The 72,089-nt window shown below is 46.7% G+C and overlaps 2 protein-coding genes across 2 annotated transcripts in view; both read left to right on the plus strand.

Annotated features, from left to right (window-relative positions):
* The first annotated feature begins 25,391 nt into the window (after positions 1-25,391).
* LOC125540569 (cytochrome P450 85A1-like) lies at positions 25,392-28,784 on the plus strand. The gene is made up of 8 exons (XM_048704180.1): positions 25,392-25,733; positions 26,423-26,747; positions 27,199-27,600; positions 27,695-27,781; positions 27,872-27,950; positions 28,045-28,151; positions 28,230-28,354; positions 28,459-28,784. Exons 1-8 carry the CDS (start codon positions 25,531-25,533, stop codon positions 28,544-28,546), a joined length of 1,416 nt encoding a protein of 471 aa, XP_048560137.1. The 5' UTR covers positions 25,392-25,530; the 3' UTR covers positions 28,547-28,784.
* A 40,248-nt stretch (positions 28,785-69,032) lies between these two features.
* Positions 69,033-72,089, plus strand: part of LOC125540570 (cytochrome P450 85A1-like) — a 3,887-nt gene continuing 830 nt past the window's right edge. Inside the window, exons 1-6 of the mRNA XM_048704181.1 lie at positions 69,033-69,257; positions 70,465-70,789; positions 71,153-71,554; positions 71,674-71,760; positions 71,857-71,935; positions 72,048-72,089. The exon at positions 72,048-72,089 is cut by the window's right edge and continues 65 nt beyond it. Of these exons, the coding sequence (XP_048560138.1) occupies positions 69,055-69,257; positions 70,465-70,789; positions 71,153-71,554; positions 71,674-71,760; positions 71,857-71,935; positions 72,048-72,089 (1,138 nt within the window). The 5' untranslated portion in view covers positions 69,033-69,054. The remainder of the gene's footprint in view (positions 69,258-70,464; positions 70,790-71,152; positions 71,555-71,673; positions 71,761-71,856; positions 71,936-72,047) is intronic.

Consider the following 72,089-nt stretch of genomic DNA (forward strand, 5'->3'; position numbering starts at 1 on the left):
GTTTGAATGATCTTAAATACTTTTTTAAACAACGCAATCATTTTTTTTACATTGTAATCCCTCCATTCCTAAAGATAAGTCTCTTTAGAGATTCGAATATGGAGGACATACGGAGCAAAACGAGTGAATCTACACTCTAAAAAAAATTCTATATACATAGGAATGTAGTTTGTACCAAAATCCCTAAAAAGACTTATATTTAGGAACGTAGCGAGTATATAATATGTTTTGAAATTTAACGTATATTATTTTAATGTGGGAATTTTCCCAGATGTAAAATATATTCTGAATATTACGTGATAGTTTTTATGAATTAAACAAAACAAATTACCTTCTATAGACATTTTAAAAAACATAATGGACATTATTTTAAATATTTTAATATTTGATAAATGCTACGAACATTTTATTTTTATGCTATCAAACATATATTTAAACTACACTAGCAAAAATCACCCTGCATTAACATTTTTTAAATCCGTGGTTTTTATTTCTCTGTAGGTAATTTGAAAATTTAGGAATATATATAGCAAGAAAAGAAGGAAAAAGAACAGAACCCAAAGAAATCACACGATGGAAGGGAATCGGCTGGTACATGTGCCGGCTGATGTCAGCAACCCTTGTGCGTCTAGTCAACACTTGACCGCATTGAGCGTCAATTAGGCATTCTCGAACCGCCTGTGCTATTTCTCGCCCATACCAAGAGATAACTCGGTCTCATCTCTGTGCGCGAGGGAGTATGCCGGCCCAGTACTGTAGCACCTCTGACTTGAGTTTTCTGAGAGCAACTAGTTAACCAGCGGTCTTTTGGGAGCCTCACAACGACCATTGCCACTTGGCACGCTCTCAGCCATTCACCATGTGTCGCGTTCTGAGCGCTTCCTTCGGATTTTGTTTTATTTTTATTTTTCCGCACGCATTTTCGGCTTTTTTTCCAGTTTTTTTCGACGTTTTGGTTTTCCTCCGGTCTTCCTTAGCTTTTTAATAAAAAAATTGAAAAAAATAGATATTGCGCGAAAAAATGCGTTTTCTTTTTTCCCCCTTTCATGAGAGTCACGGTTTTGCTTCCGCGATAGGCACGGTTTTGCTTTCGCGAGAGTCACGGCCGTGCCTCTCGAAAACGAAAAAAAGGTTTTGCCTCCGCGAGAGGCACGGTTTTGCTTTCGCGAGAGTCACGGCCGTGCCTCTCGAAAATGAAAAAAACACGTTTTTTGTTTTTTTTCTTTCGCGAGAGTCATGGTTTTGCTTCCGCGAGAGGCACGGGTATGCTTTCGCGAGAGTCACGGCCGTGTCTCTCGGAAACGAAAAAAATATGTTTTCTGTTTTGTTTTTCTTTCACGAGAGTCATGGTTTTGCTTCTGGGAAAAGCATGGTTGTGCTTTCGCAAGAGTCATGGTCGTGCCTCTCGGAAAAGGAAAAAACATGTTTTCTTTTTTTTCATGAGAGTCACGGTTTTGCTTCCGCAAGAGTCACGGTTGTGCTTTCACGAGAGTCACGGCTGTGTCTCCTCGAAAACAAAAAAACGCGTTTTCGTTTTTTTCTTCCGCGAGAGTCACGATTTTGCTTCCGCGAGAGGCACGATTGTGATTTCGTGAAAGCCACGGGCGTGCCTCTTTCGGAAAGGAAAAAATATCCGTGCTCCCGGTTAGATTTTTTCATTCGGTTTTTTTTTGTGAAAAAAGTTTCGTCAAAACCCATCAACATGTGATCTATTTTTGAAGATCTCGACACGAGGAATCCAATGATGAAAGCAGTTCGAGATTTAGACGCACGGTTTGAAGGATAAAATGTTTTGAATAAACGGATCTACGAAAAAAGAGAAAACTCTCAGGTTGAGACAAGTGACGCGATGTATGTGCGCCACTTGTCGCAACTAGGGGCATTGGAGTGATCTTTGCAACGAGTACTCCTTGATTGGTGATTTCAGAGATTTCTCTCTCCTTATCAGTTTTTTTTCTGTTGCATCAGTTTTCTGCGGGTTTCCTTTTCCTTTTTCTGAGCTGTATTTTCTTTTTCTTTTCTCGACATATGTCTACTTTTTTATCCCCATTGTAAAAAAAAATCATATACATCAGGAATAATTTTTTATGCGTGTTTAAATACATGGTTAAACAAAGGAATCCAACATATGTTTTGATCTGTACTTTTTTCATACAAATTTCACGTTTCTCGTATACTTCTTTAAAATAATTCTACACATGCAATATTTTCTAAATAAATGATTAAGAAAAGGTAAGATATCTGTTTTTGATTTTTCAAATAGTGTTAAAAAATTTAAATACACATCCATATAATTTTTTGAATGATACAAAAAGGTTTCTAAAACAATTCAAACATATTTTTAGATTGTATGTAATTTTATTAAATGCGGGAACATTGTTTAAACGTGGGAGCATTTTTTAATGTAATATTTTCTTTAATAGTACAAAATATTTGATTTCATTTACATAAACTTTTTCCTACCTTGTATATTTTGTAAAAATATAATGTATATTTTTTGGATACATTTGAACCTTTTTAAATTTACGAAACTTCTATTTTAATGCTATCAATAATTTTTTAAACTTAGCTAACAATTTTTACGTTGTGATAACAATTTATGAAGTCGTTATTTTTTTCAAATAATTTTAAAGTATTGGAATATATGTATTTAGAACTTTTGTTTCAAAAATATGAACAAAAGAAGAAAAAACAACTAACCTGCAAGAAGCTACTTAGACCGGCCTGATAGTACCAACGAGAGTGCGCCATTGAGGCGAGACCGCCTTCGGACTCGCAATAGGTGATGCATAGCCGTGCCCTACCGAACATACGTTCCAGGTTGATAGCACGGTCGGACGGTCAAGCTAGCCACATGAGCTATGTGATGCCGGCCATGGGCTTCAAACAAACAGTTGCTCAGATCAGCCCAGGGATGGGGTACCGTCCTCTCACTCGTTAGTATCTTGATCGAACACCTACACCAACTTCAGACTCGATGCTCCGTCTCAATTTCAAGGTTCGTGATTTCGATTCGATGGGGGCAGTAAACTACTATCCCTCCGTTTCTAAATGTAAGTTTTTTTTTAGAGATTTCAATATGATCTACACACAGAGCAAAATGAATGAATTTATATTGTAATACGTCGTAGATAGATCGACGCACGAATGCATGGCCGGTTTACTAATCACAAAGTGGTAGTAACATGCATGGCAACCACGTGTTGCAGGAGGAGCATCCTATGCATCTGCATGAATGCACTGCCCATTGCGTACATGCATTGCAGCTGGTCATCGGTCGATGGAGGGTTGGAGTCAGCCCCTTTTAATGTCTCAAACTCAACACTTGTTGGAATGTGAAGCAACATGAACAAGTAGACGAGAAAGGACCGCTGCCGTTCCATCTAGTTCACCTACTGTGTCTCCGTCATGTTTTTCCAACATGAACAATTAGCAAATTTTTACGTTCGTCATGTTTGTCTAAAATAAAGTTTGCAATGTGACGTTTGTGGGTAGCGCCGTGCTACCAGTACTTCATGGTTTGATTAGTGCTAGCACACGGAATGAGGAGGTGGCTGCAAATTCGCCTGTCCGATTTGGGCAGATCCTCCGACAACCTGCCACCACCAATTAGGTTAGTGGCAAACAAGGACAATTAGCTTACTGATTCCCAGGCTTTGCGCTGCCCTAAGATCCAAAGCTTTGAAATTCACCAAAAGGTATTGCGAACCAGCCAATCCACTTAGTATTAGCTTGTCGCACTAGTGATACGTCTGATGAAATCAAGGACACACATTTGATATTTTCAAGCAGCGATGGCCACTTTCAGATCCTCAATTGACCGGGTAATAAAATGCATAGCCTACCCTACCTCCATCCTAGGTTTTTAGTCCTATTTTATGCCAAATTTTAACCATAAATTTAACTAGCAAAATGTTAATGCATGTCATAAAAAATTATACCGTTGGATTCGTATTTGAATATAGTTTCCGATAACATTATTTTTGCTATGTATAATTTGTATTTTATTACTGAAAATCATTGTCAAAGTATTGCCCTAAATACAAGGGGACCAATAAACTAGGACGGAGCCATCAAGATTCAAGGGAAAACGTGAATACTTGAGCTACTAAGATCACGATCAAATGAAAAAGGTGTATTCGTTGGTATTTGAGCTACCTCATTTGATTTGGAAATGGTTTTTGTCACCAAATATTATTAGCTGTTTTGATGAAGAAAATTTTGTTTTCTGTGTTGCTTGAATCTCAGTATCGATGTTTAGATTTGACGACTGTTAGTGATGAACTTATAGTTGTTCTTAGTCGCGTACCATGAGTTGTATACCTGAATGGGCTGAGGATGGTCGTGCGCATATCATTCATGCAAAGCGCAACGTGGTTGTCGTCGATATCTTACGGCTTCGTCGCCGTGTCTAACTCGACGGCTGCAAACCCATTGATAGGGTTTTGTGATGAAGATGTACCGGGGATGTGTGTGTGTGTGTGTGTGTGTGCCTCTCTCTCTCTGTGAGAGTGTGTGTGTGTGTGTGCGCGCGTGCGTGTCTATGTGTGTGTGTTTGTCTGGGGTGGGGAGGGGGGGCAATAGTCCCCCTGGTGTGCCATAATTTGTTGTTGCATGTAGTTGTCTCATGGGCATGTAACAATACAACATGTTTTTTGTTATGTCAGTGCTACTCTATCCAACAATATGTGGTTGTTTGGTAACGACTATTAAGGAAACCAATTTTCGTTAAACTTGTTTAGCATCATTACAAACTAAAACTTAGTTTGGCTTTTCACTAACTAACTCGAGGATATCTACATGGGTTTCTTGTAAAACCTGAAACTACTATTAGTCATTTGGTATTAACTTGATTTTGTTATCCTCAATAATTTCGTTATCACTTTCCCGGTCGATGCATTTTCTCTGCGACAGGTAAAAATTGGTTTTAGACTTTCTACGTCCAAATAAAGATTTACTGTCAGCCCAATATTAACTGATTTTAATTTTTTTCATTTTCTTAAAACAACATTTGGTAAAATCAACTGCTATCCAAAGAACCACTACGCGCTACTTTCCGTTCCATCAAACATGAGCATTCATAGCCTTAAAAAAGCAAATTTATCATCCACTTCACTCTCACACGGGTGCAATGAAATGAAAAACATGTATTTGTTGGGATTTGAGCTACCTCATTTAATTTAGAAATGGTTTTTATCAGTAAGTATTATTAACCGTTTGGATCAAGATAATTTTGTTTTGTGTGTTGCTTTAATCTCAGTCTCGATTCTTAGATTTGACGGCTGTTAGCGATGAATTTATAGTTGTTCTTAGTCTTCTAGCAAAATAAACATGTTTCTTGGGAGAGACTGTAGACTTGTGAGCTAGAGAAACATGTCTGAGGAGGGGGCCGGCATGGGTGGGGGACAAAATAATTTAGTTTTCCGATCTAAGCCCTCCCCCCTCCCACAATTTTTTTCCGCATATATTCCAACATTGTGGGGGTGGGGGAATGGGGGCGCATTGCCCCTGGCTAGCACATATGTCAGCCACTGCACGTAGGCGACTGATCAAGCTGAGTATGGGAGGATTTTTCCTTTCCCTTGGTGTTAACTCCTAAGAACTGCTTGTTGGCCATATTCATGCTCTGGCCATATTTATCGAGCACGGTCGCGCCCTGTTCTGGCTTGCCCTTATTGTTCAAGTTTTTGTCCTTTTTCTTGGTTCCTTATAGTTGAGATCCTTGGGCCGCCTCGGGATTCTCCTAAGATTCATGGTCCCATCCTAGACCTTCTTCCACTTTTTCCTAATGTAAAAGTAGCCGATGAAAAACCCGAGGGCCAGGCCGACAGGGCACGACTAGGCAATAGCCACCCATAAATTCCACCTGGAAACACTTGTTGGGGTTGGTGTCATCACTGAGAATCTTTACCATCATGATTCGCATGTGTACGAGGCTGAGATAGTATTATATGCCGGTAGACTCCGAGTAGCCAAGTATGCCTTATTGCCGACTAAAACCTTTGGGGGGTCCAATGACCAGTTGTGGATGACGATGGTAATCTTGGTCCCATTCTTCGCAATGTACACCCACACTCGCCGCAGAGTACCATTGTAGTCGATCCAGACCATACAGACCTTTGGGGGGGTCCAATGACCAGTTGTGGATGACGATGGTAAGCTTGGTCCCATTCTTCGCAATGTACACCCACACCCGCCGCAAAGTACCATTGTAGTCGATGCAGACCATACAGAGTCCTCTGTCTCCACGTACCATTGTAATTGACTAGAACATAAAGGCACGCGTTACCGCGCCTGCCTATCTTAAATGTTATATTGTAGAGTCATGATAAAATGCTTTAGGAGTCAATGAGAAGGAATTTAGAGTACAAAACACACATTGTGGTGCATGCATCTTGAAGCTTGAAAGCTTGAAAGATAGTGCACACACAGTCATGAATTAAGCCCCTGAAATGCATAGAATTACAAGCTCTCTCTCTCTCTCTCTCTCTCTCCACACACACACACACACAACGCTATGGAATTAAACTGATTAGCTCGAACTAAGAACTCAAGGTGGTGTGAACAGAACAACAGTAAGCATGGTTATGTTTGTTTTCTGCACCATTATTCATGATAAGAAGCAAGGATACTTCCCTATTATTGAAACAAAAGATATGTTTGATACATTGCGAAACGGATGTACCTGTTAATACAAAATCAAAAGTCATTAGCAGAAGTGTTTAAGTTAATGGGTTGATGTACGTTATTGTACGAAGAGTTAGCAGAACAGGAATTGTTTGAACAATTTCCTGGCAACATATTCAGTTTGAGAGACAACTGCAGACATAATATAATCTGTCAATTACTGTGTGCAATTTTAGGGAGTGGCACACACATAGAGGTAAACCCAAAATTTTATTCACAACAAGTAGTAGTACCTAACTTTTGTTATCTCATTTCCTAGTGGTAAAATTTGCATCATTTGTACAGACCGGTGCTATTTTTAGGAAAAATGAGAGACCTATGTGCATGTCTGCTGCTCTTGCAGATCTTGCAGATCCATCCTCTGAGCCACGCACGTATCAAGCTGTTATGCGCATTCCTCATTGGAGAGAGGCCATGGAGCAGGAGTATCAAGCGCTTATTCGCAATCAGACATGGACTCTTGTTCCTCCACCATCACGGGTTAATGTCATTGATTCAAAATGGGTGTTCAAAGTGAAGAGGCATTCTGATGGGTCCATTGAGCGCTATAAAGCTCGTCTGGTTGCTCGTGGATTTCGACAGCGTTTTGGTCTTGACTATGAAGACACCTTCAGTCCAGTGGTCAAGCCTATTACCATCAGACTTCTTCTCTCTCTTGCCGTTACTCGAGGTTGGTTTCTTCGTCAGCTTGATGTTCAAAATGCTTTTCTTCATGGTGTGTTGGAGGAGGATTACCATCAGACTTCTTCTCTCTCTTGCCGTTACTCGAGGTTGGTTTCTTCGTCAGCTTGATGTTCAAAATGCTTTTCTTCATGGTGTGTTGGAGGAGGAGGTTTATATGCGCCAGCCTCCGGGTTTCTCTGATCCGGATCACCCTGATCATCTCTGTCGTCTGTCCAAGGCAATTTATGGTCTGAAGCAGGCTCCTCGTGCTTGGCATGCTCGTCTTGCAATGGCTCTTCGTGCTCATGGTTTTGCATCATCAACTGCTGACTCCTCACTGTTTCTTCTTCAAAGGCCTGAGGTTACTATGTACTTGTTGGTCTATGTAGATGATATCATTTTGGTCAGCTCCTCTCAGTCGGCTGCTACTGCGCTTGTTCGCTCGCTTGGTGCTGATTTTGCGGTCAAGGACCTTGGGAAGCTTCATTACTTTCTTGGTGTGGAGGTTACTTCTCGGGCTGCTGGCCTTGTTATGACGCAGAAGAAGTACACTCTGGATTTGTTGTAGCGCGCTGGGATGCTTAAGTGCAAACCGACGACTACACCCATGTCTACCACTGATAAGCTCACTGCTGTTGATGGTGCGCTTCTCGCTTCTTCTGATGCGACAGAGTACAGGAGTATTGTTGGTGGGCTTCAGTACTTGACCATCACGAGACCGGACATTTCCTTTGCTGTTAACCGAGTCTGCCAGTATCTGCAGTCACCCCGTGATACTCATTGGTCTGCTGTTAAGCGAATTTTGCGCTATATTCGTTTCACGGTGGCTCATGGATTGCATATTCGGCCGTCTGACTCTGGTTGTCTTCAGCATATTCTGATGCAGACTGGGCTGGCAATCCAGATGACAGGCGATCCACGGGGGGCTATGCTGTATTCTTTGGCTCTACCCTGATTGCCTGGAACACTCAGAAACAGGCTACTGTCTCGCGTAGCAGTACTGAGGCTGAGTATAAGGCTGTGGCCAATGCCACTTCGGAGATTATCTGGGTACAGTCCTCGCTTCGGGAGTTGGGTATATCCGAATCACGGCCTCCTGTTCTATGGTGTGATAACATCGGTGCTACATACCTTTCTGCAAATCCGGTATTCCATGCCCGAACGAAACACATTGAAGTTGACTATCACTTTGTGCGTGAACGGGTCTCTCAGAAGCAACTACAGATCAAGTTTATTTCTTCCAAGGATCACCTTGCTGACATCTTCACCAAGCCATTGCCTTTACCGCAGTTTGAGACTTGCAGGCGCAATCTTACCCTTCTAGATTCTTTAGGAAGTGGCTAAGATTGAGGGAGGGTGTTAGACTGTATAGTTTCTGTATTTACATGTGTATACTGTAACGTTGTATACCACCTCATTATATATATATGTGATAGGCCACCCCTAGAGGGTTGTGCCGGTTCCCCCCAAACCCTATTGTCTTACCACAGGTTGACCAGAGCAGCTAGCACAAACAGATCAGCCTCTCTCATAAACCCATCATTGCATGATCAGCATGGTTCGTCGTTGTACGAGCTATAGTGTTATGTCTTATGTGACGCTGACATGCAAGTGTCTACGTGGGATACTCAGGTCCTCAACTTTATCAGTTCCGCTAGAGGCAAAATGTCATCATGGTTCATGTATTCCATAGTAGTACTACAGCACGTGTCTTGGCTAAAATCAAGACACAGTTGAACTAACTTACTATCCACCGCAAAAAGTTATCAACCAATTGGTCAATAGTAGGAATTAACCATAAGTTGTGAGGATCATAGATATCTATCAAGACGCTGTCCGTCCACGTCCACACGCCACCGTGCTAGCTAGTGTGCTTTTACAATTTAACAAGCAAAAATATTAATTTTATGTTTAAGCCTAGACGTATGTTCTGGTTTTACGGATCCTATTAAACGACGTCTTTGTCACATATGGGTCTCTGTCACACGAGGGAGAACCCAATCATGACTTGCTCATTAGGAGGCTGACTTGTCACGTAGGAGTAGCTTTCAAAATCAATGTGTTGATGCATACCAGTACTATTACACTTTGTTTGCGATAAGGACAATTTATCTGTTGCTTTATATGCAATCGATTTGGTATTTAAGGACGAAATGCCTATGGGAGTACTTAGATAGGAATGGCGCCTCTACCTTGAACCCAATTATTTCATATGCAGTCTAGTGACAAAGCATATGTCGAAACGTCAATTGCTGTGAACAGAAGGAGGTCTTGTTATTTTTCTCCTGTCATCAGATCCTCAAACAGCTTTGCGGTTTGGTGTTTTGCGAGCAGTACTACTTGGTGAGTGGGATGTCCGTTTCATTTCGTTTTTGCCGCCTGTACTCCATACATGCTATTTTTAAAACACACTCTGTTGCGATCGTGCAGTAGTCCATATATGTAGTGCTCTGCGAATGCATGTGTGCTCGTAGTTCTTGATGCGTGCTGCCATAGCTGCACGAGTGGATTTCTTATCTTTGACAATTAGTAGGCCCAACTTTTCCTCATTTCAAGAAAGTTCATTCCATCTTTACTTTTGAAAATTCAAAAGTTGTTGGACAAAAGCAGAACCTTGAGCGGCGCGCACGCACACACACACACACAGACACACACGCGCGCGCGCACACAAAATTATCATATTTTTGTTGCGAAAGGAGAAGTCGATAAATTTCTATGAAGGAAATCACATACGGTCTATTTGGAAGAATATAAGCACAATCACACAGTGTGGAAATCAACTAATCTGCACTGCACATCATGAATCTTTTTTTAGTGCTCCTAGAGAAGAAGAGAGGGGAAGACATCCACGAAGACCAAACTGCACTGGAGTATATCCACGCGCAGAAGAAACAGGAACAAACACATGTGTACGTCGATACGTTGGGCATGGAGTATGAGAGCTTGAGCTCAAATGATCTTGGATAAACAGTAAAATCGTAAAAAAAATGAAAAAAATCAAAAAATTGTCGATGTTTTCTGTGGTAAACAATGACAAATGTTCAAAGTGGTTCAAAATTTTCATCATGAGGTCATATTCTTGGAAGGTGTGACAGTAAAACAAAATTCATGCTTCTAAAATGCTACTTTCAAAAGTATTTTGGGGCACTGGTGTTTTTTTTAACACGCCTTCCACGAATGCAATCTCATAATGAAAATTTACAACCACTTAGAACATTTGCCAAAGTTATCAGAAAAAAAAAATCAGAATTGACTGAATTTCTTTAGAACTTTTTTAATTTTACTGTTTATCCGAGCTCATTTGAGCTCGAGGTCAGGGTACTTTCGACGTCGATAGGTATTATCCAAGCAGAGGATAATAAAGAAAAGGTGGGCGGGGCCAAGGAGACACAGGGGTCTATATTCTAGAAGAAGAGGACAAGTGAGAGGCGCTCGTGCAACCTGATTTGATTGATTGGCCAGCCGGCCAGCATGCATGTGCACAACACAAGACCAAGAACAAAAATCCAATACATCCACTGCACACGTACGTACTATGAAAAGCAACGCGAGCGTTGAAAGTGACCCAAGAAAGAACCACCCGCTCTCTCTCTCTCAAAAGGCTAGTGGTACGTACTAGTTGGAAACAAGATCCATCCTCCGGCCGCCGAGCGTGCGGCTGTCTGTACCGTGTACTCTGCTGGGTGCGCTCCTGTGCTCTGCTCGGCCGCTGTACCCCCACAGTTGGAGGTTTCGGCGGATCCATTCCTCTCGGCCTGAGCTTGCAGATGGTCACACAGCTCCGACGGACGCCCAGCTGCATCTTCTCGGCCAAGGAAGATTCATTCTCCTCCCTTGGGAAACAATCGCAGCTCATTGGCGTGCCCTGTGCCTTTCCTCCCGCCGATCAAAACATAGATTGGATGGATGGATCTATGCCCCTCACCAACGCCAGATCTTGGCCGGGAGCGCACGGCCGACACCGACCGGCGGCCGCTCGTGCTGAGCAACGAGTCAAATGTGCATCGCCTCCTACAGTCCTACTGTGGCTGTGCGGCCATGCCAGAGCCCCGCACGCCCACGCGCGCGCACGCACGCACGGGCGGCAGCAGGCAGAGCCACACCATGCAGCAGACCCAACAGGAGGCCGCAGGCCCATAGTAAACTGCTGCCAGTGGGCATACTAGGGACCCGTACCAAATCAACATTAGTGCATCCATATACATATCCATATACATATAATAATAAAGTGGCCGTATGCATCGTCCAGATGCAGAAGCCGGGGGTCATCCTTCTTTTTTAAAAAATAATTAAAAAAAACCAGGTCTTTAGCCAAGCCACATCACAGTGCGCTTCTATATTGCATTTTGTTTGACATCATTTTTCTGTTGATGAACGATGTTAATAATTTTCCCACCCATAAACCTGATCGAAACTAAAGAATTTTGACTTAGGACCGAAACTAAATATTCACCGAATTATTCCATGGCTGGGTGTAGTATCATTTTTTTAGGCTGGGTGTTGTATCAATAAGTTATAACTTATGCAATGCACCACGGGTACGATAAGTAAAGGCACCCTATTGAGTATTGACGGACATCTTTGTCAGTTGTCACACATGGTGTCTTGGTCACACGAGGGAGAGGCCAATCTGGAGATGAGTACATGAACAGCGTGTTGGTCATCGAAAGCTTCATTCCCACCTTTCAAAATCAATGCATCGATGGATACTCCTCGATATGTTGCTTTATCTGCAGTTTATTTGGTATTTAAGGATGAAATACCTGTACTACTTTGATAGGAATGGCGCCCCAACCTTGACCTTGATAGGAAGGAGTACGCTCCTTCTCATACCTTCCATATGTACAAGATCGTTATGCGTGGCACAGTTAACCGATGACGCATGTCACCCATACATCCATCCGTTCAAAAGGTTAGCTACTACCACTAATATAAACTGACAAATTTTGATCTATCAGCACATCATTTTTGTGAACACGGAGGGACTTGTTCTTTCCCCCTGCCAATCGATCTTTGAACAGCTTTGCTTTTTGGTCGTTGTTGCTGGTACTATGTGGCGAGTGGGATGTCCATTTCCATTTTCTCCCTGCGAAAATGGTACATCACCGGAATAAGACGGTGCGTTTACGGGTCCACCCCCCTTGACCCAATCACAACATGCCAAGTAATAATCACCCTGTAAACCCCCCGAAACTTTCCGTTGATGTAGCATTACTGTTCTCCGTGCCACCTCTCAACATCGTGCGGTTAGCTCTGCGAGTGCTTTGCTCATGCATGTGTTCAAAAATCCTTATGGTGCCATAGCTGCACGAACGGAATTGTTAAACAAATTTCCATGCATTAGGCCAACAACTTTTCCTCATTTCAAGAAAGTACAGTCGGGCTTTTTGACAATGGAAGATTTCTACACGGAAGACCTCGAGCGGCACACGCACTATACATCGTCCTTCCTTTCGTTGCAAAAGGAAGAGAGCGCTCTTGTCTTGTGACTCTACTACTAGATGACATGATCCATTCATCACTAGTATTGGAGATAGCACATCTACACATATATACTCCTACAAGCTACTCATATCAAAAAAATTAGACATGCATTAGGAGGAGTACCACGAGACGGTGTTAAGATATTGATGCACTAGCTAGGGTGGCTGGAGCAGTAGTAGTACTAGTATATACTCCATTCGTTCCTAAATATTTGTCTTTGTAAAGATTTCAACAAGTGACTACATGCGAAGTAAAATGAATGAATCTATACTCTAATATATGTCAATATACACCCATATGTAGTAATCATTTAAGTTCTTTAAAAAGACAAATATTTAGAAACGGAGGCAGTATTAGTTCTACCGGAAATTAATTTGTTACTCGCTTTCATTGTAAAACTATCCACCACAGACACACATGTGCAGATCAGTGAGCAGAGGGAAAAGGAGAGGTATCTATCCACCGGTGGGTGGGGCCGCGGGGAAGATGACAAGAGAGTGGCGCTCGTGCAACTGTGATTTGACTGATTGATTGGCCGGCCAGCCACACGTAGGAGTACCTTCTTCATGTACATCCAAAACCAAAAACAAAGATCCAACGCACGCACGCATATGAAAAGGCAGCGAGCAGAAATGTGTACTACCTTCACACAGGAATCACCCCAGAGCGAACGAGTGGTAGAGGGCTCCTTTATTCAGAGGAATTCTATAGAATTTTTGAAGGATTGAAATCCTTAGTAATTTTTCCTACGCCGGTTTTTTGATTCACAGGATTGAATCTCATAATTTTTTTTCTATGAAATCTTTCGTACTACATTTCACAGGAAATCTAACATTCACTTCAATCTCTTTTTTTCAATTCCTTTGTTTTTCCTATGGCATCAACCACTCATTGCTAATTCTATAGGATCCAAGTGGGCATGCCACTTCAATCCTATACTTTTTCTATCCATATGTGTTTAAAATCCTGCGAATCAAAGAAGCCCGGAAGTTAGAGGCAAAAACGATAAATTTGGCCGATGGACAAAACAATATCACAAAATGAACTGTTGGCGAAAACATTTCACCCGGTTGACCCTTTTTGTGTAGCGTGCGGTGCCTATGCGCCACACTACATTGTGCAGCGTCTGCCTCTCAGGCGCTACACACCTAGCCAGCGTCACACCCCAGTTTGCCTGTAAAATGCTAAGTCAGTGTGTAACGCCTGAGAGCTAGGCGCTACACTGAGTCTAGGCGTTGCACTAGTGGCCACTTCAAGATGTAGTGAAACATAGTGCAGCCACTGGTGCAACGCCTAGCTCTCAGGCGTTACACACTGACATAGCATTTTTCAGATAGTCCGGGATGCGGCGGTGGTCAGGCGTGTAGCATGCCTGGATGTCCGGCGCTACATAAAAGGTGGTCCATGCATGCTGAACGTCAGGTGGTCAGCCGAGGTGAAAAAAATTCGCCAACGGTTCAATTTGTGATATTGTTTGGTTCGCAGGTCAGAACAGTGATTTTTGCCGAAGTTAGAAGTAGATCTCATAGATGGGATGGCCGGCTTTTGGTAGTGCATGGCCATTGGCCAAGCATGCATGTGAGCAAGCAAAACAAGCATGTGGAGGAGAGAGTGTAGGCGCGAAGAAGACAGAGCGAGGGACATTCCCCGCTCGTGTGCACGCATGCGCATGTGCCTTGCAACACCGGCCGGATCTGGGCGAGCACGGCTGGATATGCATGGGCGGATATGGATCTGCACGCGCACGCGCACGGGCGACGCCGACGCCGACGCCTACGGGGGTCCTTGGCTTTGCTTACCTGTGCGCAACAGATGGCATTCAATGTGCCGCACGCGTACGCGCGCACGTCGCCGTCCGTCCATCTCGATGATCGGCAAGGAGGAAGTTTCCTGCGTTGCGTTGCGCCGATCGACCCGTCTGCTCTGCAAGGAAGAGAGGGCCACACACACACACACACGCACACTTGCAGAAATGAATAGACGCAGTAATGAGCGCCCATGCATGGACCATGCATTGCTCCACGCCCATCACGTCGCCTACCTATAGCCAGGTCCATGCATGGCATGCGTGCCTTGGCCCAGCCCTGCACTGCACAGCACACCGAGCTATTGCTAGCTAGCCGGTGCAAATGTCAAACAGTACAGCGCCACGCACACTATGTAGGAGTACATGCTCTGTTCGACTTCTGTTGCGCTTTGAACTAGAAGTCGTACGTGCTATTGCCGCGTGCACCGAACCAGGCCGGCCGATCCATCCATCCATGCATCTCCTGCTTGCATGCCGCCTTCAATGTCCCCAACCACCACACCTTCCTCAGCCGCAGCCGCTGCCGGAGCCAGCCCGGCCAGAGCAGCAACTGCTCGCTCCTAGTCTCCCACCCAGAGTCCCACCTACACAGCTACACAGCTACACCATCTTGTAGAGTATAGTAGAGCGCGTCGTCCCCAACTCTCCATGCATGCATGCTCTCCGGCTTCACGAAAGGCGCGGGTCGCCATCTCCGCCACCCCTGCGTGTACCCGCTCGATCGCCACCACCATGATGATGATGCACGAGCGACACGAATGAGATCCCTCCCTCCCTCCACGTAGTAGGGCACAACTGTGTGTCCGTACGTGTGTCGCCATCGTATCCTCAGGCCCCATGTATTCGGCACATCACTCTCGGGTCAACACAGGCTGATGGACGCATGGCCAGATGATGGGATGCACGCACTGATGACCTCCAACACTGTGCTCCGTACCGTACACATGGTACGTGCCAACCTTCGCAATAGCTAGATTTCAGTCGATTGAATTTTTAAAGTTGGGTCGGTCGATTTTGGTCAAAGGAAGAAACAACCAGAGGGAAGAAAAAAGCTGGTTGAGTGGGCTACCTCAGTATCTATCTTAGATTTTAGGGTGGGGGTGATGATGGACGGTGATGGTGGGGGTGATGACGTGGGGATTCGCAGGAGAAAAAACTCAATGTGGGGGGCCTAGAGAGATGGTCGAGGTGGTGGAAGAATGGCGGTGGGGGTGGTTCCGGAGAGGACGGGGCGGTGAGGTGGCGCGAGAGCGTCGCCTGCCGTGGGCAGCAGGGGCCGGCGGTCCGACCGGTGGTCCGTGGTGGCGGCTGGGGAAAGATGGAGCGAGGAAGAAAAGAACGAGATGGAAGATGATGGCTTGGACGCTGGATCTTGATCCGACGGCTGACATGAAATCAACCGACGATCAGTAGCCACTCCCGCCGGCCTTTTTCTCTTTTTTGTTTGAGGGCGCTGTGCCGTATCGACCGTACCAATTAATCCAGCGATCAACTTGAGATCTCGCCAACCTGTTTGACCCACCGGTCCGACAGGATTCATCCATTGTACGTACTACCAGCTTTTTAAGTCGCATCTGGAACCAACCATCGTATTTTTCTAAATTTATTTGAGGGCTTTCGGTGATTCGTGTTCAGTGGAAGAGATATTTTTGTTGATTATGAAGACGTTTGTAACGAATTCGTCAATCTTATAATGATGTGCCAACTCATAAAGATAGAATGTGTGCGTGCTTTAGAGTGATGAGTGTGTGCGTATGTCTGAGCGTCTTCGTATGTACTACGCTAGAAAAGCTTTTAAAGTCGCGTCATAGGTTAAATCGAGAGTAATTAGTAATCAATCATGCCGAAAATGATCTGCGCTAGCATGCAGCAGCATATCATGACCGCTTAAAGTTTTCAAGGGTTGGGAACAAGGAAAACAATAATGCTAAACATACAAAGAGTTTCACATAATTACACGCTGACTAGGCTTTTTTCTTTCTAACTAACTATTCCTTCCTGATTTTTATGAGGGTGGACTCCTTCTCCTCCTTAACCTGCAATCACGACCCACCTGTTTGTAAAAATCATGTAAACATATGTAGTGTAGCATTACTCCAAGGAAAAACAAAGAGGAGGTACTAGTAGTAGCACTGGAATAAGACCAACCCTGTAGCTGACGATCATATCAAGATTTACTAGCCGTAACTTTGTGATAAAACCACGATATTCACACTCGTAGCATACAGTACTCAAGGGGGTCAATAATTTGAGAGACACAGAGACAGAGGACAGAGGGCGCACGAGTGGGCAGGCGGGGAGATCTAGCCACTGAAACCAGCCCCGCATGCGGTAGGCCCCAACGTGGTTTATTGACGTCCTGTGTTGCTGCCCACACGGCCACACCCACATGCACCCGGCAGCAACGGGTACCCCCTCTTGCCCTTTGGCCAGCGACTCCATCCATGTACCATCGTCCAGTCCAATAATCCATCCGTCAAAAGGATCTTCATTTAAACCGTGCCTATTTCATTTCATTTCTCCATACTCATTAAATAAAAGTGGACATAATTTTCTTTAACCTCGTCCAAATCTTCGCTGGCCATGGAGCGTCCGTGTTTCACGTCCTATTCTTCCCCGGCAGTGAGCTCCGGGAAGTAAAGCTTCGGGCAGCTGGCCCACTGCCCACATGGGACACGAGACGTGCCAACTTCAGTGCCACACGTCGTACTCTTCCTCTCAAGAGGAGTTTTGAGTGAGACCACTTGTCAGATGCGTAACTGGCGGAGGTACGAACTCTCGCAAAGCCCCTGGTTTACAACTGGTTTGAGGAAAAACAAACGCAGGCATGTCTACGTACTAATACGTGTTTGTGTTGGATGACAAAATTTGTTCGGACAGTTTGATTCAGATGTTTGCTGGTTATTTGAGGGTCCGGGTTAAAGATGCCCTAAGCAAAGGCACATCATATGGGCCGGTCCCGTGCATTATTGGCTTGTTAAATCACAGATCCAAGTATGATTAACCTCACGACACGAAACAGAGCCCATATGATCACTTGCATGAATGGGAGATGAAGGACCATCCGTTACAGCAAACTACCACTGATCCGCCTCTTTATTTTCATTTCTCTTACAACAACAAACACGCCTTCGATCGCCTTTAATTATGTGCCCACTGTTTGATCCAAGTGCCGGCCGGCAGGAACAATAGAGTAAAAATGGTCCAATGCAAACCACCCCATGTGTTTGACACCACAAAGGCAGCCTCCCTCGCTCTAATTTTATTTGAGCAATTAACTTTAACCTACACTGCCCCGGCCACATACACATACACAAAACCATTGAACATAAATCTCTTTAAGCAGGCTAGCACTGTGCACGAGCAATCAGTAGGCGGACACAAGCATGTATCTTGCACATGGCACCCATGCAACGCAACAACTCCCTTTCAAATCCTCATCATTGATCGGATCAACATCGACCCACTCTTCAGAAGCAAATCTCCGATCAAGATCAACAATGCTCGTACTTTGATTTTCGAGGAATGATCACCTACATACACAATCCAGGATAAATCATTGTTTTCGCTAGAGTTTCTCTTATGGAGCTCCTTTAGGTTGACAAGAGGAACGTTCATTCTTAGTCGTCCATTGATCAACAAGGACTTTGGCCATACATATTTGAAGTATAAAGAAAATGCATATTTGAAGTATAAAAAATATTTGAAATAATTAAATTCTAAAGGATATTTCCTTTTTCTTTAGCTCGTTGTGAATTTATCTTATGCAGCTCTTTTAGGTTGACAAGTGGAACGTTCATTCTTAGCCTTCCATTGATCAAGTGGAATTTCAGCCATACATATTTGAAGTATAAAGAAAATGCATATTTGAAGTATAAAAAATAATTAAATTCTAACAGATATTTCCTTTGGGAGTCTTTGATGTAAGCAAATTCTATGATGGTGATTATTTAGCACGTAGTTTACCGCCACGACATGTCAAGATATTTGTACCTTAGCGTTATTCCTGTATCATACATTGTGAATATTTACTCTGTAGTAAGTAGCATATATCATATAATAGTTTCCCGCACACAAAAAATCACAAGATAGTTTTATTGCTTTTGCCTTCTTTTAGTAAATTATCTAACAATCTATCAGAAAAAAACCTAAAATTTATGTCCGCCTCAAAGCAAATTTGTTTCCGTTCCCTGTATGTATTAGGTTAGTAATTAGATATTACAAAAAAAGGCTTTCATCCCGCTTTATATATAAAGCCATACGACCGAAGCGACACAAGGTGATGAGAAAAACCGCTTACAAAGTAGATCAAAGGATAAAGGATAAATACAAGAACGCCCACACCCTAATAAGAAGCATCCAAAGTTGCGGTCAAGACAATGACCACACCTTCATGAGAGATCACCGGACTTCGATGGTCCGCACACACCAAGATGTCGGCGGAGAGACCCCCCTCTTCTCTCGCTCCGGGCCGTGGAGCGCCAATCCTGCTTACAAACAACTAAGAACGATGCCACAAAAGTCACGTGTAAACGATAGGAAGTCGATAGATCGCCCCCTACCAGAACCGAGGGAGCCACGAGAAAGGATTTGAGCTTTGCCACCGATGCCGAAACCGCATACGAGAGGTACCTGAACTTCATGCGACACCCCCAAGAGGGTGACAATGCACCGTGTCCCTTGAACTTCATCCAACAATGTATAAACGTAAATGACCCAGCTCGGTCTTGTGGTACATCACGGCATCACGTCTGGGACTATACAACATGATGATTATCATTTTGCAACATTGAGTGAATCAATGAATTGATCAACATGTAGAGCAACAACAAGGAAAACTTACGATATCCATGGTTGTCGAGTCCGGTGGCCGCATTGTCTCGAGTCGTGCAAACACAACGCAAAACTTCATGACATAGTTCGAGATGGTGTAGCACCGATGGGCTAGCGACTTCACATTGCAATCATGGATGACGTGCAGGTTTTAGGGTGCAAAGTGCTTTTGCTCAAGAAACGAAGCACACACATATTTGGTGAAACATTGAGCCCCTTGGCTCATCCCTACAAAGTCCACATATTTAACCTTTCATGCATTGCACAAATAACCCATCATCTATCATCGAGTACCCCGTCATCATGTTTACTCTAGGAAAACAACGAGAAGTTCCACAAAGAAGCTCAATGACATTTGACCGAACAACTGCTGGGCAGGGGGTCCGCCATGGATGGCGTCGACAAGAGGCAAAGGATACCTAGTTATGGGCGGATCCAAGGTGGGCGTCGTCATAGTTCAAGGCAGGCAGGCGTGTGAGTGGGGGCTGTGGACGTCTGACAATTGTTAATGCCTGGGCAGCGGCCAAAGAGATACAACGGCGGCGGTAGACGAGGAGTGTGCGGATGCAAATGGTGGAGCATGGACGGAGTGGAAGAAAATTGGCCTGGGTGCGAAATTTAAATGGGCCAGTGGTGTCGGAGCCCTACGGGTTGGCGGCGTGTACTCCTCCAAAGCTCCATCTTTCTGGTGTATGATAGTAATAATGCGGACTCGTGCAGACGCCTCCACAAACAAATAAAATTCGTTCGGTCAATTCGGTCCGGACGTACTCCCTCCGGTCCTTTTTAGTTTGCATATAAGATTTGACTGAAGTCAAGCCTCGTAAAGTTTGACCAACTTTACAGAAAAAGTTGTCAACATTCACAACCTGAAATCAATACCACTAGATGTGTCATGACTTAAAGTTTCATATTATATAACTTTAGCATGGAAAATGTTAATATTTTTTCATATAAATATGGTCAAACTTTGTGAAGTTTGACTTCAAAGAATTCTAATGTGAAGAGTAAAAAGGACCGGAGGGAGTACCCAAAAAAAAAATCGGTCGGACGTATACGGACGTGTCGAGGGTGGGCATTGAGATGCGTGAAACCAGAGAAGCACACATGGATACCTTTTGACCAGATGGCCGCAAATCGACACCCACACGCACGGCGCTGCGCGGCGCCGATTTCGAGACCAAGCATGCGCCTCCTATCCTATCTACTACTCCCTCCATTACAGTTTATTAGGCGCAACTCAGAGGGCTCTGGGACCTAGGTGTTTTCTAACTGGAAGGAAAAACGGAGCCAGTTAGCTGTAGATGCGCCTAATCAAATGTAAAATTGACGCATAGTACTCCCCGTCCATTAAACTGATTGCATGCACCGGTTTCCTTCTTTTCCCCCTGGCGTTTCCTACTCTGCATGCACCGGACCGAGTACTTTCCTTCCGCATGCATTTCTTCCGCGCGCGATTTCTACGCCGCGAGTTTCCTTTCGCGCGCGATTCCGCGCCTGATTTTCCTTCTGCGCCGCGCGCCGCGCGCGAGTTTCCTTCTTGGCCACCTGATTTTCCTTCTACGCCGCGTGCAGTATAAGTAGCTATGGCGATGGATGTTCACGAACAGACGGCGCTCATCTTTGGCTTCCTCCTCTTGGCCTCCTCGGTCCAATGGCACGGACGCAGCAAGATGAATCAGATCGCCGGCTTCCTCCTCTTGGCCTCCGTGGGCTGTCTAGGGTTGCTTTCCAACCGAGAGCGCAGCCGCCCGGAGGACTTCCTCCTCTTGGTCTCACCGGACGAGCGAGAGTTCCATCCATCTCCATCGGCACGGCTGGGTTCGACCATCTTCCTCCTCCAACGACTTTGCCTCGACGGCGCGTCGGCCTCGCACGCCCATCTCGCCCTCCGGCACCTAATGAGGCCGGTTCGTCGAACTGGAGTGGCTCCGTCGGCAGGGAAGGTACAGACAGCGGCGGCGGGGCCGGGATCGCAAGTTCTATGTTCGTGGGCTTCACGTTTGGCGGTGGCGGCGGGATCTCGTTTGGCGGTGGCGGCGGGATCTCGTTCGTCGGCGGGGCAGGTACAGGCAGCGGTGGCGAGTCACTAGGCTTCACGTTCAGTGCAGCCAGCACAGAAGGTAAACACTAATGTTCTACCAGCTCCTATGTTCGTCGGCGGGGCAGGTACGGCGCGTCGTACTGTGTTTGCGTTTAGTGCACTAGTGCATGCGTTTAGTACCAGCTCCATGCACTAGTGCATGCGTTTAGTACCAGCTCCAAGCACTAGTGCAGGTACGGCGCGTCGTCCTGTGTTCATGTGTTCGTCGGCGTTGCCAAAACTGCAATGTTTTAAAACTGCAGATCGTTACCAAAACTGCAGTGTTTGCTGCAGGAGTACTAAAACTGTTGTGTTCTAAAGCTGTTCTCTTCTCACGTTTGTGTTCTAAAGGAACTGGTGGACACAATGGTTTGGATGTGATGAACGGAGAGAACGCAACTGGTTCGGGCATTGGCTATCGAGGAAGTGGATACAACCCAAATTTTGCCCATGCCGACGAATACCCTCCTATTCAAGAGGCTGTACAAACCCAAAAACAACCAATCGATTTGAGTAAGCATATTTACCGCATAGTTTTGTTTCCATATTTTTTGTTTATCTAATTATTTTTCCTACGAATCTAGATGTTCTGTCGAACAAGGAGACAAGAAGACAGTACAATACAGATGACAAGCGTCACATATATGCTGAGATCATTAAACGTAATGGTACGGGTATAAGGTTGAAGCATGGTGTTTCTAAAGCTGTTGCACTAGCTTGTGATTGTCCTAGGAGGATAGTGCAAAGGGTATGGCGGGAGGCTAAAAAAGGTGGCGGCATTACTGGGGTCAAAAACAATCGGAAGCTCAAATCAGGAAGGAAGAGGATTAATTTCGACATAGATGCATTGGAGGCCATCCCACCTGGAGAGAGAACAACATTAGAACAAGTTGCTGGACATTTGAACTTGTCAACTACCACTATTTGGCGGAGGTGAGCGTTATACTATCAGATTGTTGTCAATTTTCTACATGTCAACATTCTTTTATTATATGGAGGTGAGTGTTATCAACGAGATATTTTTGATATTTTGTTGTAGGTTGAAGATGAAGGAAATTAGACGAATAACAAGTGAATTGAAGCCTTCTTTGACTGCTGCAAACGAAAGGGCTCGTGTGGAGTATGCTCTTATGCATCTTGAGCGAAGTAGCCTAACATCCCAAGGCGGTATTAATCCCACATTTAGGGCTGATATGGATGTGGTTCATATAGATGAGAAATGGTTTTATCGCACGCGGAAGACCCAGAACATGTATTTGAGTCATAGAGAGGAGGCACCACACCGGGAATGTAAACATAAAAACCACATTCAAAAAATTATGTTCTTGTCCGCAATGGCTAGACCAAGGTATGATGCTCAAGGCAATTGTGTATTTGATGGCAAGATTGGGGTTTGGGCTTACACAGAGTGGGTGCAAGCAAAAAAGAAGAGTCAAAATAGGTTGGTACTTGTTCTTGTTACTACTCCTACTTTCTGCTAAATTTTTATATGCACATTATTTACTTGTTCTTTATTTCTATATTCTTAGGTTGAGGGGATCATGGGAGTTGAAGCCGTGCGATAAAGTGGACAGGGAGAAAAGTCGGGAGTACTTAGTGAAATACGTACTGCCGGCTATAAAGGAAAAGTGGCCTGAGAGTGATAGATGGAACACCATCTACGTACAGCAGGACAATGCTAGGACTCATATAAAACCAGATGATCCACTTTTTTTGCAGGAAGCTGCAAGGGGTGGTTGGGATATTAGGATGATATACCAACCACCTAATTCTCCTGACACAAACATATTAGATCTTGGTTGGTTTGCCTCAATTCAAGCAATGTTCCATAAAAAGATGCCCAAGACTCTACCCGAGATTGTCGCAAAGGTCTTGCACCGATTTGAGTATTTTATGTTATTTGTTCAAGATATCTACTCCCATAGGTTAATGTTTTAATGTTTATGAACTGATTGAGTTTTTTAATTTAATGTGTAAATAGGTTAATCAATCCCTTGCTGAGTACCCCATCAAAAGCTTAAATAGGATCTGTGAGGTCATCAAGCGTGTATGAGAGAGATCATCAAGCACAAGGGTTCTATGCACTATGCAGTTCCTCACTTTGAAGAAAAAGGCACTAGAAGAGACAAGATGTCTCCCTGTTCGTTTGACAGTTGACAGAGAATATGTTGAGCAGGCAATTGAGCACTTGAACTCAACATGAGATGTAATGGCAGATTTTCAGTAGCACTTGAACTCAACATGAGATGTAATGGCAGATTTTCAGTAGCACTTGAACTCAACATGAGATAATACTCCTACTAGTGTTGCGAATGTACTGTTTTGAACTCAACATGAGATAATACTCCTATATGCAAGGGGCGGCCATCAGGTTCATAGATCATGCAGTAGCTTTTTTTTTTGCGCAAATCCTATGGTATACTTCATTGCTATTCCCCTTGATTACTTTGTGAATAATCCGCAGGTTCACTCATACACTTTTACATATTCTATCACCAAGATAAGCTCATAATAAGATTATATAAAACCATATTCGTACTCACTTTCTTACATAAACTTGAAGCATATAAAACCATTACAACTCACTTTATTTTCATCATCCGGCGAATCTAAACTTGACTATCCGGCACATTATGCGCTTTCTTTTCGTCCTCTAGATAGATAGATGGGTTGCGACGGCACCTTATGCATACCCCTTCTTTGTTTATCGCCACCGTAGTCGCACAATCTTTGCACCAAAAGTTGTCACACAGGCAAGGATTTCCGCAAGCCTCGCAAGAACGCAAATCTTTTGGTACCGGGAGCCTACATCCTAAGCAAAGGAATATGGAAGGCTCACCGCGGATGCCACACTTGAAGCACAAAGCCGGAATGCACACCTCGCAAGTTGATGTCGGGTTGGAGTAGGTTCTGTGTGACACATCTTGCACGAGGTTAGCGGTGCGGACGTACCTAGCCGAAATCCTTGCATCTGTAGCGTCGACATTGGCTGCACGATCCACTCTATGAAAAAGATCCTGGATGTTTTTATCAACCCTCTGAAATTCATCCTCTAGTTCTTGTACTTGGCCTTGCGTGATCTCCACATCGCCATCCACCTCGACATGGACGGCATCCACCTCGCCCTCCACCTCTCCTTCTCCATGGACGCCCTCCACCTCTCCTTCTCCATGGACGCCCTCCATCTCTCCTTCTCCATGAACCTCAACTTCCTTCTCCATTTGGCTTCCACCTCGCTGGTTCAAGGAATAGCAAAGCAAATGGCTCTTCTTTTATACACCAAGGAATGGGGATGCGGTGTGAAAAGGAGATCAAAAGCTGCTGCATGCAAATCCTTCTCCATTCACACCTCAACAAAAACTGACGTGTTCCCACTTGCATGCAGGCACCGCATGCACCAAACGCCACAATTAATTCTGTGATTAATGAAACACGCCTTAAATCTCTCCTATTCTGAAAATTCAAGGATTTGAAGATGCGCCCAACAAACAAAAATGGAGGGAGTATCCCTAGCCTAGCCGCAGGCCTCCTCCTACTCATCTCTGTCTCTCTCTCTGTCTCTCTCTGCGCCGCTCTGCTAGCTTGTCCACCTCTATCTCCATCTATCTCTATTTTTGTTGGCTTGTGTACGATTTTTCTCCGGTGCAGTTGTCATGCCATCTGATGATCTGACCATCGTCTCGATCCGCTCCTCCCTCCCTCCATGGTCAAGACCTCGCCTTGGAATGGGGACCCTCGTCGGAAAAGAAATGGACGTCCTCCATTTTTACCAAGGGATGGATGGATAGATAATTAGGCAGAGGAGGAATCTGGAGCGTCCCCTCCCTATATAAAAGGGCATCCTCCTCTCTCTCTCTCTGCCTACCAAGCAAGAGCAACACTTGTTGCCAACACAGACACCGCTCTGCCTCATCAACCGAAACAGAGCATCCAAGAAACCAGAGGAGGCAGAGAGAGGTAGAAGAAGAAGAGGATGGCGCTCCTCCTTTTGGTGCTGGTCGGTGTTTTCGTCGGCGTGGTGCTGGCGAGCAGCCTGCTGCTGCGCTGGAACGAGGTCAGGTACGGCCGGAGGAAGGAGGGCCGCTTGCCGCCGGGCACAATGGGGTGGCCGCTCTTCGGGGAGACCACCGAGTTCCTCAAGCAGGGCCCGAGCTTCATGAAGCACAGGAGCCTCAGGTACGTAGTCCTTCTGGTCGATGATATGGTTATGCATTCTTGCCTGCGTCTTCTTGCTCGGATTGACAAGCTAGCTAGCTAGCTAGTGTCTTCTGGACATGTCGCTTCGCCGGGATTCGGTGGATTTTGTTGGGGAGTACGCAGTACTACGCTGGTTGGTTGTGGGGAACTCAACCGGAGATGGATGCCGGTTGCTGTTGCCGGGTTGAGATGAATGTTGCCGCCGGCGTAGCCAGCTTTCGGTCCAATAATTGATAACCCCTCTATTTTCACAAGATTTTTTACTAGTAGTAGTAGTACTAGTACGTCTGTCTTTACGAGAATAACAAGTGTAACTCACTCACGCGAATCTATCAACGCCTGAAACGTGCCGGTTTGGCAGCAACTTTCCGGCTGTGTAAAGGAGGAGGAGCATCATTTTAGCTGCTTGTCCCCCAAAAGCTCACATAATAACACACGCTCATCACTGCTCCAGCTCCCAAAGTGCCTAACATTTGTAAATTATGTCCCTCCGCTTTCAACTTTTTCTACCAACTAGAACAATTAACATTGCTCAATCTAATCTAATCTAATCACACGCTCATTGCATGATGACACTGTTTGCTTGCTTGTTATTAAGAAGCATAATCTACTATATAGCATAATCTTTCTTCGAAACGAGGAATTAACATTAGTGTGCTCTCCTGCAGGTACGGGAGGCTGTTCCGGACGCACATCCTGGGGTGCCCCACGGTGGTGTGCATGGACCCGGAGCTCAACCGCCGCATGCTGCTGCAGGGCGAGGCCGGCGGCCTGGTCCCCGGCTACCCGCAGTCCATGCTCGACATCCTCGGCCGCAACAACATTGCCGCCGTCCACGGCCCGCTGCACCGCGTCATGCGCGGCGCCATGCTCGGCCTCGTCCGGCCCGCCGCGCTCCGCACCAGCCTCCTCCCCAAGATCGACGCCTTCATGCGCGACCACCTCCATGGATGGGCAGGCAGTGTCGTCGACGTCCAGGCAAAGACCAAGGAGGTATAGCACACAGGCCACCTGTACATCTAGCGACAGTTTTTTCCCAAGAAAAAAAGTTGACACAGTTGGGTGGAATGTCGGAGTACGTTAATGCCAGCAACTGCCTCCATGTTATTTCTCTGCCCCCCACAGATTAGTTCACTCACTGCTCTGCTCTGAAAATATTTTGCATCCGTTAATGCTACTGAGAATTTTTTGTTCAAATACATTTCGCTTGTTAACTGTTTTGCAAATACTAGCTTGGTGGACGCCAGATGTATCAGTGATAAAAATAGCCTTGTTTTAGTGACAGCATCATTCTACACATTCCAAAGTGGTTGTTGCAGAGTTTCATAGCAGAGTAGTATCTTCCTTGCAAAAACAGAGTACTTCTTGCATGGGCATGGCAACAGCAGATCCCAGAATCTTATGTCCTCATATCATACTCTATCTAACTGGCTTTCCCTTTCAGATGGCCTTGCTATCCGCACTCAGGCAGATCGCCGGCATCACCGCCGGCCCGCTCTCCGACGCCCTCAAGACGGAGCTGTACACCCTTGTCCTCGGCACAATCTCCTTGCCCATCAACCTCCCAGGGACCAGTTACTACCAAGGTTTTCAGGCAAGGAAGAAGCTCGTGTCCATTCTAGAGCAGATGATCGCGGAACGGCGATCCTCTGGTGATGCTCACGATGACATGCTGGATGCTCTCTTGAGAAGCGGTGATGACGGCACCAGGGAAAAGATTAGCGATGAGCAGATCATTGACTTGCTCATCGCCCTCATCTACTCCGGATACGAAACCATGTCGACCACTTCGATGATGGCCGTCAAGTACCTATCGGAACATCCGCGGGCCCTCGAAGAACTTAGGGTATGTACACATACTCTGCAAATCAATTTTGGTTCCATGGTAAAGATCATGTACTTCTAGAGTTTATTGATGGTCTTGACACTTTTGAATGCAGAGAGAGCATCTTGATATCAGGAAGGGAAAATCTCCGGAGGAAGCCATCAGCTACGATGATTTCAAGTCCATGGCCTTCACTCGAGCTGTAAGTAGGAGATCGGACACAAAAGATGAAGTCAGAGTAGTAGTATAGTATGAGTATAATCATGATGTACTTATGGACACCTGTATGCAGGTCATTTTTGAGACGCTAAGATTAGCCACAGTTGTGAATGGACTGCTGAGGAGAACTACCCAGGATATAGAAATGAATGGTGAGTTATGGTTGGAAATTACAATGCCACTAAAGCATTTTCTAGGAAAAATAATAGGTCTGTTCTAATGTGGTGTACTATCAATTTTTTCCAGGGTATGTCATTCCAAAAGGCTGGAGAATCTATGTTTACACAAGGGAGATAAACTATGATCCGTTCATGTATCCTGACTCGATGACCTTCAATCCGTGGAGATGGCTGGTAAGTAGAAGAGCGGAAAATATTAATTACCACAGCAGAGGAAGTTCTAACCTTTTTTTGCCTACTAAAAATGTTCAGGAGAAGAACATGGAATCGCACCCGCACTTCATGTTGTTCGGAGGGGGCGGCCGGATGTGCCCCGGGAAGGAGGTGGGAACGGTGGAGATCACGACTTTCCTCCACTATTTCGTGACCCGATACAGGTATGTTCAACCTCTCATTAATCCACGTTGATCCGATTGCTAAGGGCAGCTCCAGCGTTATTTTTTACTAACAACAGATGCTTGCATTTGGTTTGATGTTGCAGATGGGAGGAAGAAGGCAAGAACACAATCTTGAAATTCCCCCGGGTGGAAGCTCCCAACGGGCTGCATATCCGAGTTCAAGATTACTGAACTCTTCCAACAAACATTTTGCAGAGTTAAGATAGATATGACAAAGACAAAGATCGATGAGAGCGCGATTCTGCGCGGATGATTAGATTAGATCTTTGATGCCTGTAAAAACATAGGAACATTGCGATAGTATAGATGTTACAGGTTCACTAGGTAGCCGGGGTAAAAGGCAACAAGATGCTCCTGTGTTATTTTGGTCTACCAATTCCGAAATGGACAAAGGCGTATGATGTGGATAGCTTCAGCTCTCTTTTTCTTGTCGAACCACACATGCAGCAGAGTTGCATGTCAAATGATAGATAGATAAAATGGATGCTAATTAACAATATGAGTGTAAAGAAGAAATATGCAGTAAAATGAAGGAAGTAGAGTCTCGGATACAATTTTTGAACTCATCAGGGAGGCGTTGTCCTTTTGCGGAGGGAGTTGCTCTGCTCCGTTGGCGTAGTCATGGTCACTGACAAGAGAGCATGCTCTCTCTTCACCATACCATCACTACAACGAGGCGTACCGTCATGGGGCGCCGTCTTCCTAAACACATGCGGGACAAGCGAATGTGGTCGTGAGAAGTAAATTGCGCAGAAGTACCACAATTAGGGTATTGGAAACAGATTGGTACCAAGATTGATAATTTTTACATGTCAGTACCAAGATTGGGACGAGCTGTTGCAAAAAAGACTAAAAGTGTGTTTTATACGTATTGACAGGGAATCTCACCGGTTGGGCCCGCCCGTCAGGCGCCACGCTGGCCAGTGTGCGCGTGCCCGCGTGCTGACTGCGCGCTGACTAGGACGAGGCCGGCTCGCACCATTTTGGTCGCGCCTGTATGACCGAGCCAGACCCCGACCCCGCTCTGCCCTCTTCCTTCTCCTTGCACCCTCGCCGGCGGCTGCCTCCCCGCCCGCCCCGCCGCCCGCCACACCACGCCGCCGTAGCCATGGATAGAAGTGCTTAGGCGCTGTCACCTCCCCCGCGGCTGCTCCTCCTTCACGCCCTCCTCTCCCCCGCGGCTGCTGTGCCCTGGCGACGATGGCCTCGGCGACTCCGGCAGGCGGCGATGGCCGGGGCGATGCGAGCGGCGGCGACCTCCCGCGCTTAGGCCTCGATGGCAGTGGCGGCTACTCCAGCTCGGAGTACAGTAGCGAGGACGAAGATTTTGCGGAGCCGGCGTTGTCGATGGAGCAGAGGCTGGGATTGGCGCGAATTTGGGTGGCCAACCCTAGCACCGCCCGTCACTGGACTCATGGCTTCGGTGGTGTTCTGTAAGTGCTCCACTGTTCCATTCTTCCTCACTGAAATTGGGGATTAGTGTTAGGGTTTACTGCCGGCATGTTTAGCGCTCTAATTGCTAGTCCTAACTAGAGCAGAGAAGTATAGTGGATTACATGAGTCCTAACTAGAGCAGAGCAGCATTATGTGTTACCTAACTGGAGCAGAGCAGAGCAGCATTAGTGGATTACATTGTTATTTCTTAGTCCAAATTGTCAGAGCAGCATTAGGTGTTACCTAGCTAGAGCAGAGCAGAGCAGAGAAGCATAGTGGATTAAATGAGTCCTAACTAGAGCAGAGCACCATTAGTGGACAATTCTGTTAACTACTTATCTGAAAATACAAAACATCATTTTGCTGTGAGTTAAGTACCCACTCTGTAATTAGGGTTGCATTGAGATAGTTGTTTATATTGTTTGATTTTGTAGCAATTGTTTAGTTTATTCATATTGTAAGGGTAAATAAAAGCTTTGTTTATATGTTAACTTAAACAAAGCTTTGTTTATATGTTAACTTGTTTATATGTTAACTTAAACAAAGGTTTGTTTATATGTTAGCCTATCTGTTAAGTAAAATTGTTTATTAACCAATTTTGTCTGTTATTTCATTTTGCAGTCTGTATGATGACATTTTGGCTGTTAGGTTCCATTTCGATGCTTCAGAAATGTTTGAGCTGAAGCTCTGCAGTTCAGATGTAACATACCTAAATATGATTGCAGTGATGGAAACCCAAGGATTTAGTGAATATGATCTGCTGTTTCACATTGAGAATCCAGATTTAGGGGAGAAAGGATTGGAAATGGTAAAGAGTAATGCTGAGTTGCAACTAGTAAAGAGGCAGGTTGAGGAGTGTAAGGTTCTAAAATTGCTAGTGAGGGCATGTCCACCTCCTTGCAGCCAGTTTGAGAGGCAAGAATTATCCACTGTTGTGTATGAAGAGCCTGTGTTATATGATCTCAGTGAGCCACCCATCTATGTTGTTGATGAAGGAGTTGCCTTTGAAAGTCAGAGTAGCAGCTGCAGTGTAGCTCATGGTACTGGTGTTTGCACACAAGAGAGCAAGAATGTAAAAGGAAAACTGAAAGCTGTTTTAGAAATAGAAGAAGAGGGATATGATGGCAGTGGTGGTTCTGATTGTGAAGGTGAAGATGATAGTGATGTAAACCCTTTTTATATGGGTGATGCTAATGACATAGAGATGGATGAGGGAAAGAAACAGAGAGAGTATGATGAAATATAAGAGGAAGAAACAGATGATGAAGAATCTGAGGAGGAGGAAGTGGTGCATTATGAGGGTGACACAGAGGTTGAGGAACCTTTTCAAATGGATGAAGATGACAAAGTTGTTTCACAGGATGAAGAAACTGTAATTGTACATGAAGAGAAGAAGAAGAAGAAGAAACAGAAGCTTCCAGTTAGGAAAGGGCCTACAACAAGGACACATTCAAGTGTAGTTCAAGAGGAGGAACCTGATTTCAAACCTTCATCTGATGAAGAAGAGAAAGGATTGTTGAAGGAGGCTGATGATGATGGTTATGAGCCATTGTCATTTGTGCTGCCAAAGAAAAGGAAGAGCAGGGCAAAGCAGAGGCCTCCTAGAAAATGGTACAATGAGAAAATGGAGGCACCACATGAGCAATTATGTCTAAAGATGTGTTTCAAGGATCAACATCAATTCAGAGAGGCTTTGTTGAACTTACACATCACTCAAGGCAGAAACTTCAAATATCATAGGAACTCAGATCAAAGAATAATTGTACAATGCAACCAAAAACATTGCAACTTCTTTATGGTGGCAGCAGTTATAAAAGGTGAAACTACTTTTGTATTTAGGAAGATGAGAATTAAGCACACTTGCCTTATTAGTACAGAGACAACAAGGGTAAGTGCCAAGTGGCTTGCACAGAAGTATGAGTCACTGTTCAAATCTGATCTAACAACTGGCATCCAGACTTTGATTGATGCCTGCATGGAGAAGTATGGTGTGGATGTGCCCAATTCAATGGCATATAGGGCAAAGAACCTAGCTATTGATGCTGTGCTAGGAGACCACAAGGGTGGCACGGGGTCGACGAAACCACCTAAAGCCATCATTTTGGGTTTTAGTGGCTCGGGATCAACGAAACCACCTAAAGCCATTAACTTTGGTCTAGGGTGGCTCGGGGTCGACGGAGCCACCTAAAGCCATCAACTAGGGTCTAGGGTGGCTCGGGGTCGACGGAACCACCTAAAGCCATCATTTTGGGTTTTGGTGGCTCGGGATCGACGAAACCACCTAAAACCATCAACTTTGGTCTAGGGTGGCTCGGGGTCGACAGAACCACCTAAAGCCGTCATTTTGGGTTTTGGTGGCTCCGGATCGACGAAACCACCCAAAGCCATCAACTTTGGTCTAGGGTGGCTCGGGGTCGACGGAACCACCTAAAGCCATCATCTAGGGTCTAGGGTGGCTCGGGGTCGACGAAACCACCTAAAGCCATAATTTTGGGTTTTGGTGGCTCGGGATCGACGGAACCACCTAAAGCCATCAACTTTGGTCTAGGGTGGCTCGGGGTCGACGGAACCACCTAAAGCCATCAACTTTGGTCTAGGGTGGCTTGGGGTCGACGAAACCACCTAAAGCCATCATTTTGGGTTTTAGTGGCTCGGGATCGACGGAACCACCTAAAGCCATCAACTTTGGTCTAGGGTGGCTCGGGGTCGACGGAACCACCTAAAGCCATCATTTTGGGTTTTGGTGGCTCGGGGTCGACGGAAGAAAGGGATCAGTTGAACAAAGAGATTAAAAAGCTAGAATGGTAGATCCAGGATTTATTTCATTAAGTTACTGAATACATTGCATACACTGCATCACATAGCATAGAAGAAGGAGGAACTAGGATTTATTACATTGCATGCATCAACTGATCCAAGGGGGAATGCATGTAGATAGCAAGGAGGATCTAGATACTGCATCACATAACAGCTCATTCATCTGGATACAGAATTCTACTCCACCTCATCCTAGTGACCCGAAAGGGATGAAAATTTGCTCTCCTCCTTGCCCAGTGGATGACATCATCATCACTAGGGTTTGAGCCAAGGGGGAATGCCTCCACGAACTGCTCCATGTCCTTGCGGTTGCGTGCTGCAAGGATCCGCTGAGCTAGGTGCCTTCTCTCCCTCCTTCTTGCCTCTCTGCACCTGGCTACCCTTGGCACCTGTTCTTCTTCATCGACGACCTCTCCAAGATCCATCTCTATCTCTCCTAGGGTTTTCTCTGGCGGCTAGGGGGAGGACAAAGGATTGTCGCTGTTGTTTGTGGCAATTGGGGGTGCTTTATATAGTAGAAATGGTGGCTAGTAGGTAGGCAGTAGATTTATGGTGGCTGGTAGGTAGGCAGTAGATTTATGGTGGTAGGTAGGCCCAATATTAGAGTCAAATATTAGTTTCAAAACTAATAAAGAAGCCCATTATTAGGCCCACATTTTGTTCATTGAAATTTAACTGATAATATTAAAATTCAGTTAACAATATGTCATCATTTTCAGTCTAACATTGAAAGCAAACGATACTAACTGGAGTTCAACACATTATAGGAATACACAACCATTGTTCACATTATATAGTGGAGTTCAAATGCACAATCCATCCTTTTCTCACAAAAGGATGAATATAGCATAACTACTAGGTACATAAACAGCCAGAGTTCACAATTAGTACTACAACCATACATTACACAACCATAATTCTAAGTTACTAGGTCATTGTACAACCATCCTTCCCAAAAGGTCTGCAATGCCCACTAATCTCAATTCATCTTGTTCAGTTCTGCAAGATGGCCTGGATCCCCTTGATCTTCTCCTTCAGCTTCTCCTCTGCCTTCATGAGCTCAGTAATTTTAAACTCTTGCATCTGCTTCTCTTCATTATGGTTTTCCTTGAGCTTCAGCAGATCAGCAACCTGGAACTTCAACTCTAGCTTCTCTTGGGTGAGCTTCTCCTCAAACTTTGTGAACTCTGCATTCTTCAACTCCAAATTCATCCTAGCCTCACTCATCAATTCCTTCTCTTTCATATTCTTCAACTTCAGGTTTTGGATGATAGTTGCTTGAGCACTTGTCAGGTTGCACAGGAGTTCATACTTCTGTTGAAGCTTCTCTATAGCTGCATCTTTCTTTGCCATTTCTGCATTCATACCAGCCACCAATTCAGCTCTCCATTGGTGCTGATATGTGATAGCAGACTGCAGATAACGGAAATCCACAACCCTATCCTGATGAAAGTCCACAAGTTGATGCACATCTTTCACTAACTTGTAATAGTCTGCATCCAGCTTGTTCTTTTCTTCTGTCAAATGATGAATAGTTAAAGCACTTTCAAGATTATCACTCACCCTAGCAGACTTGCTCTCTTCAACCATTGACCAAAGCTTCAGCAATGCATTCTCCATTGTTGGGGCCCACTGCTCATCAACCCACTGAACAAACCCACAATTCTGACCTTCCTGGAAAAATTAGAAGGGCAAAATTTAGTACAATACAACTACTAAGAGTACAAAGCAACAGTTAGTTCATGGCAGTACCTAATGTTGGCACTGACATAAACTGATTTTGCACAGCCATTTGCTAAGAAACAGGAGCACATTGTAAAATAAATTGATGTAATCCTACAATGGATGATCAATATATTTACCAGGTAGCAGAGTAACACTCCATTCAACTTAGAAGTTGCTAAGCAGCCATGTGCTAAGCAACAACACTTGCTAAGAATTGACCATTAATATAATGGAATCCTAACAGTAATTAGCAATACAATGTGAACTACTTTGCCCAGCTAAATACACTAAACTAGCCTGTAGCAACAAACTAGCTAATGAGACTACCTACTGTCAGCAGTAAGCAATAGTTACTAAATGCCTCCACTGAACTTAATATTGAGCAACACTGCATTTGGAAAGAAGTGTAAATAAATAGCATGTGCACACAACAGGAGCATATATTTTAGTAGAAATGCATTCCACTGAACTTAATAATGAGCATTCACACAATGAGCACTACAGTAGGGCACATATGACTAACAAATTGAGCATGCACATAACTGAATCACAGGTGACAAACAAGAATCTGCCACTTTCAATGAACACATCCAGTGCTAATCACCAAGGCAAGAAAAATACTAGCTGTGCACATGCTAAGAACCTTCTCCCAGTCATTGTTCCTTCAAACACAACAAGCCTCCTTGATGGCTTCCCATGCTTCTCGCAGAACGCCATCAGATCTAGCTCAAGGCCCTTGTAATCCAGGTCCTCAAGTGAGAAAGGCACCTACACAGTCAAAAGCACAGCATGAGGACACAACAAATCAAACGAAATCCTCACAACAAAGACCACCTACACACAAAAATTCCCAAATTTCCTAAACCTAACCCTAACCCTAACCCTAGCTCCAATGGAGTAACTTACCTGGTTCAGCCCATCGGTGGAGGATTCGGAGTGCATGCACGGGAGGCTTGAGTTGTCATCGCTGCTCTCGTCTTCCAAAACCATGGCTGCGGCATCGTCGTGTGGCGGCCAGCGGGGGTGGACGCAGACGGCGGCAAGGCAGAGAGAAGGAAGAAGAGGGCAGAGCAGAGCAGGGGGAATGAGCCGGACTATATCCTTTGGCCGGACTGTTGGACTATGAAGATACGAGATTGAAGACTTCGTCCCGTGTCCGGATGGGACTCTACTTGGCGTGGAAGGCAAGCTAGGCAATACGGATATGGATATCTCCTTCTTTGTAACCGACCTTGTGTAACCCTAGCTGTCGGTGTCAAAACCGGCAGATCTTGGGTAGGGGGTCCCGAACTGTGTGTCTAGGCGGATGGTAACAGGAGGTAAAACCCTACGTCCTGCTTGATTAATATTGATGATATGGGTAGTACAAGAGTAGATCTACCACGAGATCAGAGAGGCTAAGCCCTAGAAGCTAGCCTATGGTATGATTGTATGTTGTCCTACGGACTAAAACCCTTCGGTTTATATAGACACCAAAGGGGCTAGGGTTACACAAGGTCGGTTACAAAGGATGAGATATACATATCCGTATTGCCTAGCTTGCCTTCCACGCCAAGCAGAGTCCCATCCGGACACGAGACGAAGTCTTCAATCTTGTATCTTCATAGTCCAATAGTCCGGCCAAAGGATATAGTCCGGCTTTCTGATTACCCCCTAATCCAGGACTCCCTCAGTAGCCCCCGAACCAGGCTTCAATGACGATGAGTCTGGCGCGCAGTATTGTCTTCGGCATTGCAAGGCGGGTTCTTCTCCATCTTCCGAACGTTTGTAAAGCAGTGTCCGGTCCCATAAATGTTTGGACCTCTTGGCTTCTGTGCCTAATAAGGGCTTTCTCCCACACTTCGAATGAATATGAGGCGCCAGGGCATTTTTACATTCGTCCCCTTAGCCAGATAAATAAATTGTCTATTAAAGGGATGGGGATCCTTAGATCCGATCCATACCATCCTCCCCCAGCGAGAGTCCATCAGAGCGCGTCCCGAAAAGATCCATTCCAGCATGACCGACCTCCGCAGCTCCTCCTCCCGCCCCCGAAGCCCTAAGCCCGGTGATTGGGAGAGGTGTTCAGTCCCACACAGTCGTTTAGTCGAACTGCAGACTAAGGGATTTCTCCCTCCGGCGTGCATGGTGTCCGTTCGAGCCGGGCTCGCCACCTACAATGGTGGGGAACAAGCGGAGAGCTTTCCCTGTCCCACTATGGGGGAACGGGTCTGCCTTGTTCCTTATTTACTAAGGGGACTCGGATTTCCAATTCATCCGTTCCTCTGCGGGCTCCTGGAGTTCTACGGCCTCCAATTACACAATTTCACCCCTGCCTCCCTTCTACACATCGCCGGCTATGTTGCTCTCTGCGAGTTGTTCCTGGGCTGCGAGGCTCACTTCGAGCTGTGGAAAAGGCTATTTTGCCTCGCCCCTCGCACACAGAGGGGGTCACTTTATCAAGTGGGCGGAGCCAAAATATGGCGCATCGCCGATACCGGATACCTGTCCGGTACCCCGAAGAAGTCGTCCGAAGACTGGCCTTCAGAATGGTTTTATATGGAGGACGTCCCCTTCCGGACCCTGTTCGGCGGGGTCTTCCTGAGTTCAACACTGCTCCTCTGAAGAAACGCCGAAGTTGGCGCCGACGGAGCCCCCAGCGGAAGACAATGGAGAAGTCCTCTATCTGATGAACCGGATTAAAGCACTGGCTCGATGAGGACTGACAATAATCGAAGTTATGTTGATTTGCATAATGCGGGGAGTGCATCCACTTCAATATCGTGGGCACCCCTTGTGGTGTTATAACGGGGCGGATGACGCCACCCGCTGCGGGCGTAAGGGTCCAGACAATGCTGCCCCTCTAGCGAAAATTCTGTCCAAACTATTCAAGGGTGAGGAAGAGGAGTTCACCCGCATCAAGCCACGGGATGGATTCTCCATGTACAATCCTCCAAGCTGGGTAAGTTATATCTCCCTGCTCCCATTTTTCCCGCATTCTTTGTTCTAAGTATTCACCTTGCCACTTTGCGACAGGAACTGCGAAAAGCCATAAAGGAGGTCAGCAGCCCTTCTCCACAACTAGAGGACCCCGACCGGGCCCTCGACTTCGGACTTGAAGAAGATTCGGTTATATTCATGGAGCTGATAGACCGGCAGTTCTATCAGTTAAGCTGCGACGATGCCATGGTGGCCATTACGGCCGATTATCCCGGACTGCTCCCTGCATCGCAAGTAAGAAAAACCAAAAATCCCAACTCCAAAACTAGGATCCCCTTCTATGCACTTCACCCACCATATACACATGGCGTTTTTATAGGGAAGGCATTCGGGACGCCCTGCCGAACCCGCAGCAACGCGCCAACAGGAGGCACCGAGGTCGGGTAGGCCAAAAAGGAAGGCGGTCAGGACGGAGACGCCGGCGCAAAGGTATAACAAACCCCGCTCCGTGGTTGTCGTCTTTCTCGAAATGTAATGACGCCCGTGTTCCTTTAACAGAAAAAACGCTCGCCGGAATATGTCCGGCGATGTTGCCAATCACGCTTCCACCAGTCGGGCGCCAAGACCGGACATGGAGGCAGAAGCTGATATGGGGCAGGCACCGGATAATCCCCCTACAGAGGATGCGGATAGATTATCCGCTACAAACTCAGAAGTGGAAAGATCCATGAATCATAGGCGCCGCCGGGTCGTACTCCGTGACGCTTGTTTCTCACCAGAGGCGCTTGATGCCTTCAATTTCGGAGAGGCGTACCTCCGTGCTGCTCAAGATGGTCTAGCCAGAGCCACGGATCAGTATGTAAAGGATGTACGTGTGAGTAAATCTGGTGATTTATATGTATCAGAAGCCCCTGAGACTTGAAACAGTTAGCAGAACTGATTTAAGGATCATCTGTTGGGGAACGTAGTAATTTCAAAATTTTCCTACGCACACGCAAGATCATGGTGATGCATAGCAACGAGGGGAGAGTGTGATCTACGTACCCTTGTAGATCGACAACGGAAGCGTTTGGTTGATGTAGTCGTACGTCTTCACGGCCCGACCGATCAAGCACCGAAACTACGGCACCTCCGAGTTTTAGCACACGTTCAGCTCGATGACGATCCCCGGACTCCGATCCAGCAAAGTGTCGGGGAAGAGTTCCATTAGCACGACGGCGTGGTGACGATCTTGATGTACTACTGTCGCAGGGCTTCGCCTAAGCACCGCTACAATATTATCGAGGACTATGGTGGCAGGGGGCGCCGCACACGGCTAAGAATAAGATCACGTGGATCAACTTGTGTGTCTCTGGGGTTCCCCTGCCTCCGTATATAAAGGATCAAGGGGGGGGGGGGTGCGGCCGGCCTAGGAGAGGCGCGCTAGGAGGAGTCCTACTCCCTCTGGGAGTAGGATTCCCCCCCAATCCTAGTTGGAATAGGATTCGCGGAGGGGGGAAAAGAGAGAGGGGGGCCGGCCCCCTCTCCTTGTCCTATTCGGACCAAGGGAGGGGAGGGGAGAGCATCCCATCTTGGGCTGCCCCTTCTCTTTTCCACTAAGGCCCACTAAGGCCCATATAGCTCCCGGGAGGTTCCGGTAACCTCCCGGTACACCGGTAAAATCCCGATTTCACCCGGAACACTTCCGATATCCAAACATAGGCTTCGAATATATCAATCTTTATGTCTCGACCATTTCGAGACTCCTCGTCATGTCCGTGATCACATCCGGGACTCCGAACAACCTTCGGTACATCAAAACGTATAAACTCATAATATAACTGTCATCGAAACCTTAGGCGTGCGGACCCTACGGGTTCGAGAACAATGTAGACATGACCGAGACACGTCTCCGGTCAATAACCAATAGCGGGACCTGGATGCCCATATTGGCTCCTACATATTCTACGAAGATCTTTATCGGTCAGACCGCATAACAACATACGTTGTTCCCTTTGTCATCGGTATGTTACTTGCCCGAGATTCGATCGTCGGTATCCAATACCTAGTTCAATCTCGTTACCGGCAAGTCTCTTTACTCGTTCCATAATACATCATCTCGCAACTAACTCATTAGTTGCATTGCTTGCAATGCTTAAGTGATGTGCATTACCGAGAGGGCCCAGAGATACCTCTCCGACAATCGGAGTGACAAATCCTAATCTCGAAATACGTCAACCCAACATGTACCTTTGGAGACACCTATAGAGCACCTTTATAATCACCCAGTTACGTTGTGACGTTTGGTAGCACACAAAGTGTTCCTCCGGCACACGGGAGTTACATAATCTCATAGTCATAGGAACATGTATAAGTCATGAAGAAAGCAATAGCAACATACTAAACGATCGGGTGCTAAGCTAATGGAATGGGTCATGTCAATCAGATCATTCAACTAATGATGTGATCCCGTTAATCAAATGACAACTCTTTGTCCATGGTTAGGAAACATAACCATCTTTGATTAATGAGCTAGTCAAGTAGAGGCATACTAGTGACACTCTGTTTGTCTATGTATTCACACATGTATTATGTTTTCGGTTAATACAATTCTAGCATGAATAATAAACCTTTATCATGATATAAGGAAATAAATAATAACTTTATTATTGCCTCTAGGGCATATTTCCTTCATCATCTTTATTGTGCAGGTTCTTACAGAGAAGAATACTAGACTGTGACAGGAGCTGGAGGAATGCAAGACCCAACTGCGGGCTGTTGTGGCCGCATTGTAGGAACCGAGAAAGTCACCTGCTGGTAACATTTACTTTAAAGAATGATGATTACCATATAACATGCGGCATGGTTGCAGATCTAACAACAAATGTTGCAGATGAATCTGGAGAGAATCCGGAGGACCAACATGTTATGCGACAGCTAGAGGCTGGCAAACGCGTGCTGACTGAGGTTAGGCGGGAGAAAAACAATCTCCAAGATGCCAATATTAAGCTGAGCGTGGAACTAAAAGATGTTCGGGGCCAGCTTGCAGACTCCGAGAAGGAGAATAAGCGGCTTCGGCGCGGCATTTTCAGTAAGTGCTTGAACGAATTCTTTTAAAGGAGTTCGGCAAGCCGACTAATAGCGTTATGTCTGTAGGTATGCTGACGGGTCATCCCACGGAGGAGATGTCCGGGTCTGCGGGTGATCTTATGTCCGAGCTATCACATCTGCACCAACAAGTTCGGCAGGTGATGCAGGGTGTTGCCCAGGCCTTGTGGCCATCTGTCTCCCTGCCATAGGGCGTTGCCGAGCTTGCGGAGAAGCTCAAGGGAGCACGGCGGCGCTTCCGATTATGGAAGATATCAGCCTGTCGACAGGGTGCCCGAGAAGCCTGGGCCGTGGTGAAGACGCGGTATACCAAGGCAGACCCAAATCACATGGCCGAGGTCGGACCTGTGGGGCCCGACGGAAAAGAGATCCCCGTTAGCTTAGTTTATGGGCAAGTAGAATTAGCCGTAAAGTATTCCCAACAGGATTGTAAGCTAGACCGCCTGTTGGATGGTATAGAAGAGGAATTTAGTCAATCTGCATGACTATGTAATTAAAGTGACATGTATAATGCCTTCTAGCCGGATTGTAGATCATTTGTCGTTGCGGACCTTTTCGCTTCAACCTCCGGGCCCAATAGTCCGGAGTGTATCCGAATACCCGCTCAGTTATATAAGAACGGGGGTATGCGTGGAGACCAGGCGTAGGGGTCATTAGTGCTTTATCAGACAAGTGCCCAACTAGTTATGTTATATTACATGGGTAGTAAGAAACATCTTCCAGGGAGAATAGTTCCGTTAAGGGTTCCTTTCCCTGGGTAAGCATGCCCTAAAATGCATGTCCGGACTGTGATAGGAAACACGGGAAAAACATCTGGGGGCAGATATGGAATATAAATAAAAATCATCTTTTGTTCACCGACCGAATATTCCCCTAAGAATGCTAGCTTTTGGCTTCACCCAGTCCGAGGTACACATCCGGCTGACCCGGCAGTAACAATCATAGAGGTGCTCCCCTTATGCCCTAGCCGAATTAACAGGAACGTAAGGCATAAATACAAGAGCCAGGCAACCCAGCTTGGCCAAAACTTAAGTCATATCGATGCATATAATGGTGAAAAAAGGTACATGCGGAAGTATAACACATGTGTTGGGAATGAGGCCTAGATAAATAATTTAAGCTTCTGTGAAAGAAGCCCCCAGGTATGAAGAATGCAGCTAGTGCATCTGTAATGTGCAAGCGAGGCACAAGGTGACCCTTGAAGGCCTAGAGAAATAATAAAAGAAATAAAGAAAGAAAAACAAGACAGATAATGTATATGCAAAAAATGGACAGAGGGAGGGGACTAACATAGAGTCCGGTGCTAGGCGTAGAACCTTCGGAGCCTGGTTGCGTTCCATGGGTTCGGCTCAAGTCGACTAGTCGATACATCCCGCAGTCGGTACGCTCCATCGGTCACAACTTGGTCAATAATGAAGGGACCTTCCCATTTGGGCTCGTTTTTGTTCTTTTTCTTATCCGGCAGGCGTAGAACTAGTTCGCCAACGTTATAAGTTTTGGCCCGTACTTCTCTGCTTTGGTATCTGCGAGCCTGTTGCTGATAAAATGCGGAATGGGCCTTGGCTACATCGCGCTCCTCCTCCAGGGTGTCCAGACTGTCCTGCCGATCGAGCTCAGCTTCTCTTTCTTCGTATATGCCCACTCGAGGTGAGTCATGAATTATGTCACAGGGCAAGACTGCCTCTGCGCCGTACACCATAAAGAAGGGTGTATATCCGGTACTACGATTCAGCGTGGTCTGCAGCCCCCAAAGTATGGAGTCGAGCTCCTCTACCTAGTGCGTGTTAGATTCCGTTAAGGAACGCACTAATTTGGGTTTATTGCCGCTCATTATAAGACCGTTTGCTCGCTCGACTTGACCGTTGGTTTTGTTGGGGAACGCAGTAATTTCAAAAAATTTCCTACGCACACGCAAGATCATGGTGATGCATAGCAACGAGAGGGTAGAGTGTTGTCTACGTACCCACGCAGACCGACTGCGGAAGCGTTGACGCAACGTAGAGGAAGTAGTCGTACGTCTTCCCGATCCGACCGATCCAAGCACCGTTACTCCGGCACCTCCGAGTTCTTAACACACGTACAGCTCGATGACGATCCCCGGGCTCCGATCTAGCAAAGCGTCGGGGAGGAGTTCCGTCAGCACGACGGCGTGGTGACGATCTTGATGTTCTACTATCGCAGGGCTTCGCCTAAGCACTGCTACAATATAATCGAGGTGGAATATGGTGGCAGGGGGCACCGCACACGGCTAAGGAACGATCTCAATGATCAACTTGTGTGTCTAGAGGTGCCCTCTGCCTCCGTATATAAAGGAGCCAAGGGGGAGGGGGCCGCCGGCCAGGAGGAGGGCGCAGGAGGAGTCCTACTCCTACCGGGAGTAGGACTCCCCCCCAATCCTAGTTGGACTAGGATTCCCCGAGGGGGAAAGAGAGAGAGGGGGGCCGGCCACCTCTCCTAGTCCTAATAGGACTAGGGGAGGGGGAGGCGCGCGGCCACCTTGGGCTGCTCCTTTCTCCTTTCCACTAAAGCCCATTAAGGCCCATATGGCTCCCGGGGGGTTCCGGTAACCTCCCGGTACTCCGATAAAATCCCGATTTCACCCGGAACACTTCCGATATCCAAATATAGGTTTCCAATATATCATTCTTTATGTCTCGACCATTTCGAGACTCCTCGTCATGTCCATGATCACATCCGGGACTCCGAACAATCTTCGGTACATCAAAATGCATAAACTCATAATAACTGTCATCGTAACGTTAAGCGTGCGGACCCTACGGTTCGAGAACAATGTAGATATGACCGAGACACGTCTCCGGTCAATAACCAATAGCGGGACCTGGATGCCCATATTGGCTCCCACATATTCTACGAAGATCTTTATCGGTCAGACCGCATAACAACATACGTTGTTCCTTTTGTCATCGGTATGTTACTTGCTCGAGATTCGATCGTCGGTATCCAATACCTAGTTCAATCTCGTTACCGACAAGTCTCTTTACTCGTTCCGTAATACATCATCCCGCAACTAACTCATTAGTTGCAATGCTTGCAAGGCTTATGTGATGTGCATTACCGAGAGGGCCCAGAGATACCTCTCCGACAATCGGAGTGACAAATCCTAATCTCGAAATACGCCAACCCAACATGTACCTTTGGAGACACCTGTAATGCTCCTTTATAATCACCCAGTTACGTTGTGACGTTTGGTAGCACCCAAAGTGTTCCTCCGGCAAACGGGAGTTGCATAATCTCATAGTCATAGGAACATGTATAAGTCATGAAGGAAGCAATAGCAACATACTAAACGATCGGATGCTAAGCTAATGGAATGGGTCATGTCAATCAGATCATTCAACTAATGATGTGACCTCGTTAATACAATTCTAGCATGAATAATAAACATTTATCATGATATAAGGAAATAAATAATAACTTTATTATTGCCTCTAGGGCATATTTCCTTCAGTCTCCCACTTGCACTAGAGTCAATAATCTAGATTACACAGTAATGATTCTAACACCCATGGAGTCTTGGTGCTGATCATGTTTTGCTCGTGGAAGAGGCTTAGTCAACGGGTCTGCCACATTCAGATCCGTATGTATCTTGCAAATCTCTATGTCTCCCACCTGGACTAGATCCCGGATGGAATTGAAGCGTCTTTTGATGTGCTTGGTTCTCTTGTGAAATCTGGATTCCTTTGCCAAGGCAATTGCACCAGTATTGTCACAAAATATTTTCATTGGACCCGATGCACTAGGTATGACACCTAGATCGGATATGAACTCCTTCATCCAGACTCCTTCTTTTGCTGCTTCCGAAGCAGCTATGTACTCCGCTTCACATGTAGATCCCGCTACGACACTTTGTTTAGAACTGCACCAATTGACAGCTCCACCATTTAATGTAAACACGTATCCGGTTTGTGATTTAGAATCATCCGGATCAGTGTCAAAGCTTGCATCAACGTAACCTTTTACGATGAGCTCTTTGTCACCTCCATATATGAGAAACATATCCTTAGTCCTTTTTAGGTATTTCATGATGTTCTTGACCGCTGTCCAGTGATCCACTCCTGGATTACTTTGGTACCTCCCTGCTAAACTTATGGCAAGGCACCCATCAGGTCTGGTACACAGCATTGCATACATGATAGAGCCTATGGCTGAAGCATAGGGAACATCTTTCATTTTCTCTCTATCTTCTGCAGTGGTCGGGCATTGAGGTCTGACTCAACTTCACACCTTGTAACACAGGCAAGAACCCTTTCTTTGCTTGATCCATTTTGAACTTCTTCAAAATCTTTGTCAAGGTATGTGCTTTGTGAAAGTCCAATTAAGCGTCTTGATCTATCTCTATAGATCTTTATGCCTAATATGTAAGCAGCTTCACCGAGGTCTTTCATTGAAAAACTTTTATTCAAGTATCCCTTTATGCTATCCAGAAATTCTATATCATTTCCAATTAGTAATATGTCATCCACATATAATATCAGAAATGCTACAGAGCTCCCACTCACTTTCTTGTAAATACAGGCTTCTCCGAAAGTCTGTATAAAACCAAATGCTTTGATCACACTATCAAAGCGTTTATTCCATCTCCGAGAGGCTTGCACCAGTCCATAAATGGATCGCTGGAGCTTGCACACTTTGTTAGCTCCCTTTGGATCGACAAGACCTTCCGGTTGCATCATATACAACTCTTCTTCCAGAAATCCATTCAGGAATGCAGTTTTGACATCCATCTGCCAAATTTCATAATCATAAAATGCGGCAATTGCTAAAATGATTCAGACAGACTTAAGCATCGCTACCGGTGAGAAGGTCTCATCGTAGTCAATCCCTTGAACTTTGCCGAAAACCTTTTGCGACAAGTCGAGCTTTGTAGACAGTAATATTACCGTCAGCGTCAGTCTTCTTCTTGAAGATCCATTTATTCTCAATTGCTTGCCGATCAGCGGGCAAGTCAACCAAAGTCCATACTTTGTTCTCATACATGGATCCCATCTCAGATTTCATGGCTTCAAGCCATTTTGCGGAATCTGGGCTCACCATCGCTTCTTCATAGTTCGTAGGTTCATCATGATCTAGTAGCATGACTTCCAGAACAGGATTACCGTACCACTCTGGTGCGGATCTTACTCTGGTTGATCTACGAGGTTCAGTAGTATCTTGATCTAAAGTTTCATGATCATCATCATTAGCTTCCTCTCTAATTGGTGTAGGTGTCACTGAAACAGTTTTCTATGATGCACTACTTTCCAATAAGGGAGTAGGTACAGTTACCTCGTCAAGTTCTACTTTCCTCCCACTCACTTCTTTCGAGAGAAACTCCTTCTCCAGAAAGTTTCCGAATTTAGCAACAAAAGTCCTGCCTTCGGATCTGTGATAGAAGGTGTACCCAACAGTCTCCTTTGGGTATCCTATGAAGACACATTTCTCCGATTTGGGCTCGAGCTTATCAGGTTGAAGCTTTTTCACATAAGCATCGCAGCCCCAAACTTTAAGAAACGACAACTTTGGTTTCTTGCCAAACCATAGTTCATAAGGCGTCGTCTCAACGGATTTTGATGGTGCCCTATTTAACGTGAATGCGGCCGTCTCTAAAGCATAACCCCAAAACGATAGCGGTAAATCTGTAAGAGACATCATAGATCGCACCATATCTAGTAAAGTGCAATTACGACGTTCGGACACACCATTACGCTGTGGTGTTCCGGGTGGCGTGAGCTGCGAAACTATTCCACATTGTTTCAAATGTACACCAAACTCGTAACTCAAATATTCTCCTCCACAATCAGATCGTAGAAACTTTATTTTCTTGTTACGATGATTTTCCACTTCACTCTGAAATTCTTTGAACTTTTCAAATGTTTCAGACTTATGTTTCATTAAGTAGATATACCCGTATCTGCTTAAATCATCTGTGAAGGTGAGAAAATAACGATATCCGCCACGAGCTTCAATGTTCATCGGACCACATACATCTGTATGTATGATTTCCAACAAATCTGTTGCTCTCTCCATAGTACCGGAGAATGGTGTTTTAGTCATCTTGCCCATGAGGCACGGTTCGCAAGTACCAAGCGATTCATAATCAAGTGGTTCCAAAAGCCCATTAGTATGGAGTTTCTTCATGCGCTTTACACTGATATGACCTAAACGGCAGTGCCACAAATAAGTTGCACTATCATTATCAACTCTGCATCTTTTGGCTTCAACATTATGAATATGTGTATCACTACTCTCGAGATTCAATAAGAATAGACCACTCTTCAAGGGTGCATGACCATAAAAGATATTACTCATATAAATAGAACAACCATTATTCTCTGATTTAAATGAATAACCATCTCGCATTAAACAAGATCCAGATATAATGTTCATGCTCAACGCTGGCACCAAATAACAATTATTTAGGTCTAATACTAATCCCGAAGGTAGATGTAGAGGTAGCGTGCCGACCGCGATCACATCGACTTTGGAACCGTTTCCCACGCGCATCGTCACCTCGTCCTTAACCAATCTTCGCTTAATCCGTAGTCCCTGTTTCGAGTTGCAAATATTAGCAACAGAACCAGTATCAAATACCCAGGTGCTACTGCGAGCATTGGTAAGGTATCACATATACCTTTGTTCACCTTGCCATCCTTCTTATCCGCCAAATACTTGGGGCAGTTCCGCTTCCAGTGACCAGTCTGCTTGCAGTAGAAGCACTCAGTTTCAGGCTTAGGTCCAGACTTGGGTTTCTTCTCTTGAGCAGCAACTTTCTTGCCGTTCTTCTTGAAGTTCCCCTTCTTCTTCCCTTTGCCCTTTTTCTTGAAACTAGTGGTCTTATTGACCATCAACACTTGATGCTCCTTCTTGATTTCTACCTCCGCAGCTTTCAGCATTGCGAAGAGCTCGGGAATAGTCTTGTTCATCCCTTGCATATTATAGTTCATCACGAAGCTCTTGTAGCTTGGTGGCAGTGATTGGAGAATTCTGTCAATGATGCAGTCATCTGGAAGATTAACTCTCAATTGAATCAAGTGATTATTATACCCAGACATTTTGAGTATATGCTCACTGACAGAACTGTTCTCCTCCATCTTGCAGCTATAGAACTTATTGGGGACTCCATATCTCTCAATCCGGGCATTTGCTTGAAATATTAACTTCAACTCCTGGAACATCTCATATGCTCCATGACGTTCAAAACGTCGTTGAAGTCCCGATTCTAAGCCGTAAAGCATGGCACACTGAACTATCGAGTAGTCATCCGCTTTGCTCTGCCAGACGTTCATAACATCTGGTGTTGCTCCAGCAGCAGGCCTGGTACCCAGCGGTGCTTCCAGGACGTAATTCTTCTGTGCAGCAATGAGGATAACCCTCAAGTTACGGACCCAGTCCGTGTAATTGCTACCATCATCTTTCAACTTTGCTTTCTCAAGGAACGCATTAAAATTCAACGGAACAACAGCACGAGCCATCTATCTACAATCAACATAAATAAGCAAGATACTATCAGGGACTAAGTTCATGATAAATTTAAGTTCAATTAATCATATTATTTAAGAACTCCCACTTAGATAGACATCCTCTAATCCTCTAAGTGATCACGTGATCCAAATCAACTAAACCATGTCCGATCATCACGTGAGATGGAGTAGTTTCATTGGTGAACATCACTATGTTGATCATATCTACTATATGATTCACGCTCGACCTTTCGGTCTCCGTGTTCCGAGGCCATATCTGTATATGCTTGGCTCGTCAAGTATAACCTGAGTATTCCGCGTGTGCAACTGTTTTGCACCCATTGTATTTGAACATAGAGCCTATCACACCCGATCATCACGTGGTGTCTCAGCACGAAGAACTTTCGCAACGGTGCATACTCAAGGAGAACACTTCTTGATAATTTAGTGAGAGATCATCTTATAATGCTACCGTCAATCAAAGCAAGATAAGATGCATAAAATATAAACATCACATGCAATCAATATAAGTGATATGATATGGCCATCATCATCTTGTGCCTGTGATCTCCATCTCCGAAGCACCGTCATGATCACCATCGTCACCGGCGCGACACTTTGATCTCCATCGTAGCATCGTTGTCGTCTCGCCAATCTTATGCTTCTACGACTATCACTACCGTTTAGTAATAAAGTAAAGCATTACATCGCGATTGCGTTGCATACAATAAAGCGACAACCATATGGCTCCTGCCAGTTGCCGATAACTCGGTTACAAAACATGATCATCTCATACAATAAAATTCAGCATCATGTCTTGGCCATATCACATCACAACATGCCCTGCAAAAACAAGTTAGACGTCCTCTACTTTGTTGTTGCAAGTTTTACGTGGCTGCTACGGGCTTAAGCAAGAACCAATCTCACCTACGCATCAAAACCACAACGATAGTTTGTCAAATAGACTCCGTTTTAAACTTCGCAAGGACCGGGCGTAGCCACACTCGGTTCAACTAAAGTTGGAGAGACTGTCGCCCGCAAGCCACCTATGTGCAAAGCACGTCGGGAGAACCGGTCTCGCGTAAGCGTACGCGTAATGTCGGTCCGAGTCGTCTCGTCCAACAATACCGCCGAACCAAAGTATGACATGCTGGTAGGCAGTATGACTTATATCGCCCACAACTCACTTGTGTTCTACTCGTGCATATAACATCAAACCATAAAACCTAGGCTCGGATGCCACTGTTGGGGAACACAGTAATTTCAAAAAATTTCCTACGCACACGCAAGATCATGGTGATGCATAGCAACGAGGGGGGAGAGTGTTGTCTACGTACCCATGCAGACCGACTGCGGAAGCGTTGACGCAACGTAGAGGAAGTAGTCGTACGTCTTCCCGATCCGACCGATCCAAGCACCATTACTCCGGCACCTCCAAGTTCTTAACACACGTACAGCTCGATGACGATCCCCGGGCTCCGATCCAGCAAAGCGTCGGGGAGGAGTTCCGTCAGCACGACGGCGTGGTGACGATCTTGATGTTCTACTATCGCAGGGCTTCGCCTAAGCACTGCTACAATATAATCGCGGTGGAATATGGTGGCAGGGGGCACCGCACACGGCTAAGGAACGATCTCAATGATCAACTTGTGTGTCTAGAGGTGCCCTCTGCCTCCGTATATAAAGGAGCCAAGGGGGAGAGGGCCGCCGGCCAGGAGGAGGGCGCAGGAGGAGTCCTACTGTCCTACTCCTACCGGGAGTTGGACTCCCCCCCCAATCCTAGTTGGACTAGGATTCCCCGAGGGGGAAAGAGAGAGAGGGGGTCCGGCCACCTCTCCTAGTCCTAATAGGACTAGGGGAGGGGGGAGGCGCATGGCCACCTTGGGATGCTCCTTTCTCCTTTCCACTAAAGCCCATTAAGGCCCATATGGCTCCCGGGGGGTTCCGGTAACCTCCCGGTACTCCGCTAAAATCCCGATTTCACCCGGAACACTTCTGATATCCAAATATAGGTTTCCAATATATCAATCTTTATGTCTCGACCATTTTGAGACTCCTCATCATGTCCATGATCACATCCGGGACTCCGAACAATCTTCGGTACATCAAAATGCATAAACTCATAATAACTGTCATCGTAACGTTAAGCGTGCGGACCCTACGGTTCGAGAACAATGTAGACATGACCGGGACACGTCTCCGGTCAATAACCAATAGCGGGACCTGGATGCCCATATTGGCTCCCACATATTCTACGAAGATCTTTATCGGTCAGACCGCATAACAACATACGTTGTTCCTTTTGTCATCCCTATGTTACTTGCCCGAGATTCGATCGTCGGTATCCAATACCTAGTTCAATCTCGCTACCGGCAAGTCTCTTTACTCGTTCCGTAATACATCATCCCGCAACTAACTCATTAGTTGCAATGCTTATGTGATGTGCATTACCGAGAGGGCCCAGAGATACCTCTCCGACAATCGGAGTGACAAATCCTAATCTCGAAATACGCCAACCCAACATGTACCTTTGGAGACACCTGTAATGCTCCTTTATAATCACCCAGTTACATTGTGACGTTTGGTAGCACCCAAAGTGTTCCTCCGGCAAACGGGAGTTGCATAATCTCATAGTCATAGGAACATGTATAAGTCATGAAGAAAGCAATAGCAACATACTAAACGATCGGATGCTAAGCTAATGGAATGGGTCATGTCAATCAGATCATTCAACTAATGATGTGACCTCGTTAATCAAATAACAACTCTTTGTTCATGGTCAGGAAACATAACCATCTTTGATTAACGAGCTAGTCAAGTAGAGGCATACTCTGTTTGTCTATGTATTCACACATGTATTATGTTTCCGGTTAATACAATTCTAGCATGAATAATAAATATTTATCATGATATAAGGAAATAAATAATAACTTTATTATTGCCTCTAGGGCATATTTCCTTCAGGTTTGTGGGTGATAGACTGAAGCATAATCGAGCTTGATGCCCATTTTGCTGCACCAGAGTTTTACCTCGTCGGCCGTGAAGTTCGTGCCATTGTCAGTGATGATGCTGTGGGGGACGCCATAACGGTGTACAACCCCGGATATGAAGTCTATCACCGGTCCGGATTCGGCCGTTTTAACATGTTTGGCCTCTATCCATTTGGTGAATTTATCACCATGACCAATAAGTATTTTTTTCTTGTGGGTTCCCCTTTTAAGGGGTCCAACCATGTCAAGCCCCCAGACCGCAAAGGGCCATGTAATGGGGATTGTTTGGAGGGCGGTGGGTGGCATGTGGCTTTGATTTGCGAAGAGCTGGTAGCCGGCGCAACGTTGGACCAAGTCCTGTGCGTCTGCCCGGGCCGTTGGCCAATAGAATCCTGTAAGGAAGGCCTTGCTTACAAGGGCCCAGGCTGCGGCGTGATTTCCGCTGAGTCCGGTGTGAATTTCTGCCAAAAGATTCCACCCTTCCTCTTCGGAGATGCACCTTTGAAGGACTACGGTAGTGCTTTTTTTGTACAATTCTCCCTCATGGACCCTGTAGGCCATGGATCGCCGCACTATGCAGCGTGCCTCATTTTGGTCCTCCGGAAGTTCCTGTCTAGTTAGGTAGGCCAGGAATGGTTCTGTCCACGGGGCAATAATGGCCATTAATACGTGGGCTGAAGGTGTTATTTCGGTGGCAGAGCCTCCGATTGTGTCAGAGTATTCGGTATCAGGCATTTTGGCCGGGTCCGGACTATTGTTACCGGTGTCCCCTTCCCATACTACGGATGGCTTGAATAGCCTTTCCAGAAATATGTTGGTGGGACCGCATCACGTTTTGCGCTGATGCGGACGAGGATATCTGCCGCCTGATTTTTTTCTCGAGCCACATGGTGAAATTCGAGCCCCTCGAACCGAGCTGACATTTTTAGGATGGTGTTTTGATAGGCCGCCATTTTCGGATCCTTGGCGTCAATGTCTCCATTTATTTGGGATATTGCGAGGTTTGAATCCCCACGCACCTCCAGGCGTTGAATGCCCATGGAGACTATCATTCGAAGACCATGCAACAGAGCTTCGTATTCGGCTGCATTGCTGGAGTCTTTATACAATATTTGCAGTATGTACTGAATGATATCTCCGGTTGGGGACGTTAGGATGACGCCAGCCCCTAGACCGGCCAGCATTTTAGAACCGTCGAAGTGCATGATCCGGTTGGAGTATGCGCCATACTCTTTAGGGAGTTCGGCCTCCGTCCATTCGGCGACGAAGTTGGCCAATACTTGCGACTTAATGGCTCGTCGAGGTTTGTATGTTATGTCGAACGGGAGGAGCTCAATGGCCCATTTGGCAATCCGGCCCGTAGCGTCGCGGTTGTTTATAATATCATTAAGTGGCACTTCCGAGGCTACTGTAATCGAACACTCTTGAACGCAGTGTCATAGCTTCCGGGCACCATGAATACCGCATAGGCTATCTTTTGATAATGTGGGTACCGTGATTTGCATGGAGTGAGGACAGTGGATACATAGTATACCGGCTTTTGAAGAGGGAATTTATGTCTGTCTGCTTCCCGTTCGACAACGAGCACCGCGCTTACAACTTGATGAGTTGCCGTAATGTACAACAGCATTGGTTCGCCGATGTTTGGCGCGGCCAGGATTGGGTTGGTTGCCAAAATGGCCTTTATTTCTTCCAATCTGGCTATGGCCGCGTCCGTCCACTCGAAGTGTTCGGTGCGCCGAAGGAGGCGATAAAGGGGTAAAGCCTTTTCTCCTAAGCGGGAGATAAAGTGGCTTAGAGCCGCCACGCATCCAGTTAACTTCTAGATTTGTTTGAGGTCTGTTGGGGTAGCCAACTGTGACAAAGCTCGGATTTTGGCCGGATTAGCTTCAATACCTCTACTGGAGACAATGAAACCCAGGAGCTTTCTGGCTGGTACACCGAAAACGCATTTTTCCGGATTGAGCTTGATGTCGTATGTTTGAAGGTTGTCGAATGTGAGCCTCAAGTCGTCTATCAAAGAGTCGACGTGTTTGGTTTTGATGACCACATCGTCTACGTATGCCTCTACTGTTTTGCCGATTTGTTTCTCCAGACATGTCTGAATCATGCGCTGATATGTTGCGCCGGCGTTCTTGAGCCCAAAAGGCATTGTGTTAAAACAGAAGGGACCGTATGGTGTGATGAATGCCGTTGCGGCTTGGTCGGACTCCGCCATCTTGATTTGGTGGTAGCCGGAGTATGCGTCGAGGAAACTCAATGACTCGTGTCCTGCGGTAGCATCAATGATTTGATCGATGCGTGGGAGGAGGAAGGGATCCTTTGGGCAAGCCTTATTGAGGTCTTTGAAATTGACACAAAGGCGCCAGGATTTGTCCTTCTTTGGTACCATCACCAGGTTTGCTAGCCAGTCCGGGTGTTTTATTTCTCTGATGAATCCAGCCTCCAATAACTTGGCTAGTTCCTCTCCCATGGCCTGTCTCTTAGGTTCGGAGAAATGCCGAAGAGCTTGCTTGACCGGCTTGAATCCTATTAGGATATTGAGGCTATGCTCGGTCAGCCTGCGTGGGATTCCTGGCATGTCTGAGGGATGCCAAGCGAATATGTCCCAGTTCTCGCGCAGGAACTTTCGCAGTGCGGCGTCCACAGCGGGGTTTAACTGTGCCCCGATGGAGGCTATTTTTGTAGGGTCCGTTGGGTGGACTTGGAATTTGACTATTTCATCCGTTGGTTTAAAAGAGGTGGACTTGGATCTCTTGTCGAGTATCACGTCGTCCCTGTCCACTGTGGAGCGTAGCGTGGTTAATTCCTTGGCCGAGAGGGCTTCGGATAATGCCTCGAGGGATAATGTGGCTGTTTTGTTTTCAGCGCGGAGTCCTGTGTCCGGATCGCTAGCGAGAGTGATGATTCCATTGGTCCCGGGCATTTTGAGCTTCATGTACCCGTAATGGGGTACGGCTTGGAAGATTGTGAACGCCTCCCGTCCTAAAAGAGCGTGATAACCACTGCTGAACGGGGCCACTTGGAATGTAATTTCTTCAGACCTGTAATTATCCGGCGTGCCGAATACCACATCTAGTGTGATTTTCCCAGCACAGCGTGCTTCCCGACTGGGGATGATTCCTCTAAAGGTTGTGCTACTTTGCTCAATGCGGTTCCAGTCTATTTCCATCTTTTGAAGAGTTTCCTCATAGATGAGGTTTAATCCACTGCCGCCGTCCATGAGTACTTTGGTGAGTCGAAAGCCGTCCACAATTGGACGGAGGACCAGTGCATCTGGTGCTCGGGCTGTTCGGAATTTAGGTTCGTCACTGGCATTGAAGGTAATAGCCGTGTCACTCCATGGATTTATTGCTGCGACGTAGCAGATTTCGGCCATGCTGCGGAGTGTTCGCTTGCGCCTATTATTTGACGCGAAGGTCTCGAAGACCGTTAACACCGTATTGTTATTCACGGGATGGTGCTCTGTGGCATTTGGGAGGAGAAGATCCTCACCACTTTTGGCCACCTGCCGGAGTATCCAACATGCTCTAAGGCTGTGCGTCGGTATTGTATCCGCTGTACTATGAATTTTGTAGGGTCCACTGAGCCGTCCCTCCAGTACGGTTCCATGCACTGTAGAGGGTTTTTGCTTTTTGGTAGTTGACCCGGGTGTATTGTGATAATGCGCCCTTTTATTTCGGACTGGGTTTGTATTCAGGGCCGGATTATCCCAAAAGTTTGTTTCGGTTTTCCAGGCACTTTCCATCGCACAGTACTTTCGTACTATGGATGCCAAGTCGGCGAAGCGTGTTATCTCACGGTGATTTATGGCGTTAAGGATTTCCTTGTCCATGCAATTATTGCAGAAAAATAGGGTTGCGTCTTCCTCGCGACAGTCCTTAACCTTGTTCATCGCAAGGAGGAATCTGGCCCAATAGTGATGTATTGTTTCCTGGGGCTCTTGCCTGATGTGGGAAAGATCGCTTATGTTTGGGTGGGTGGGTGGAATTGAATCCGAACCCTTACCTGATCTGGGATCCAGGGGCCGAGGATTTTCCAATTTTGGAAGTTCCGGTTCCGGGGTGCTACCCGATAATCCTGGCCCGCTGCCTGACTCTAAGTTCAGGGATTGGATATTGTCCTCCCGCAAACGGGCGTCCGGCTCGGAGAGCTCGGGAATCCGGACATAGTTGGTCCTCAAGATAGAGGAAAGGTCACCGCCTTGTTCCTCCACCACTGCAATATGATGGGTGACCGGTGGAGAGTTAATCTCCCTTTGATCGGGTTTAAGCCAATCCGATCATAGCCTGTAGCGACTCCCAAGGCGGTGATGCGATCCAAGAGCTCGTTTAAGGAGGCGAGCTCCATTGGATCCATCTATTCGGCGAGTGCCGATTTGACGTGGAGGCTGTTTTCGATGACCCGAGCAGTCATCGTCGGCGCGGCGGCCGAACAGGCGGTCATGATGAAACCGCCTAACCGGAGAGTTTGGCCGACAGCCAAAGCTCCCTCGACAGTAGTACTGTCTTTAAAGACGAGACGAGACATCCTTCCTTCTGGCGAGGACACAGAGGAACTCTCAATGAAAGCACCAATGTCGGTGTCAAAACCGGCGGATCTCGGGTAGGGGGTCCCGAACTGTGCGTCTAGGCAGATGGTAACATGAGGCAGGGGACACAAAGTTTTACCCAGGTTCGGGCCCTCTTGATGGAGGTAAAACGCTACGTCCTGCTTGATTAATATTGATGATATGGGTAGTACAAGAGTAGATCTACCACAAGATCAGAGAGGCTAAACCCTAGAAGCTAGCCTATGGTATGATTGTATGTTGTCCTACGGACTAAAATCCTCCAGTTTATATATACACCGGAGGGGCTAGGGTTATACAAGGTCGGTTACAAAGGAGGAGATATACATATCCGTATTGCCTAGCTTGCCTTCCACGCCAAGCAGAGTCCCATCCGGACACGAGACGAAGTCTTCAATCTTGTATCTTCATAGTCCAACAGTCCGGCCAAAGGATATAGTCCGTCTGTCCGGATACCCCCTAATCCAGGACTCCCTCACTAGCCTCCTCCGGTGTCTATATAAACCGGAGGGTTTCAGTCTGTAGGACAACATACAATCATACCATAGGCTAGCTTCTAGGGTTTAGCCTTTCTGATCTCGTGGTAGATCAACGCTTGTACTACTCATATTATCAGGAATAATCAAGCAGGACGTAGGGTTTTACCTCCATCAAGAGGGCCCGAACCTGGGTTAAACATCGTGTCCCCTGCCTCCTATTACCATCCGCCTTAGACGCACAGTTCGGGACCCCCTACCCGAGATCCGCCGGTTTTGACACCGACATTGGTGCTTTCATTGAGAGTTCCTTTGTGTCGTCACCGTTAGGCTTGATGGCTCCTTCGATCATCGATAGCGATGAAGTCCAGGGTGAGACTTTTATCCCCGGACAGATCTTTGTATTCGGCGGCTTCGCACTGCGGGCCAACTCACTTGGCCATCTGGAGCAGATCGAGAATTACGCCCCTGGCCATCAGGTCAGGTTTGGAAGCTTAAACTACACTGCCGACATCCGCGGAGACTTGATCTTCGACGGATTCGAGCCCCTGCCGAGTGCACCGCATGGTCACGATGATCATGATTTCGCTCTACCATCGGACAGTGTTCAGGAGACCGCACCGGCAACCGCTCCGACCCTCAATTCGGAGCCAATTGCGCCATCCATGGACGGGTGGATAGAACCCCCCACGAAGGCCGTATTCTCAGCGGCGATTGAGCCGAGTATCGACCTTACCCTTCACGGGAGCCCTGACGCCGAACTGCCGGATTCTTCCCCGGCCACGGACTCCGCACCGCCTGCGCCCGTGCCTATCGAATCCGACTGGGCGCCGATCATGGAGTTCACCTCCGCGGATATCTTTTAGCACTCGCCCTTCGGCGACATACTGAACTCATTAAGGTCTCTCTCCTTATCAGGAGAGTCCTGGCTGAACTATGTTCGGCAGGATTGGGATGCGGATGACGAAGATATTCGCCGCCCACCCACCACCCACATAGTAGCCACTGTCGATAATTTGTCCGACATGCTCGACTTCGACTCCGAAGACATCGACGGTATGGACGACGATGCGGGAGACGAAGAGGAACCACTGCCCACAGGGCACTGGAAAACCACCTCATCATATGATATATACATAGTGGACACACCCAAAGAAGGCAATGTTGACGAGACAGCGTAGGATGACCCCTCCAAGAAGCAACCCAAGTGCCGACGTCAGCGGCGCCGCTCTAAGTCTCGCCAAAGCAAAAGCGGTGACACCGGAACAGGAGATAATAGCACTCCGGACAGTGCCGAAGACGACAACAATCCCCTCCAGCAAGATTTAGAGCAGGAGGATGGAGAAGCCAACCCTCCCGAGAGAGCGGCAGATGTTGAGGCAGAGGATGATAATTACATGCCTCCCTCCGAAGATGAGGCAAGCCTCGACGATGACGAATTTGTCGTGCCTGAGGATCCCGTCGAGCAAGAGTGCTTCAAGCGCCGGCTTATAGCCACGGCAAATAGCCTTAAGAAAAAGCAACAACAGCTTTAAGCTGATCAAGATTTGCTAGCTGACAGATGGACTGAAGTCCTCGCGGCCGAGGAATATGAACTCAAACGCCCCTCCAAGAGTTACCCAAAGCGCAGGTTGCTACCCCGACTAGAGGAGGAAGCATTAAAACCTACATCTCCAGCGTATGACGCCGCTGATCGGCCACCTCGTGGCCGCGACAGAGAGGCATTTCAGCGAAAAGCTTAGCCCGCACCCCGACGCCACTCAAATAAAAATTGTAAAGGCACAGGGAAACACGCTAGACCTGCGAGACGTATTGGAGGACAAAGCAAAACACGCAAGATCAATCTACGGACCACGAGGGCGCGCCACTACGCGGGACGATAATCGTCACGCCGGACATAGTAAAAGTAAATCCGGCCAGGCCGAACACAGCGGACAAGACTCATTTGAGCTATGTCGCGACATAGCCTAGTACAGAGGCGCCGCACACCCCCTATGCTTCACAGACGAAGTAATGGATCACCAAATCCCAGAGGGTTTCAAACCCGTAAATATCGAATCATACGACGGCACAACAGATCCTGCGGTATGGATCGAGGACTTCCTCCTGCACATCCACATGGCCCGTGGTGACGATCTACACGCCATCAAATACCTCCCACTTAAACTCAAAGGACCAGATCGGCATTGGCTCAACAGCCTGCTAGCAGAATCCATTGGCTGTTGGGAAGATCTGAAAGCCGCATTCCTCGACAACTTCCAGGGCACTTATGTGCAACCACCAGATGCCGATGACTTGAGCCACATAATTCAGTAGTCAGAGGAATCGGCCAGGAAATTCTGGACACGGTTCCTGACAAAGAAAAATCAAATCGTCGACTCTCCGGATGCAGAGGACCTAGCAGCTTTTAAGCACAACATCCGCGACGAGTGGCTCGCCCGGCACCTTGGCCAGGAAAAGCCGAAATCTATGGCAGCCCTCATGACACTCATGACCCGCTTTTGCGTGGGAGAGGACAGCTGGCTGGCTCGCATCAATAATATATCAAAGAACCATGGCACTTCGGATACCAAGGATGGCAATGGCAGGTCACGTCGCAACAAACAAAAGCACCACATCAACAATGACAATACCGAGGATACGATCGTTAATGCCGGATTCAGAGGCTCTAAACCCGGTCAGCGGAAAAAGCCATTCAAAAGAAGCACTCCGGGCCCGTCCAGTTTGGACCGAATACTCGATCGGTCGTGCCAAATACATGGCACCCCCAACAAGCCAGCCAACCACACCAACAGGGAATGTTGGGTGTTCAAGCAGGCCGGCAAGTTAAATGCCGAGAACAAAGATAAGGGGTCACATAGCGATGACGAGGAGGAGCCCCAACAGCCGAACACCGGAGGACAGAAGAGGTTCCCCCCACAAGTGCGGGCGGTGAACATGATATACGCAACCCACATCCCCAAGAGGGAGCGGAAGCGTGCGTTAAGGGATGTATATGCGTTGGAGTCAGTCGCCCCAAAGTTCAACCCATGGTCCTCCTGTCCGATCACCTTCGATCGCAGGGACCATCCCACTAGTATCCGTCATGGCGGATTCGCCGCACTGGTCCTAGACCCAATCATCGACGGATTTCACCTCACTCGAGTCCTTATGGACGGCGGCAGCAACCTGAACCTGCTTTATCAAGACACAATGCGCAAAATGGGTATAGACCCTTGAAGGATCAAACCCACAAAAACGACCTTGAAAGGCATCATACCAGGTGTAGAGGCCCATTGCATAGGCTCAGTCACACTGGAAGTGGTCTTCGGATACCCGGATAACTTCCGGAGCGAGGAGTTAATCTTCGATATAGTCCCGTTCCGTAGTGGCTATCATGCATTGCTCGGGCGAACCGCATTTGCGAGATTCAACGCGGTACCGCACTATGCATATCTCAAGCTCAAGATGCCAGGACCTCGGGGGGTTATCACAGTAAATGGAAACACAGAGCGCTCTCTCCGCACGGAGGAGCACACTGCGGCCCTCGCAGCAGAAGCGCAAAGCAGCCTCTTAAGGAAAACCACCAGTTCGGTGATTAAAGACCCGAACACCTTCAAGCGCGCCCGGAGTAATCGACTACAAGACCGTCTGGCACGCTCCGAGGTCGCATAGCAATGCGCCCCCACCCCAGTCCCAGCCAAACGGCGAAATCCGTGCCACGCGTACATAATTACGCATTGAAAATACCATGGGCATAGATGGGGGGGGGGCACGACTACGACACGTCCCAAAACGCAGCTCAACCGCACTAGGGGCTTCCCGCCTTATTATTTTTTCTCTCTTTCAGGACTTTACTCTCTGGAAACCCCGTCCGGCAGTACGATTGCCGGACACACGATACAACAACCAAGGAGGCAGAAAGCTACGTTGCATCATGGAATTCCCAGGTGGTCTCTGATAACGAGCTAAATACCTGCTTTAAATACCATTTCTCAGCTAGCCCTTGGAGGGGACATGTCAAATAGTCCTACTTTTTGCTTATCGCACTACTTGTATCATTCTGCTTCGACGCACCTTTTTGAATAAACAATGCATATCACTAGACTATTACCGCATTCTCTATTCTTTATATATATATATATATATGCTCATTCATGACATTCAGCACCCGTACACTCTGGTACGGCCAATACGCCAGGGGCTTAAGCATACCCCATAATACGGCGTGAGAAGTCCGAACACTTTCGACAGCGCGGCACCCCGAACTTATAGCATTATATGCATCAACTCCGAATCATGTCTTGGGTCAATAGTTGGGTTTGCCCGGCTCCCATGTTTTGGTACCTTACGTTCCGCTATATCGGCTAAGGTAGCACTGGGAGAACTACTGCGATTGTGCCCCGGTTCATCTGGGCTAAGCACCTCAGTAGAGAAAGCTAAAACTGGCTGTCATGATAAGGCGAGAGCTGGTCGCTGTTCGAGAGGTCTCGAGTCCCTAAAGACTTATGCCACTTAGAGCGAGGAGTCGGCTTTGTCCGGCTTAAGGCGTGTATAGCGCCCCGAATTCGGCCTTCCGAATACTAGGGGCTTTGCCAAAATTTAAAATTATAGACTTCTATGGCTAAGTGAGAGTGATAAAGCATTATAGTCTGATTGCCTTGTTCGTTGTGCTGAGCACCTCCCTCGAAGGACCCAACAATGGGAAAAAGAGTGCTCAGATTTATCCCGAACACCCCAGCACTCGTGGCATGGGGGCAGAAGCCGACGACTGGCCATCTCTCAGATTTAATAAACGGCCGCACAAAAGGTAATACTTTAAATTCAAACAAGTGTTGCATAGCGCATATGAACAAGTTTTCATAGTACAGGATCACACGAGCAAGTTCATTCAAACATTAAATCCTTCGCACACTCGTCCGCCACAAGACGAGCGCCCTTCAGGACAGCCTCATAATACATTTCGGGGTGGCGATGCTCCTTGCCCTGCGGCGGCCCCTCCTTCACCAGCTTCTCGGCGTCCATCTTGGCCCAGTGCACCTTCGCACGGGCAAAAGCCCGGCGTGCACCTTCGATGCAGACGGACCGCTTTATGACATCCAGCCGTGGGCAGGCATCCACAAGCCGCCTCACCAGGCCGAAGTAGCTGTTGGGAAGGGAGTCGCCAGGCCACATCCGGACTATAAGGCCCCTCATGGCCTGCTCGACCACCTTGTGCAGCTCGACCAGTTGCTTCAGCTGGTCGCTCACAGGCATCGGGTGTTCGGTCCCAGTATACTGAGACCAGAACAACTTCTCCGTCGAGCTTCCCTCCTCGGCCTGGTAATATTTTGCGGCATCCGACACACTGCGGGGCAAATCTACGAATGCTCCTGGAGAGCTCCAGACTCGGGTAAGTAACAAGTAATTTACTTTCACATGCTTGCTTTGCATATTGAATGCCTTACTCGCCGCTATCTTCCTCATCGCCTCAATGTCCTGGAGGACCTTTTGGGCTTCAGCCTTGGCATGCTTTGTGCTCTCGAGGGCCGCGTCAAGCTCGGACTCTCGCGTCTTCGAGTCAAGCTCCAAAGCCTCGTGCTTCTTCACGAGAGCCTGGAGCTCCTGCTGCACCTCGCCCACCCGTGCCTCTTGTTTTTCCCGCTCGGTGCGCTCCTTGGACGCTTTGTTTTCGGCCTTAGACAGTGCTTGCTTCAGGGTCGCCACTTCGGTCGTGGCCCCTGGCAAATCCATGATGATCCTATCATTTCGCAACCACATTTTATTTTTTATATAGACAAGGTATTACTTACCTTTGTTCTCCTCGAGCTGCCTCTTGGTAAGGCCGAGCTCTTTCTCGGACCGCTCGAGGTCCTGCTTCAGTGCGGCGACCTCCGCAGTCAGTGCGGCAAAGGTCAGCAACGAAGCCTGCATACGCATACAGACATACTTATATTAGACTCCTGCAGATATTATTTGATCCTCTATTCGGCTTTTCTTTGTGAACACCAAACAGAGCATCAGGGGCTACTGTCTATGCGGTAATATTTTTCCTATATTTTAAATACTTACCTCAAAGCCTGTTAGAAGGCTGGCACAAATTTCAGTCAGTCCGCTCTTGGGGGACTGAACCTTCTTGATCACCGCACTCATAATAGTGCGGTGCTCTTCGTTGAGGAAGCGTCGAGAAGCGCTCCCAACAATTCGTCCGGTGCCTCTGGATGGACAGAGGTCACCGGCACGGACGGCTTGCCCCTCTTGGAAGAGGGCCGCCTGCTCGAGTCCGGAACCACTAAAGGTTCCGGCGCGGTGTACGGCTAAGGGCCGAAGTTGGAGCCCCTGGGAGCCTTGCTCCCTTTGCTCCTGGAGTCCGGAAGGTCGCCTTGAGGCGCCTCCGGGACTGCCTCCCCCCGGCTCGGTGCCCTTGAGACAATACCTCGGCATTGTACATAGGGCAAGGGGAGGAGGCGGTTGGAAGTGTATCACTATTCATGTCCGACAAGTCCAAGGAACCGTCCGACGATGATACATCGATACGGGCTTGGGGCGGACTGCATAATCATATTCGATGTTAGGAGAAGCAGTGCAACAAAAGTATGCTATGAGTTACTCTGGTATACGGGCTTGGCCCTGAGCAGCCACTCGTCTTCGCCTTCGGCGGTGGTGGTGGAATAGTTCGGAAGGAGAGTCCTTCCCTTCTTGGACCCTTCGGCCTCCCCGGTTGGGGCGGCCTTCCTTTTCTTGTCTCCCCCGGCTGGAGGGGGAGAATCTTCATCTTCCTCCTCGTTTTCACGGGAGGAGTGCGCCTCGGAGTTATCAGACGATGGGTCAGATACCACCTGGCGCCGAAAACTCTTTCGGGTTCCCATGGCCTTCTTCTTAGTCTTCTCCGGCACCTCGTAAGGAGCCGGAGTCCGCATCTTCGTCAGGAGAGCGTCCGCAGGGTCTTCGGGCAGAGGGGCCGGATAGTTAATCTGCTCCGATGTCTCCACCCAGTCCTGTCAAAGGCATGGGAGCTCAGACCCCGCACATGGTTAAGATATGGGAAATAAATACCCTACCGGATGTACAAAACTTACCGGATCCGCAGGGCGCTTCACGCTTAGCCCGCGGTCCTCGGTAAGAGAAGGAGGGACCTCGGCGCCATTGAACAACACCTTCCAGACTTCCTTATGCGACGTGTCGAAGAGCTCGCGTAGAGTCTGGTGCTGGGCCGGGTCGAACTCCCATGAGTTGAAATCCCGTTGTTGACACGGGAGGATCCGGCGGAAGAGCATGACCTGGACTATGTTGACAAGTTTAAGTTTCTTGCTTATCATGTTCCGGATACACTTCTGGAGTCCGTCCAGCTCCACCGATGAACCCCAGGGCAGGCCCTTCTCCTTCCAGGAAGTGAGCCGCGTGGGGATTCCGGATCGAAACTTGGGGGCCGCCACCCAGTTGGTGTCACGCGGCTCGGTGATGTAGAACCACCCCGATTGCCACGCCTTTATGGTCTCCACAAAGGAGCCCTCGAGCCATGTAATGTTGGGCATTTTGCCCACCATGGCTCCGCCGCATTCCGCTTGTTGGCCGCGTACTACCTTCGGCTTGATATTGAAGGTCTTCAGCCACATGACGAAGTGGGGCCGGATGCGGAGGAAAGCCTCGCACACGACGATGAACGCCGAGATGTTGAGGATAAAATTCGGGGCCAGATCATGAAAGTCCAGCCCATAATAGAACATGAGGCCGCGGACGAATGGATGGAGGGGAAACCCCAGTCTGCGGACGAAGTGGGGGAGGAATACCACCCTTTCGTGAGGTTCTGGGGTAGGGACGATCTGCCCCGCGGCTGGCAGCCGGTGCGCGATATCCGCGGCTAAATATCCGGCTCCACGTAGCTTTTTGATGTGTCCCTCCGTGACGGAGGAGTCCATCCACTTGCCTCCCGCTCCAGACATGTTTGGAGAGAGTTGAGGAGAAGGATGTGGACTTGGGTGCTGGAGCTCGAGTGCGTGAGAATGGATGAGCAAGGAGGAAGAAGGCGTGGGTAGAAAAAGGTGAAACCTTATCCCTTTATAAGGGCGGACAAAACTATGCGTCCCCACAAGCCTGGTAAAACTCGCTTATCCCCCCAGGCGCCGTAATTGATGGCGCGGTTGGGTTACCCACGTCCGTATTGATAAAAATCCCGTGATAAGGGGAACACGTTCTCTGCTTTGACAAGACGTGTCAAGAAACTGCCCCGCGTTATGTGCGGGGCTGGTTAAAGAAAAACGGTTCAAATAATTACTGGACCGTGGCGTGATGTCATGCCACCAAAATGTGTCAGCAGATTAGATTTGTGAAAATATTATTCTCTCTACGGTGGCATTTGGAACTTATTTTGCAGGGTCGGACAGTATCTTTGTATTCAAACTCTTCCGTGGTGTATTCGGAGGAGGAACCCGCCTTGCAATGCCGAAAACAACATTGCGTGCCGGACTCATCGTCATTGAAGTCTGGTTCAGGGGCTACTGAGGGAGTCCTGGGTTAGGGGGTCTCCGGACAGCTGGACTATATCCTTTAGCCGGACTGTTGGACTATGAAGATACAAGATTGAAGACTTCGTCCCGTGTCCGGATGGGACTCTACTTGGCGTGGAAGGCAAGCTAGGCAATACGGATATGGATATCTCCTCCTTTGTAGCCGACCTTGTGTAACCCTAGCCTCCTCCGGTGTCTATATAAACCGGAGGATTTCAGTCTGTAGGACAATATATAATCATACCATAGACTAGCTTCTAGGGTTTAGCCTCTCTGATCTTGTGATAGATCAACTCTTCTACTACTCATATTATCAAGAATAATCAAGCAGGACGTAGGGTTTTACCTCCATCAAGAGGGCCCGAACCTGGGTAAAACATCGTGTCCCCTGCCTCCTGTTACCATCCGCCTTAGACACACAGTTCGGGACCCCTTACCCGAGATCTGCCGGTTTTGACACCGACAATGTGGCTCGACCGCACCAGCCGCGCCCTAAACGGTTGGACTTGGCCTCGTCCGAGGTAGCGCGCAGGCACGCGCTCACTGGCCAGCGTGGCGCCTGACGGGCGGGCCCAACTGGTCAGATTCCCTATCAATACGTATAGAACACACTTTTAGTCTTTTTTGCAACGGCTCGCCTCAAACTTGGTACTGACACGTAAATATTATCAATCTTGGTATCAATCTGTTTCCAATGCCCCAATTGTGGTACTCCTGTGCAATTTACTCGGTCGTGAGGGAGCAGGGCGGTGCGGGAATGCTACGGTCGTGATCACATGATGGTGGGAGGACCGTGTGTAGGCGAACATGTTACACAAAAAAAAAATATGGTACATGATCACACCCAGGAACATTATGAAGGTGCCGGTAAGATCAATCTCATCGACGGACAAAGTAGCGGAAGTAGTTTATTTGTCGGTGAAGCGCGACAATTTCCGTAGGTAGGTTTATACCCCCTAGCCATGAGAATTTCTTCGAGACGATCAGCAGGTCAAGAGTCGAAGTAAACGAAACCTTCGAGACATTCACGCGTTGCGAAGTAATAACCCGACAACGCTTCCACATCCAGGAACAAGAGTTCAGAGAAAACTATAAAGAATCCTAGCAGCATTTCCGTCTAATTAGGAGTCCCAACTGTTAGACCAATTAGACTGGGACTAGAACGCACTCTCTCCGTCCGGTGAAGGATGTACGTTTGGCTTTAAAATTTGTCCATAAAAGAGTTTACATCTATGTTCCCAATGCATTTTAAAGTAGAAAAAAAATGCTCCTCTCTCATCATACGGTAATCAAGACAAATTATATTTTAAAAATGGTCTCCTTAATTTCTACATGCACTTAGCTCATTGGGGGTTGGGTAATTAAAGAGGAGAAAGATGGTGACTTACATCTTTTTAATGCATTTTTACTCCACTCCATAATTTGTCCTAAATTTTTATATGTACACTTTTCACCGAACGGAACGAGTGGGTAGTATGTGAGAGAGATCCTTTTTGGAGTTGATTTGCTCTTTGGGGTCTCTATCTCTCTCTCTCTCCACACACACACACACTCACGCACCACACACACACACACGCACACACACAGCCTCCAGCCGAACGAAGGGGGAAAGTGATTGTCCCTTCCCATGTCTCTAATTTGGCCTTCGCCTTTCATCCTAAGGCGGCGCCCCTTTTGGGCCTCTTTTGGCCCACATGGGGCTGCCCCCCTTGCCAATCCTAGAAGGTTTGTGAACTCAAATATTACTAGATGATATCCCGCGTGTTGCTGCGGGAATTTGTAGCCATATATAGCAGGAAGGTTATGGAGTAAAAAATTACTAAACAATGAGATCATATTTATTTGAACCATCGGTGTATGATATGAGAAGTCAAAAAAGTAATATCTTCTGGAGTATCTCGGTATTTGTGCAGTTAGAGCAGGGCCCTTTTTTAGGGAAATTGCTAGCATGGAAAAAGAAGCACTGAAAACATGTCCAATCTTGATCTCCAACTCATTGTTTTTAAGCATGGCCCGAAACTCCTTTTTTTTGAGAAACTGGCCGAAGACTAGATATTTCACCGGAAAATAAAGATTAAGCTCGGTCCAACACATAAGGCCCGGATGCCCTGAAGTCTAACTCAGGGCCATGTATAAAGAACTAATGCGAATATTTGTTTCATTTTTTTTGAGATAACACGAAGACCTTCAAAAGCGAAAGCACAAATCTAGTAGCGATGCATCCATAAATCTTATAATTTGTACATGGCCACCAGCCACATCACAGAAAAAAAAAACACATCAAGCACGGACAGTAGTACATAAGCATATCTTCCATAGAAAAAGCACAGATGCATCTAGTTCTCCGTCACATAAAGCTTTGTCCATGCCTTCAGGGGTAACAACGCTGACATGAAAATCTGGCAAATAAACGATAGGAGTGACCTCATGTCCTCATCTTTCTGCTCCTACCTCGGCGACAAAGACGCAACTTTAATTGGGACGTGGCACACTTACATACTTGGCATCGGCATGGTGGGCGCTGCCAAACTACACCTTGGGGCCTATCTCTGACTTGGAACCTGAGCTTCCAACCAAGCTAACTACAAAACCATTCAGATCTAAGTCAGCTAGAGAGGAAGGAGAGCCCCACCTTTGGTGCGTGTGTTGTTGATGGAAGACGTCGACGGTGGCATGCATCGTTCGTCAAAAGTTCGGGTCGATGCCAAGGCGTGTGGGCTTCGGCCGGCAAAGCCCCTGCTAGGCATCTAGCGGCCATCATGTGGCTCCAGCCAGCTTTAGCTTGCAGGTCTCTCCTTCCTCTCTATACAGATAAATAGGGCAGTAGAAGAATCAGGAACGCTGCAGTGAAGATTTATTGATGGAAGATGAAGTGAACCATCGTACGTTGAGGCGAGAAGAGGAAAGGACAGAAGAGAGATAACGCCTGAAAAATTGAACATATTAATTTGCTAACGTGGAATGCTGCATGTTCGAGAGGGGTTGATCAATGTTCACGGCTGGAAACTAAATGCAGCATGACGTGGCAGCATGCATGCGGAGAGTTGCTGATTTGGCTGGATTGGTGATGTGGAGGGGCTGCATGTTAAGATAAATCAAAGTAGTGGGGATCAATCTTTTAGGTATATAGGATTCCATAGTTTTTTGTAAGTTTTTTCTAGAACTTTTTGGAATGCTATATCGGTATTGTGCGTCCGCACCATTCCAACATAGACGTACCCTCCCTCCCCCCAAGGAGGGAACTTCGGAAACACATCTTTGTCTTCATCGTCTTCACTGGCGGTTAACTCGCTCCTTTAGTTTGTGTTGAAAGTTACTACCTTGTGTTTACTCTTACTTGCTTATTGTGCTTGTTATATCGGTTGTCCATCTAGTTGCATATCTAAACAACTTATTTTATTTATTGAAACTCAAATTTGCAACAAAAAAACTTTAATTTTTTTTAGTCGCATCATCATCCCCCTCTAGTCGATTACATTGATCCTTTCAGCGAACAATATGCATCCACTTCTCTCCTTTTTTGGCGATTGGACGGGGTACATCATTGTGTGACTATGGGTCGTTAGATACAGAGGATTAAGGTGTTGTTGCTGTTTTCTTTAGAAAAATGCAAGCACCATGTGTTGAACCTGGTGAGCTGGGAATATCACTGTCCTCGTAACCATCCAACCACAGGTTGTTTCGCAGGTGTTGTTGGTGTCAGACGATACAAAATTAGACATATCTAGACCGCCAGATTTACACGATTGAAAGGTTGATTGTTTGGGTCCAACCCAAATCATGTATTTAGTATTAAATTGATAATTTTGATGCATATACCATCCAGGCGATTCTCTCCTTAATTGCATTAATTGTATACTCCATCCGTCCCAAAATTCTCATCTTAGATTTGTCTAGATACGGATGTATCAATTATAGATTTGTCTAGATACGGCTGTATCAATTATAGATTTGTCTAGATACGGATGTATCAAGTTATCCGTATTTAGACAAATCTAATACAAGAATTTTGGGACGGAGTACTAAATACAAATCTGCATGCGATTCACCCTGAATAGATGAGTATTACTCCCTCCGTTCCTAAATATTTGTCTTCTAGAGATTTCAGTAAGTGATTACATACGACGCAAAATGAGTGAATCTATACTCTAAAATATGTCTATATACATCCGTATGTGATAGTTCATTTGAAATCTCTAAAAAAGCAAATATTTAGAAACGGAGGGAGTACTACCAATCTGCATGCGAATCTCAAATTAATGGCACTAAGGATTGCACGCCCTCTTTTGGTGATTAGAGAGAGTACCTTATTGGGTGAATATGGGCCGTCAGATGAAGAGGATTAATGGTGAGGATTAGGCGTTGTTGGTGTTGACACTAAACATTGACAAATCTGAACCGCCGGATTTATACGGTTGAATGCCTGATATTGTTTGGATCCAACCCAACGCGGGGTTTTAGTACTAAAATGATGAAGATGAAGATGGAGATGGAGATAAAGATTACCAATCGGCTACTAAGGTGGATGCTACTAATTACGAATCTGCATGTGATTCTCTCCTATTGTCAAATATTAGATGGATTCTAATTTACCAATCTGCATGTGATTCTCCACTTAATCGCCGAGTATTGGATGGATGCCGTGGCGTGTGGGCTCATCCCTGTATAAAACGGCCTCCAACCCGGCCTAACCCCAGGCACACACAAGCAGGAATAACAATTGTTGCGAGATAGAGATGTCGCTTCTCCTGGCTTTGATCGGTGTTGTGGTCGGAGTGGTTGTTGCGAGCAACCTGCTGCTAAGGTGGAACGAGCTGAGGTACGGCAGGAGGCGGAATGGGTGCCTACCGCCGCCGGGGACAATGGGGTGGCCGCTGTTCGGCGAGACCACCGAGTTCCTCAAGCAGGGCCCCAGCTTCATGAAGCAGAGGAGGCTCAGGTACATAGTCCGTCAACTTGCCGCTTGCTCGCATGGTTGGTGTTCATGATGCATTTTCTTTCTCAGAGTATTACTCCCTCCGTTCGGAATTACTTGTCGCAGAAATGGATATCCATTTCTGCGACAAGTAATTCCGAACGGAGGGAGTAGCTACCAATGTCTTGACGGACATGTCTCTTCACCGGGATTTCAGGACATATTTTTTTCTTTGTTTTCTAGTACTTTTTTGGATTTGTCTAGATATGGATGCATGTATCTAGACACGTTATAGTGTTAGATTCATTCGTATCTAGATAAATATAAGACAACTAGTATTTTGTTACGAAGGTAATACTCCCTCCACCCCGAAATTCTTATTTTAAATTTGTCTAAAAACGGATGTATCAATAGATTTGTCTAAATACGAATGCATTAATTAGATACATCCGTATCTAGACAAATCTTAAGACAAGAATTTTGGGACAAAAAGAGTATTAATTAAGATACGAAAAAATATATAATACTTTGTATCATATAGGGAAAAGCTATCGTTCAGCCGGCGGATCTAACGAGAACCTCCGCCATCTTGTACGTGAGACGCGTGTCCTATGTGGGCCCACTCGGCACTACCTCTACAATGATCGACGGATCTAGCGATCGATGCTGTTGCAGTCGGGTCTGGCGCTGGCGCCGCCGCCGACCTCCTCACCGGATCTGGCCGCCCCAGCTCCTACAACAATGCTTGCCTCACTGGATCTGATTGAACAGATTCCTGCAACAATGCCCACAAAGTCGGTCGGCATGGCGCCAAGCTCTTGTGACGGAGGCGACGAGGCATCACATGCGGTTTTGTTTCTACATCAAAGGGCATGTTTCAATTGGAACAAGCCTCCTCGTTGCAAAAGGGTCATGTTTCAAGAAAAAAAAACTCCTCAAATTATTATTTGCAACAAAGCTTTTGTTGCAAAAAATTTCTGCAACAAGACATTTGTTGCATATATTTTTTGCAACAAGATTTCTGTAGCGGAAATTTTTTGCAACATCACTCTTGTTGCAAAAGTGATGGTTACTCACGTGGGCGCATCGAACAGCTATTTGACGTGTCCATCCAATGGTCAGCGAGGCGGCAGATATTTTTTCATTATCCGTTGGCCGACGCGTAGCGCTGCCCTATCATATAAGACTTCTTTGAAAGTACTACGAGGAATTAATCCGTGCGCTGCTGCAGATACGGGAGGATTTTCCGGACGCACGTCCTAGGGTGCCCCACGGTGGTGTGCATGGACCCCGATCTCAACCGGCGCATGCTGCTCCAGGGCGAGTCCAGCGGCCTGGTCCCGGGCTATCCGCAGTCCATGCAAGACATTCTCGGCCGCAACAACATCGGTGCCTTGCATGGCTCAATGCACCGGTTCATCCGCGGCGCCATGCTCGGCCTCGTGCACCCTGCTGCGATCCGAGCCAGCCTCCTTCCCAAGATCGACGCCTTCATGCGCTCCCACCTCGATGGATGGTCCGGCTCCGTCGTCGACATCCAGGCAAAGACCAAGGAGGTCAGTCAGTAGTCACCAAAGAAATGCTCGCTTTTCGTATTACTTTGCCCTGAAAAAAATGGGTAACCAACCTCAGAACTATCACAAAATTTTGATATATCACATTCAGGGACATATAAAAAATTGGTACACACTCAAAGTTGTAACTCAGTAACGGGGGAAAGTCCAAAGTGGTTGTTGCAACGTTTTATACTATCTCCTTGCTTTAAACAGAGTAACACATTTCGGGACATCGTCATTCCCATTTGCCGGTTTTGTGGTCGTAGCAGAGTTTCATAGAAGCATCTCCTTGCATGGGCATGCCAATGATATATCACAGAATCTTATGTGCTCATATCGTTGCTGACTGACTTTCCCTTTTAGGTGACCTTGCTATCTATGCTCAGGCAAATCGCCGGCATCACCGCTGGCCCGCTCTCTGATGCCCTCAATACAGAGTTCTGCACCCTTGTGCTCGGCACCATCTCCTTGCCCATCAACCTTCCAGGGACCAGGTACTACCAGGGCTTGCAGGCGAGGAAGAAGCTCGTGTCCATGCTACAGAAGATAATCTCGGAGCGGAGGTCCACTATTCAAGCTCACGGTGACATGTTGGAGGCTCTATTGACAAGTGGCGATGACGGGACCAGGGAAAAGCTCAGTGATGAGCAGATCATTGACTTGATCATGACCATTATTTACGACGGGTATGAGACCATGTCGACGACCTCAATGATGGCTGTCAAGTACCTGTCCGACCACCCACGGGCTCTCCAAGAACTAAGGGTATGAACACATACTCTGAAAATCAATATTGTTTTTGCAAGCAAAAAACAATTTTGTTTTCAAAGAAAAGATCATGTGTTTCTAGAGTTTAGTGATTGTCTTTTCACTTATGAATGTAGAGAGAGCATCTTGATATTAGGAAGGGAAAATCGCCGGAGGAGGCTATCAACTACGAGGATTTCAAGTCCATGGCCTTCACTCGAGCTGTATGTAGGAGATCAAACACACACAATAATGAAGTGAGAGCACAAACTTACTATTAGTATGATCATGATGTACCCATGGATACTTCTACCTTGCAGGTCATCTTTGAGACGCTAAGATTAGCCACAGTCGTGAATGGGCTACTGAGAAAAACTACTCAGAATGTAGAAATGAATGGTGAGTTATGCTTGCAAATTATCCTGCCATTTCTGCATTTTCTATGTAAATATTAAGTATGTTCTAATGCAACAAGGGTGTCATTTACGCATGATTCACCAATTTTTTTTAGGGTTTGTCATTCCAAAAGGCTGGAGAATCTATGTTTACACAA

Source organism: Triticum urartu, chromosome 2 (genome assembly GCF_003073215.2).
Source record: "Triticum urartu cultivar G1812 chromosome 2, Tu2.1, whole genome shotgun sequence".
In the NCBI taxonomy this organism is placed as follows: Eukaryota; Viridiplantae; Streptophyta; class Magnoliopsida; order Poales; family Poaceae; genus Triticum; species Triticum urartu.

Bases quoted from the DNA above. Each gene is read 5' to 3' on its own strand.
- LOC125540569 (XM_048704180.1), top strand. From the start codon at position 25,531: ATGGCGCTCCTCCTTTTGGTGCTGGTCGGTGTTTTCGTCGGCGTGGTG. The intron at 27,782-27,871 runs GTAAGTAGGAGA...ACCTGTATGCAG, and splicing joins CCATGGCCTTCACTCGAGCT to GTCATTTTTGAGACGCTAAG. The intron at 27,951-28,044 runs GTGAGTTATGGT...AATTTTTTCCAG, and splicing joins CCAGGATATAGAAATGAATG to GGTATGTCATTCCAAAAGGC.